The sequence below is a fragment of the Hordeum vulgare genome, chromosome 2H, assembly GCF_904849725.1.
Source record: "Hordeum vulgare subsp. vulgare chromosome 2H, MorexV3_pseudomolecules_assembly, whole genome shotgun sequence".
NCBI lineage: Eukaryota > Viridiplantae > Streptophyta > Magnoliopsida > Poales > Poaceae > Hordeum > Hordeum vulgare.
This window is the reverse complement of record NC_058519.1, coordinates 174967629-175039717: the sequence shown is the minus strand read 5'-3', so window position 1 is coordinate 175039717 and position 72089 is coordinate 174967629. Positions and strand designations below refer to the sequence as shown.

The following is a 72089-nucleotide window of genomic DNA, read 5'->3' as shown; positions in this document are numbered from 1 at the left end:
GTTTTGGTCTCCGGAAAAGTTTCGGGCTCATCCATAGTGTACCGGGAGTGCCGGGAGGGTACCGGGGGACCACCGGGATGCGTGTGATGACCCACGGGCTTCATGGGCTATGAGAGGAGGCAAACCAGCCCCTGGTGGGCTGGCCGAAGCCTCCCCTAAGGGCCAATGCGGGTGGAGTGGAGGGATAAGGAAAAAAAGCCAAAAGGTGGAAAGAGTTTCCAAATTAGGAAGGAGTCCTAATAGGATTCCACCTCCCTTATGGGAGGTGGATGACTCCCTTGTTTGGTTTGGCCGAACCACCTTGGAGTAGGGGCCAAGGCTTCCTCCTCTCCCCTTCCTCCTATATATATTGGGGGATTTTGAGGGTAGCCCCTAACCCTAGTTGCCACGTGTTGCCCTCTTCTTCCTCTAGATATGTTCTTCTCTAGATCTGTTGGGTCTAGCTTAGCGAAGCTCTGCCAGATCAGCTCCACCACCACCACCACCACCACGCCACCGTGCTGGAGAACTCATCTACCTCTCTACCCCTCTTGCTGGATCAAGAAGGTGGGGATTTTCATCGAGCTGTACGTTTGCTGAACGCGGAGGTGTCGTCCGTTCGGCACTAGATTGGGATTGATCGTGATGGGATCGCAGGACGGATCGTGATGAGATCGCGGGACGAGCTGCAATTTGGATTGCGAAGATGTTCCACTACATCAACCGCGTTATATACGCTTCCGCTTAGCGATGTACAAGGGTATGTAGATTCACTCTCCCCTCTCGGAGATGATCATCACCACGGATAGGTATTGCGTGTGTGTAGGATTTTTTTGTTTCCCATGCAACGTTCTCCAACAATACCCACACCAGTTTTCTTATGGAAACAGAATTGAGAACAACATGGTGGTGAAAGAAAGAGAAAGTATTGTAGCACAAGGGCTCACGCAGATACCTGACTATTCTCTAGAGGTGGAATCTCATTCCGATAACTTATATCATTAGCAGTACAAAATCATCTATCTGTGCACTTGATAGATGTAGCGATCACATATCAATGTGGCTCACTAGATTCAGACATATATGATTGATTTTTGATGTAATCTCAGCTTTGATTCGGAGTATAAAATGCAACATACATTGTGTAAAAATCAGTAAGTCACCAGACGACTTATTGTTCTTAGTACATATGGTACAACCGACATAGTGAGGTCCTTATACACAGGGATTTCTCCTACGATGATGATTATCCATGTTTGCATGTCTACAATGAAGACTCATGTAATCATCTAAATGACCGAGTTTAAAATGAAGGATTTGGGTAAACCAAAATACCTCCCGTTACTACGACTTGAGCACCTTTATTCATACATTATGGTATACTATGTTGTCTATATCCAAAATATATTGGTGAAATTCATTATGGAAAAATCTTATCCATCCATAACTCTCATGGTAGTTCATTCTCGAGACGTAGAGAAAGATCTATTTAGACCAAGAGATGATGGAAATGAGATATTGGGACTCAACGTTCCATAATGCCATTGGATCCACCAAACACAATTGGTTGGGAAGAATATCTATCGATATCCCCAAAGGCATCAAACATCTTGTCTTGGTTTTTCAGTTTCACAGAAATCTGAACACAAATAGCATTGGATACATTGATTAGATCCCTGCTATGTCAGATCATACACAAGCTTAGAATTCCTACTAGGTGTGGTAGCCCTCTCATGAAGAGTCTTCGAAACAGACCTCATGGCTATATCCACCAACTATTATCTCAATGATAATGTTTTCTTGTGTTGCCTTGATGCAAACAAGTTACGTAATAAGCAATATCACCATATTGCATATGTTGCAAATCAAATCATGCGACTGATTTGCTTACAAAGTCTCTACCGACTTTTACATTCCACAAATATGTTCATGGAATTGCTATGTGAGGGCTTCAAAATTTGCAAGAATCACGGGGAGTATCTTCCTAAATTGTTCTTGTGCAGTGCATCATATTATATTCTTTTCCCCTTCATGAGTTTACTATACAGATTCTCATAAAGGTTTTGAATGAGGTAATATCAACATGAGATCATATGTCACACCTTTTGTTATCCCCACCAAGTTTATTTGGGAAGTATATACGACATATTTATTGTTCTCTAAACTCTATGGTTCTCACATATTGAGTTAAAAGAGATGATAACTATTGTATGTTGCAGGATTTTCTCCTTATCTTCCCACTGGGTTTGTAGGAGTTTTAGCAACATATCAAACACCTATCTCCTTATATTTTTTGCTCAGGGTTTTTCCAGGAGAATCTTCATCAAGATGAAGTGTGCTCAAGATCAAGCATTGATTAGGGAGAGTGTTAGGATTAATTAACTAATGTTAATTAGGGTTAATCTCTACTTTATTAATCGCACATAGTTACACCTGCCACGTTGCTACTTCTAGAGCTTGCGTTGGTTTTTCCCTTGAAGAGGAAAGGGTGATGCAGCAAAGTAGAGATAAGTATTTACCTCAGTTTGAGAACCAAAGTATCAATCCAGTAGGAGTATCAAGATGAGGCACCAAGGCACCTGCGCAAACACAAACAAACTTGCACCCAACGCGATAAAGGGGTTGTCAATCCCTTTACGATTACTTGCAAGGTGAGATCTGATAGTGACAATAGGTAAATATAAATAAATAAATAAAAGTGCAGCAAGGTATTTTTGGTATTTTTGTATGTAGATCTGAATATATAATATGTAAAATAGACCCGGGGGCCATAGTGTTCACTAGAGGCTTCTCTCATGATAGCAAGTATTACGGTGGGTGAACGAATTACTGTCGAGCAATTGATAGAATCGCACAAGGTCATGTCGATATCTAAGGCAATGATCATACATATAGGCATCACGTCCGAGACAAGTAGACCGATACTTTCTGCATCTACTACTATTACTCCACACATCGACCGCTATCCAGCATGCATCTAGTGTATTAAGTTCATAACAAACAGAGTAACGCCTTAAGCAAGATGACATGGTGTAGAGGGATAAAATCATGCAATATGATATAAACCCCATCTTTTTACCCTTGATGGCAACAACATGATGCATGCCTCGCTACCCCTTCTGTCACTAGGTGAGGACACCGCACGGTATGAACCCAAAACCAAGCACTTCCCATTGCAAGAATTATAGATCAAGTTTGCCAAACGAAACCCATAACTCGAAGAGAATTACAAGGATACGAAATCATGCATATAAGAAATCAGAGGAGACTCAAATAATATTCATAGATAATCTGATCATAAATCCACAATTCATCGGATCTCGACAAACACACCGCAAAAAAAAGTTACATCGGATAGATCTCCATGAAGATCATGGAGAACTTTGTATTGAAGATTCAAGAGAGAGAAGAAGCCATCTAGCTACTAGCCATGGACCCGAAGGTCTGTGGTGAACTACTCATGCATCATCGGAGAGGCAATAGTGTTGATGAAGAAGCCCTCCGTATCCGAATCCCACTCCGGTATGGCACCAAAATGGTCCCCAGATGGGATCTCGCGGAAACAGAAGCTTGCGACGGCGGAAAAGTATTTTCGTGGCTCTCTCTGTTGGTTTGGGGATTTTAGTGAATTTATAGGCGAAAGAGGTAGGGCAAAGGAGGCACGGGGGGCCCACGAGCCTGCTAGGCGCCCCCTGGGGCGCACCTAGGGGGCTCGTGGCCTCCTCCGTGGCCCTCTGCCTTGGTTCTTAAGTCTTCTAGATCCCTTCAGTTATGGAAAAAAATCATCTGAAGGTTTTATTCCGTTTGGACTCCGTTTAATATTATTATCTGAAAAAGGTAAAAAACACGGAAAAACAGAAACTGGCACTGGGCACTGAGTTAATAGGTTAGTCCCAGAAATGATATAAAATAGCATATAAATGCATATAAAACATCCCAAGTTGATAATATAATAGCATGGAACAATCAAAAGTTATAGATACGTTGGAGACGTATCAAGCATCCCCAAAGTTAACTCCTGCTCGTCCTCGAGTAGGGAAGTGATAAAGACCGAATTTTTGATGTGGAATGCTACCTAACATATTTGTTATTTGTAACTTATTTATTATGGCATGAATGTTCAGATCCATAAGATTCAAAACAATAGTTTAATATTGACATGAAAACAATAATACTTCAAGCATACTAGCAAAGTAATCATGAACTTTTGAAATAACAAGGCCAAAGAAAGTTATCCCTACAAAATCATATAGTCTCGCTATGCTCCATCATCCCCACACAACGAATTTAAACCATGCACAACCACGGTATTGTCCAAGTAATTGTTTTCACACTCTTAATTTCTCAAACTTTTTCAACTCTCACACAATACATGAGCGTGAGCCATGGATATAGCACTATAGGTGGAATAGAGTGTGGTGGAGGTTGTGAGGCAAAAATGAGGAGATGGTCACATCGACTCGGCATATCAATGGGTTATGGAGATGCCCATCATTAGATATCAATGTGAATGAGTAGGGATTTCCATGCAACGGATGCACTAGAGCTATATGTGTATGAAAGCTCAAAAATAAAAACTAGTGGGTGTGCACCCAACTTGCTTGCTCACGAAGACCTAGGGCAATTTTGAGGAAGCCCATCATTGGAATATACAAGCCCAGTTATATAATGAAAATTCCAACTAGTATATGAAAGTGACAAAACAAGAGACTCTCTATCATGAAGAAGATGGTGCTATTTTGAAACACAAGTGTGGAAAAAGATAGTAGCATTGTCCCTTCTCTCTTTTTCTCTCATTTTTTTGTATGGGCTCTTTGGCCTCTCTTTTTTCATTTCATTTTTTTGGTGGGCATCTTTGGCCTCTTTTTTTTATTTGGGCTTTGCTGGCCTCTTCTATTATTTCCTAACATGGGACAATGCTCTAATAATGATGATGATCACACTTTATTTACTTACAACTCGATACTTACAACAATAATGACTATATGAAATGTCTCCGGCAGTGTACCGGGATGTGCAAGGATCTAGCTTAGCTTATGACGTTGGAACATCTCACTAGCTATCTTACGATCATGCAATGGAAATATGAAAGTGATGGCACATGTAATGAGACGGAACGGTGGAAGTTGCATGGCAATATATCTCGGAATGGCTATGAAAATGCCATAATAGGTAGGTATGGTGGCTGTTTTGAGGAAGGTATATGGTGGTTTTGTGCACCGGCGAAAGTTGTGCGACACTAGAGAGGCTAGTAATGGTGGAAGGGTGAGAGTGCATCTATACCATGGACTCACATTAGTCATGAAGAACTCATATACTTATTGCGGAAGTTTTATTAGTAATCGAAACAAAGTGCTAAACGCATACTCCTAGGGGAAGGGTTGGTAGGAGTTAACCATCACGCGATCGCGACCGCCACACAAAGGATGACAACCAATAAATCAATTATGCTCCTACTTCCTAACATAGCGGTTCATCATACGTGCATGCTACGGGAATCACTAACCTTAACACAAGTATTTCTAGATTCACAACACCCTACTATCATAACTCTAATATTACCATATCCATATCTCAAAACAACTTGTGAGGAATCAAACTTCTCTTACTAATCAATGCACTTGAATATGGAAGTTTTTATTATATCCTCTTCGGATTCCTGTCATATTTAGGACTAATTTCATAACACACGCCAATTACCAAGTTACTTAGAGAGAGCACTCTCAAAATGAATAAGTGAAGATCGAGAGTTTTTATTTCTACAAAATATGACACCGCCGTGCTCTACTAAGATTTAAGTGAAGCACTAGAGCAAAATTATCTAGCTCAAAAGATATAAGTGAAGCTCATGGGAGCAAAATTATCTAGCTCAAAAGATATAAGTGAAGCACATGCGAGCTAAATTGCCTAACTCAAAAGATATAAGTGAAGCTCATTGAGTATTTTAACAAATTCATGATGAGTGCATGTCCCTATCAAAATGTGTGGAGCAAGGATGATTGTGCTAAAACAAAAAGCAAAGACTCTTATAATACACGACGCTCCAAGCAAAACACATATCATGTGGTAAATAAAAATATAGCTCCAAGTAACATTATCGATGGATTGAAGACGAAAGAGGGGATGCCTTCCTGGGGCATCCCCAAGCTTAGGCTTTTTGGTGTCCTTGAATTTGTCTTGGGATGACTTGGGAATCCCCAAGCTTAGGATCTTTCCACTCTTTATTCCATTGTCCATAAGAACATCACCTAAAACTTGAAAACTTGACAACACAAAACTTAAACAGAAACTCGTGATATCATTAGCATAAGAAAACAAGCCACCAACTTTTTAGGTACTGTAGTAAACTTAATTTCCATTTAGATTGATGTTATATTACTGTATTCTCACTTCTCCATGGCTCGTACCCCCCGATACTAACCATGGTTTCATCAAAATAAGCAATCAACACAACAAAAAACAGAATCTGTCAAAAACAGAATAGTTTGTAGCAATCTATATATTTCGTATACCTCTGCTATCCCAAAAATTATGAAACAATTATGAAAATTAAGGAAATTTGCATATCAATCAGCAGAAAAAAGAATCTACTCAAAATCTCTTTCTGGATAGGAACTAAAAATAATTTCGTGAGCACAAAAGTTTCTGTCTTTTTTTAGCATGATTAAACAACTATCACCAAAACTAATCATGAAGGTTCTACTTGGCACAAACACTAATTAAAAAATAAAAAACACAATCATAACAGAATCATGATGGCGTGGACTCAACAAAACAGAAAGTAAAAAGAAAAAATAAATTTATTCATTGGGTTGCCTCCCAACAAGCGCTATCGTTTAACGCCCTTAGCTAGGCATAAGGCAATAGAATCAAGTATTGTCATCTTTAGTGCTCAAGCCATAAGTAGCTCTCATAATGGATTAATAAGGAAATTTTATTTTCTTTCTAGGAAAGTGTTCCGTGCCCTTCTTTAATGGAAATTGAAATTTAATATTCCCTTCCTTCATATCAATAACAACACCAATAGTCCTAAGAAAAGGTCTACCAAGAATAATGGGACATGTCGGATTGCAATCAATATCAAGCACAATGAAATCTACGGGCACATAGTTACTATTTGCAATAATAAGAACATCATTGATCCTTACCATAGGTTTCTTAATAGTATAATCCGCAAGATGCAAATTAAGAGAGCACTCATCAATCTCATTGAAACCTAGAACATCACATAAAGATTTTGGAATTGTGGAAACACTAGCACCCAAATCATACAAAGCATGGCATTCATAATTTTTAATCTTAATTTTAATAGTAGGTTCCCACTCATTATTAAGTTTTCTAGGAATAGATATTTCCAACTCAAGTTTCTCTTCAAGAGATTTCATCATAGCATCAACGATATGTTTGGTAAAAGACTTATTTTGGCTATAAGCATGTGGAGAGTGTAGCATGGATTGCATCAAGGAAATACATTCAATCAAAGTGCAACCATCATAATTAAATTCCTTGAAATCCAATGTAGTAATTTCATCACTATTCATAGTTTTGATATCCTCTACTCCACTTTTAGTATTTTTAGCATCAAGATAAATAGACTCCGAATCATTGGGGAGTTTCTCAACCAAAGTGGATTCACATCCATCCCCATCATCATTAAGATTGACATTAGAAAACAAGGATTCAATAGGAGTCACACCAAGCACTTTAAGATCTTCGTGATTCTCATCACGAGAACACGCCTTTTTAAGCCATTCATGTCTAGCACGAATTTGGGCGGTTCTTTCTTTACTTTTGTTCATAGAAACACGCATAGCTTTCAAAGTTTCATCCATATTAATCTTGGGAGGAACACATCTCAATTTCAAAGCATCAATATCAAGACACATTCTATCAACAGTCCTAGCCAAGTCATCAATTTTAAGCAATTTTTCTTCTATGGAAGCATTAAAAATATTTTGCAAATTAATAAACTATTTAATATTACTATCAATATCAGAGGGTATTTTATTATAATTTCCATGAGCATTGTTGTAGGAATTGCCAAAATTATTAGAGGGATTACTAGGAAAAGGCCTAGGATTAAAGTTACCTCTATAAGCATTGTTGTTACCAAAATTATTCCTACCAACAAAATTAACATTCAAATTTTCATTGCTATTCTCAATCAAGGAATATAAAGGAGCACTTTACTAGCAAACAACTTCATTAACTCATCCATCTTAGCACTCAAAGAGTTAATTTCTTCTATAGCATGCACTTTTTTACTAGTAGGTGACCTTTCAGTGTGCCATTGAGAATAATTTGTCATGATATTATCTAGGATTTTTGTAGCTTCTCCTAGTGTTATTTCCATAAAAGTTCCACCAGAGGCGGAATCCAAGATGTTTCTAGAAGCAAAATTCAAACCAGCATAGAAAATTTGTATAATCATCCAAAGACTTAGGCCATGAGCGGGACAATTTCTAATCATCAATTTCATTCTCTCCCAAGATTGCGCAACATGTTTCATGATCTAGTGCTTAAAATTCATGATATCATTACGGAGAGAGATAATCTTAGTAAGTGGAAAATACTTGGAAATAAAGGCATCTTTACACTTGTTCCATGAATCAATACTATTTTTGGGTAAAGATGAAAACCAAGTTTTTGCTCGATCTCATAATGAGAACGGAAATAGCTTCAATTTAATCATATCATTATCCACATCTTTCTTCTTTTGCATATCGCATAACTCAACAAACGTATTAAGATGGGATGCGACATCTTCACTAGGAAGGACGAAAAATTGATCTTTCATAACAAGATTCAACAAGGCAGCATTAATTTCATATGAATCCGCACTACTGGCGGGAGCACTTGGAGTACTAATAAAATCACTGTTATTAGTATTAGAGAAGTCACACAATTTAGTGTTTTCAGACATGGTGACTTAGCAAGCAGACAAGCACACAAGCAAACAGAAAGCAAGCGCAAGAAAGGGCGAATGAAAAGGCAAATATTTTTGTAAATTTTGTTTTAGAAGTAGGGGAGAGGAAAATGAGAGGCAAATGGCAAATAATGTAAATGCAAGATATGAGTTTGCGATAGGTACTTGGTAGATATGCTTCACTTGAATACTCCCCGACAACGGCAGCAGAAATTCTTCCTGCTACTTCTTGAGCCTGCGTTGGGTTTTTCCTTGAAGAGGAAAGGGTGATGCAGCAAAGTAGAGATAAGTATTTCCCTCAGTTTGAGAACCAAGGTATCAATCCAGTAGGAGTATCAAGATGAGGCACCAAGGCACCTGCGCGAACACAAACAAACTTGCACCCAGCGCGATAAAGGGGTTGTCAATCCCTTTACGATTACTTGCAAGGTGAGATCTGATAGTGACAATAGGTAAATATAAATAAATAAATAAAAGTGCAGCAAGGTATTTTTGGTATTTTTGTATGTATATCTGAATATATAATGTGTAAAATAGACCCGGGGGCATAAAGGCTTCTCTCATGATAGCAAGTATTACGGTGGGTGAACGAATTACTGGCGAGCAATTGATAGAACCGCGCAAGGTCATGTCGATATCTAAGGCAATGATCATACTTATAGGCATCACGTCCGAGACAAGTAGACCTATACTTTCTGCATCTACTACTATTACTCCACACATCGACCGCTATCCAGCATGCATCTAGTGTATTAAGTTCATAACAAACAGAGTAACGCCTTAAGCAAGATGACATGATGTAGAGGGATAAAATCATGCAATATGATATAAACCCCATCTTTTTACCCTTGATGGCAACAACACGATGCGTGCCTTGCTACCCCTTCTGTCACTAGGTGAGGACACTGCACGGTATGAACCCAAAACCAAGCACTTCCCATTGCAAGAATTATAGATCAAGTTGCCCAAACGAAACCCATAACTCGAAGAAAATTACAAGGATACAAAATCATGCATATAATAAATCAGAGGAGACTCAAATAATATTCATAGATAATCTGATCATAAATCCACAATTCCTCGGATCTCGAAAAACACACCGCGAAAGAAACTTACATCGGATAGATCTCCATGAAGATCATGGAGAACTTTGTATTGAAGATCCAAGAGAGAGAAGAAGCCATCTAGATACTAGATATGAACCCGAAGGTCTGTGGTGAACTACTCACGCATCATCGGAGAGGCAATGGTGTTGATGAAGAAACCCTCTGTGTCCGAATCCCTCTCCGGCAGGGCACCAGAGCGGTCCCTAGATGGGATCTCGTGGAAACAGAAGCTTGCGGCGACGGAAAAGTATTTTCATGGCTCTCTCCGTTGGTTTGGGGATTTTAGGGAATTTATAGGCGAAAGTGGTAGGGCAAAGGAGGCATGGGGGGCCCACGAGCCTGCTAGGAGCCCCCCTGGGCGCGCCTAGGGGGCTCGTGGCCTCCTCCGTGGCCCTCTGCCTTGGTTCTCAAGTCTTCTGGATCCCTTCTGTTATGGAGAAAATCACCCCAAAGGTTTTATTCCATTTGGACTCCGTTTAATATTCTTATCTGAAAAGGTCAAAAACACGGAAAAAAATAGAAACTGGCACTGGGCAATGACTTAATAGGTAGTCCCAAAAATGATATAAAATAGCATATAAATGCATATAAAACATCCCAAGTTGATAATATAATAGCATGGAACAATAAAAAATTATAGATACGTTGGAGACGTACCACACGTCAGTTCTGTGCCGAATAGACATCTCCCTAAACACACACCTTTCTAGTGGTGTCTCTTCCCTTTGTATAAATAGAAGATTTAATCTAATAAACATATACAATTTCTTTTAATAGAAAACACGAGAAGCTTGGCGCTACTTCATCCATCCAACTTTGATTTGATGGTTCACATCTTCATCGTCATCATCCTTCTCTAGCATTGATTCAAACTATCGAAAGGCTGTAAGATACCACATGTCTATCAAGGTTGACCTCCTCCTCGTGCCCAATAGTACTGAAGTCGTGTCCTAAGTACGAAATTTTAGTTCTACCAAGACTAAAACCTTTCAATTCTATAGATCCTCTTGATAGCTCTAACTTTCTATTAAACCTCACCTAACTATTATCAACTAGCACCACGTCATCGGCAAAGAGCATACAACATGTGATATATCCTTGCATATCCATTATGACCTAATCCATCACCAAGTCAGAAAGGTAAGGTCTCAAAGACGACCCTCAGTCCTATTTTAATCAGAAAGTGGTCAGTGTCGGCATCACCTATTTGAACACTTGTCATAACACTATCATATATGTCCGCGATGAGGGTAATGTATTTTTGTTTCTCCAAGGTCCATCACATGACATTCCCCAATATCTTATTGTAGGCCTTCTCCAAATCAATGAGCACCATATGCATGTCCTTATTATGCTCTCTGTCTATCTCCATAAGTTGTCGTACGAAGAAAATGGCTTCCATGTTCGACCTCCCAAGCATGAAACCAACCAGATTTTTAGTCACGCTTTTCATTCCTCTTAAGTGGTGTTCTCTCTCCCTCCTTCCCTCCCCTCTCTCTATCCTTATATGGTTCATCAGATTAATTCTATGGTAATTAGTACAACTTTGAACACCCTTTGTTCTTGAGGATTGGTACTAATATGGTGTGTCTCTATTCTTTTTGCATCTTGTTTCCTGGAAAATGGGGGTTGAAGAGCTTAGTTAGCCACATTCTCGCTATGTCTCCGAGGCTTCTCCACACCTCAATGGGGATGCAATCAGGGCCCATCTCCTTGTCGTTTTTCATCATTTTTAAAGCCTCCCCGTCCTCGGACTCTTGGATTCGTCTCACAAAACACATCCTCGTATCATCAAAGGAGACATCCGGCTCAATGATAGAGCTCTCATAATATCCATTGAAAAACTTGTCTAAGTACCACCGCCATCTATGCTTGATCTCCTTGTCCTTCACTAGGAGATAATCTGCTCCGTCCTTGATGCATTTGACTTGGTTGATATCCCACGTATTCCTCTCTCGAATTTTGGCCATATTATAGATGGCCCTTTTGTCTTTCTCCGAGTCTAAGCTGGTAGAGGTCCTCATACAACTGACCCCTTACTTCACTCACAACCCGCTTTGCGATCTTCTTTGTCACCTTGTATTTTCGATGTTGTCTGCACTCCTATCCAGGTGTACACGACTGAAATAGTCTTTCTTCTCCTTAGTAGCCTTCTAGACACCATCAGTCCACCACTAGGTATATTTAGCTTCGCTTCTACTTCCCCTGGTCACCCGAGACTCCTTTGAAGCCACCTTACCAACGCAAATAACCATCTTCATCCACATATCGTTTGGATCACCTCCTTCCTCCCAAGGACCCTTCTTAATAACTTTGTCCTTGAAAGCCTCAGGTGCCACCACTTCGTTCTAGTGACTTTGTCATGCTTATCCACTGGACATGAATCCGAAAGCGGAAGTCAATCACTACAAGCTTATGCTGGGGGATAACTCTCTCTCTAAATATCACCTTACAATCTAAGAAAGCATGTCTGACTACTCTTCTTGACAGAATGAAATCAATCTGGCTAGAGTGTTGATCACTACGAAAACTCCCTATATGAGATTCTCTATTTTTAAGAAGGTGTTCTCTATGATCAGGTCATAAACTAGAGCATAACTTAAGACATCTTATCCTTCTCGATCCCTAATGCCAGAGACAAAGCCCCCATGCACCCCTTCAAAACATGTGTTAGATGTACCCACGTGGTCATTGAAGTCTCCTCCTATGAAGAGCTTCTCACCTATAGCTACACTCCTAACCATGTTAATGGGGCTTCTCAGAACTCCGTCCTAGTGATCGCATTGTAGCTTACTTGCGGTTCATACATGCTGATAACATTGAGAAGTAAGTTTCCAACTACCAGCTTGACCATATAGGCCTTCCCATAACTCCCTCTTGGTGCTCTCATTGTGGCTTACTTGCAAGGCATACACGTCGATAACATTGAGGACTAAGTCTCCAACTGCCAGCTTGACCAGGATAACACAATCCCTGTATCTTGAAGTCTACCATTCCATACTTGAGGCTCTTGTTGTTCAAGTTATCTACTCCATTTCTATTTGTAGTTGTCCCCGTGTACCACAGCTTGAAGCCGTTATCCTCCACCTCCTCCACCTTATGTCCCCTCCATTTAGTTTCTTGGAAGCATAGGATATGAACACCCCTCCTCATCACTATATCAAATAGCTCCTGTAACTTACCAGCCAAGTACCCATGTTCTAGATACCTAAGCGGATCATACTAGAGTCGCTAGCTTCCTTACCCTTTGCACTCATCGAGTCAAATGCACATACCCTTGATCTTTTTTTACTACACCCTAGAATTGATGTAGAGAGCCACTAAGGATGCGATGAGATGATCCTTGCTCACTTATCATAATATCTAGAACACACTCAACCAAAGAGGTGAGAAACCACCCTTGCCCATTTAAACCCATACACATGTTTTGATATGGTACATTGCTTAAAGGGTTACACCCCAACATTGTTCCTATGGGTTTCATCTCAGTAAGAATGAATGAGGTTTGATGTTGGCTCTCCAAGCCTATCATAATCCTCCTCCTTTACCCGAGCTTGGGACTGGCCATGTTGAGACAACATAGGCGGAGTATTAAGATTGGCGAGGAAAAATTAGGTCATAATCTGAGAGGACTCTTAGTAATAACACTATATGTCAACACATTTGTTGTGCCGGTATTACGATTTTTCATCATGCATTTTGTTTAGGGAAACATTTGGATCTGATCGACCGAACTTTGCATCGGCCTATCGCGTGCGTGCCACGTGGACGACACATCACGTGTAGGTACCTGCCGCAGCAACAAAAGTCCTTCCTTGGCGCTAGGAATTCTTCTTGTTACTTCTCTGGTTTGCGTCGGTTTTTCCCTTGAAGAGGAGAGGGTGATGCAGCACAGGAGCAGTAAGTATTTCACTTAGTTTGAGAACCAAGGTATCGATCCAGAAAGAGGGCCTCGTCAAGTCCAGAGTACCTGCACAAACACAAACAAGTTTGCACCCAACGCTTCAAAGGGGTTGTTAATCGCTTCAAGATTGTTTGCAAGGTGATATCTGAAGGCGGAAAGTGCAACGAAGTAAAAAGTGTAAGGCTGAAAATATGGTGTGGAGTAGACCATGGGGGCCATAGTGTTCACTAGAGGCTTCTCTCATAATAGCAAATATCACGGTGGGTGAACAAATTACTGTCGAGCAATTGATAGAACCACGCAAAGTCATGACGATATCCAAGGCAATGATCATACGTATAGGCATCACGTCCGAGACAAGTAGACCGATACTTTCTGCATCTACTACTATTACTCCACACATCGAATGCTATCCAGCATGCATCTAGTGTATTGAGTTCATGACGAACAGAGTAACGCCTTAAGCAAGATGACATGATGTAGAGGGATAATCTCAAACCAATGATGAAAACCCCATCTTTTTACCCTTGATGGCAACAACACGATGCGTGCCTCGCTACCCCTTCTGTCACTGGGTGAGGTCACGGCACGGTATGAACCCAAAACCAAGCACTTCTCCCATTGCAAGAATCATATATCTAGTTGGCCAGACAAAACCCACATCTCGAGGAGAATTACAAGGATATGAAATCATGCATAAGAGAGATCAGAAGAAACTCAAATAAGATTCATAGATAATCTGATCATAAATCCACAATTCATCTGATCTCGACAAACACACCACAAAAGAAGATTACATTGGATAGATCTCTAGGAAGATCATGGAGAACTTTGTATTGAAGATCCAAGAGAGAGAAGAAGCCATCTAGCTACTAGGTATGGACCCGTAGGTCTATGGTGAACTACTCACGCATCATCGGAGAGGTCATGGTCTTGATGAAGAAGCCCTCCGTGTCCGAATCCCCCCTCCGACAGGGCACCAGAACGTGCCCCAGATGGATCTTGCGGAGACAAAAGCTTGCGGCGGCGGAAAAGTAATTTCGATGATCTCTTGATTTTTTTGGGTTTTTTAGGGAATTCATAGGCGCAACCCCTAGGTCAGGGGGCGCTCAGGAGGCCCACAAGCCTGTGGGCCGCGACCTACCCCCTGGTCATGGGGTGGGGGCTTGTGGGGCCCCTGAGGCTCCCCTGCCTTGGCTTCCAAGCTTCCCGATCTTCTTTCATTACGAAAAAAATCTTTTCGGGGATTTTATTCCGTTTGGACTTCGTTTCAAAATCTCCTCTGAAAGGGGTCAAAAACATGGAAAAAACAGGAACTGGCACTTGGCACCGAGTCAATAAGCTAGTCCCAAAAAATATATAAAAGGCATGCAAAACATCCAAAGTTTGACAAGATAATAGCATGAAACCATCAAAAATTATAGATACGCTGGAGACATATCAGTACCACATTTAGGCCAACTCCAACGCAGGACCCAATCCGGATGTTCGTTTTGTATGGATCTCGTCCGTTCGGGGTGGTAATGGGGCCGTGTCCGCCCAGTCGGGCGCCCAACGCGCGGCCGCATCTTCGGCCGCATCTTGTCGACGTGCATGCAAACGTGAAACCAAGGTTGTTGGCCACGGCCGTGGTTTGAATTATTTCATGCCGGCCGGCAACACAACGAGTGGCCTAAAGTCTCATGCCAGCAACAAACTCGGCGGACGGCATAGGGACCAACCTTCAAAAAGGACATGTTTCATGCCGGGAACAAAGCGAGCGGCCGATACAAGAGTCGGCCCTCAGAATGACCAATTTTTTAATGCCAACAACAAAGCCAGCGGCGAGCACACCAACCAGCATTCACAAAGAACGGGCATCGACCATGGCCCAATGCCTCACCTAGTTCACGTCGTCGCCAGTGAACATCTCCTTCTGTCGATTCACGAACCAAGAGTTCCTGTCCAGCGACATGTTGGTTGGTCTTGTCCACGCTCATGTATGCAAGTGCCACCTCTTTAGCTTTGGTGTCCGCTATGATGGTCTCGACCTCGAGATTCTTGAGTTGGGCGGCCTCCTTGATGTCAAGCTTCCTCCTCTTTGTTGCCTCCTCCATGTCGAGCTTCCTTCTATGTTGAAAGTGCAATCATGCCCTTAATCATATTTTGATGTTGCTGACAACTCACATATAGGAAACTAATCATCTTAATTGAGTGTATCTCAGGTTTTGTTCCCATGAGAGTTTCTGTATGGATCATGACTAATTTGTCCAGAAGGCTCAAGAACGAAGAAACAAGACGAAGTGGTCTATCATTTTATTTGTCTTTCCTCAGTGTAGGGACCCCGCACTATTAAGAGGGGATCACTGAGTCTCACAAGAAACTTGCTCAAAACTATTAGAAATTTCTCTCTCTATCTTCCAGGTTGATCTGCTCCTGTCCGGTCGTCCGGTGGTTCTCGGCCGTCCGGACTCCGGATGGCCGACGCCGTGCGAAAATCCTGAGCCAGTCATCATATCTAAAATGTCGGACTTCTGGCCCCCTCCGATCTTCCGAGGACATGTCGTTCGGGTACCATAGCTGTTACCACCCAACAGATCCAAAATGTCGGACTTCCGACCATTTCGGGTGACCGTGCCCCAGACGTCCAATGACTTTCGGATGTCCGTGCTGTTTACTTTTTCACGTGATGCTGACCTAATATCTTCTATGTCTTCGGACGACCGACGAGCTCCGAGCGAGCGTATGCTGGTTACCTCTCCACCAAATATTGTGGAAATCAGATGCCCTCTGCATCTTTGGACGACCGACCACCATCGGACGTCCGACCTTCGTGGATGGCCGGACGATTGTGAACTGCCGGACGTCCGACATCTGGAAAACATAAGTGGCTCCAACGGTCAGTTTTTTACCACCACTATATATAGTCTTCCCCCACCTCGAGTGGGGGTGGTTGAACACAGCTGAAACACTATAAGAATATCTTTCTCTCTCACTCCCATTTTCTTACACCAAATCCTAGATCCCAAGAGCATTTGTGAGCCCCTTTGAGTGTTGTTCCAATCAAAAGATAGATCGTCTCCCTCTCCTCCTCTCAACCCAAGCTATTTGTGATTTGAGCAAGTTTTGAGTAGTCCCGGTGATCTTGTTACTCTTGGAGATTGGAGACTCCTAGGCGGTAGGAGTTCTTCGAAGAGGAATCAAACCTTTGTGATTTCCCCCATAAAGTTTGTGAGGATTTGGAAGCCACCTCAAAGGCTTACCACTAGTGGTTGAGAAACGCCTTCGTCGTGCTGTCTCAAGGAGAGAATAGGGTGAGCCTTCATGGCGTTGGTGTGCCTTCGTGGTAAGACCCACCTCTCTAAATGGTGATGTAGCTTCCCTCCAAGGAAGTGAACATCGGGATACATCCTTGTCTCTCGGAGTTGAAGTTATCCCTAACCTTAACTTCCTACTTGTTGCTAGTCCTTTGATTACTTACTTGTGCTTTATTATATCCCATCACCCTTGCAATCGTTAGGCTCATTTTCATATTCCGCATTACTGCCTAAAATTTCTAAGTAACCGATAAAATTTGTAACTATACCTATTCACTCCCCTCTAGGTCCATCTCAATCCCTTTCAATTGGTATATCAGCCTCGTGTTGTATTCTTGTGGCTTAACCGCCATAGTGCGAGATGAACCCCGACGGCACTCCTCTCGTTGCAGATCAAATGGAGAAGGGCGCGACTTCCACGGAAGTCAAGTCCTTCACTTCTAAGGATCTGGAACGGGCCCTTGCTAAGCAAAAGGAGGAGCATGATGCTTTTCTTGAGGCCTTGGTCCAAATGAGACTGGCCACATTATCCACGATGATGGCATCACCTCCAAGTGGTGGGGCCTTGAGGCCAAATGTGCCCAGTTCTTCACCTGGCCAACAACCTCGTGGCAATGACCAAACTAGTGTTCCATGGCTTTATGCTAGACCTCAAGTTGAGAAACCTAAGTACAATCCTGGAGGAACCTCCTTTGCTTGATAACAATTCCGATTTTGCTCTGTGGAGAGTTGGTATGCATGATCATCTTAGGTACGCCAATGATGAAATGTTGGACATTCTGGAGCATGGCTACCATCCTGTCGACCCAAGGAGTCTCACTCCAAGAGAAACTTATGACAAGCATCTCAACGACATCGCAATCATGTGTATAAGAAAAGGAATGAATGATAAGCAACGGAGACCTTACATACACATCACAAGTGCCAAGGAATTATGGGACAACATTGTAAGGACCATGACCGGTACCTCCACCCTCCGGCTTGCTGAGTATGAAACTGCCAAGGGGCTATTACAGAACTTTTGTATAGAAAAGGGTGAATCCCCCAAGCAACTTCTAGAATGAATCATGACTCTCACCGCTGACATTGAGTCCTGTGACTGTGACTAGACACAAGATGGATTCAACCTGACCAAGATATTTCTCGTGGACAAGCTACTTCATGCCCTTGCTCCATACCATCACCAAATGGTGTGGGATATAAGACAACATCATGGGTTCAAGGAAATGACTCCGGATGACATCATATCCACTTTCCAACTATTCGAAGAGTCAAAGGCAAATGCTACAAAACATCTTGCCATGCATGGTACCTCAACATAAAAAATCAATCTTGCCTTGAAGGCCAAACATGAATGTGAGGAAGAGCAAAGTGAATAAGAAGAAGACAATGATGATTATGAAGATGGTGATGAGATTGACTCCGATAGGATCCCATCTTATGAAGACATTGCCCTCTTTGTAAAGAAGATAAGTGCAGGAAAATTCAAGGGAAGATTCGAGAAGAAGAAGGTGAGAAAATGCTACAACTGTGAGGAAACCAACCACTTCTCCAACGATTTCCCCTATGAGAAGAGAGAAGAAAAACCAAGGTTTCCCAAGACCCTTTGCAAAGAAGAGGTTGCCAAACCCTATGAACTCCAAGCTCAAGAGGAGATATGGGAAAACAATGGTTGCACATGAAGAATCAGATCGAGAAGATGTTGGTGTGGTGATGACCCACAAGTATAGGGGATCAATCGTAGTCCTTTCGGTAAGTAAGAGTGTCGAACCCAAAGAGGAGCAGATGGCTCTGATAAACGGATTTCAGCAAGGTAATAACTGCAAGCACTGAAAGTAGCGGTAACAAGTAATTGTGTAGCGAGGTGAAACGTAGAAAGCTAAGAGTAACAAGTAACAAGTAGTAGCAACGGTGCAGCAAGTGGCCCAATCCCTTTTGTAGCAAGGGACAAGCCTGAACAAAGTCTTATAGGAGGAAAAATGCTCCCGAGGACACACGGGAATTTCTGTCATGCTAGTTTCATCATGTTCATATGATTCGCGTTCGTTACTTTGATAGTTTGATATGTGGGTGGACCGGCGCTTGGGTACTGCCCTTACTTGGACAAGCATCCCACTTATGATTAACCTCTCTCGCAAACATCCGCAACTACAAAATAAGAATTAAGACAAAGTCTAGCCATAGCATTAAACTAGTGGATCCAAATCAGCCCCTCACGAAGCAACGCATAGACTGGGGTTTAAGCTTCTGTCACTCCAGCAACCCATCATCTACTTACTACTTCACAATGTCTTCCTCTAGGACCAAATATGGTGAAGTGTTATGTAGTCGACGTTCACATAACACCACTAGAGGAAAAACAACATACAACATATCAAAATACCGAACGAATATCAAATACACATGACTATTATCAGCATGACTTATCCCATGTCCTGAGGAACAAAAGACTCACAAGACATAATCATAATCATGACCAGAGGTGTAATGAATAGCATCAAGGATCTGAACATAAACTCTTCAACGAAATAATCCAACTAGCATCAACTACAAAGAGTAATAAACACTACTAGCAACCTTACAAGTACCAATCGAAGTTGCGAGACGAACATTGGTTACAAGAGATGAACTAGGGATTGGAGAGGAGATGGTGCTGATGAAGATGTTGATGAAGATGCCTCCCCTCCGGCGAGAGGAGTGTTGGTGATGAAGATGGCGACGGTTCCCCCTCCGGGAGGGAAATTTCCCTGGCAGGATCGTCCTGCCGGACCTCTAGATTGGATCTGCTCAAGTTCCGCCTCGTGGCGGCGGCGAAACCACGAAAAAGCTCCCTATTGATTTTTTCCAGACCAGGATGCTTCATATAGAAAAAGAGGGGGCCTAGTGGGCCTTCAGGCAGCCCACAAGCCTGCCCTGCGCCACTAGGGGTGGTGGTGGTGGTGGGCAAGCTTGTGGGGCCCTCGTGGCCCCCTCCGGTAGTTCTTTCGCCCAGTATTTTTAATATATTCCAGAAAAAATCCACGTAAATTTTCAGGGCATTTGGAGATGTGCAGAATAGTGTACTAGGGTTTGCTCATTTTCCAGTCCAGAATTCCAGCTGCCTGAATTCTCCCTCTTCAAATAATCCTTGCAAAATAAGAGAGAAAAGGCATAAGTATGGTACCACAAGTAATATAACAGCCCAAGAAGCAATAAATATCAACGTGAAAGCATGATGCAAAATGGACGTATCAACTCCCCCAAGCTTAGACCCCGCTTGTCCTCAAGCAAAAACCAAGTTCCATAAACATGTCCACATGTTGAGGGACGAAGGTGTCGATAAAACATAATACGGACATGAGGGCATCATGATCACACATAGAACAACAATATATCATAAAGATTCTTATGGGAAAGTAACAATTCCTTCACAAAGCAAAGCTTGAAGCAAAAACCTTACCGAGAAGTAACCAACAATAGTCCATAGTCATTGAAGCAATTGCAATTTATCACAACATCAGAAAGAGTCAAATAAGAGCTTGTAAGGCAAACCCACATACTCAATCATCTCTTTCGTTTTCCACAATTGTTACAACTCACCTGGTACTCATGGTGTCAAAGTTTCAGTTGGACACAGAGGAAGATAGGGGCTTATAGTTTTGCCTCCCAACGGTTTACCTCAAGGGTAAAGTCAACAATAATAAATCATAAGTACTCAACTCCAAGTTGATATATGAATATAGATCTTTCCCAAGCATGTGACGGTAGCCAAGACAAAGGCAAAAAGGGAATTGGTGATGATCACCATGACTCTTACAAGGGTAAAAAGTAAAGGTACAAGATAGGCCCTTCGCAGAGGGAAGCAGAGGTTGTCATGCGTGTCCTCTTAGTGCGTAGGAACGTCACTTTATATTGCCTCCTGTGACAAAGAACTTTATTATGTAGTCTGTCGCTTTTATGTCTTCCTCATCACAGGTTCTTACAAAGCTTATTTTCCACACACTAATAGATCATACATATTAGAGAGCAATTTTTATTGCTTGCACCGATGAAAACTTACTTGAAGGATCTTATTCAATCCATAGGTAGGTATGGTGGACTCTCATGGAAAAACTGGGTTGGAGGTTTATGGATGCACAAGTAGTATCTCTACTTGGTGCGGGAGTTTTGGCTAATATGAGGTGGAAGCAATCGTCACATGCCAAGGGATCTCTAATCATATAACATTGTTTGGAACCAAGCAAACACAATTCATTATGTTGCCTTCCTTGTCCAACATCTACTCCTAGGCATGTAATAGTTTGGTGAGTGCTCACAATTATAAAAAGTGTCTAAGATGATATATTTATATGTGAACCTCTCTTTCCTTATTACTTCTTATTAATTGCAGCAATGACTGAGGTCTATGTTGATTTCTTCTCAACAAGTTTCAATCATCATACTTGTCATAAGTGAAGTTATCACTTTCCATAAGATCGTCTCATGATCTTTCATGCTATCATTCTTTTCATACTTTTGATCATGGCACAAAGCAAAGCCCTTGACTAAGACACTCTTTATTATATAGCTCGTAAGCTCGAATAAAATTGGGGATAGACAAAAGCAAAAGACTGAAACTAAAAACTAGACTTATTCCTCTAAAAGAATAAATAAAAACGGAAAAGGAAAGAACTAAAACAAAGGTAAAAGAAAAAGATATAAAGGTGATACGATACCAGGGAAACTCCCCCAAGCTTTGCAGAAGCCAAGGGGATTGCCCATACCAATGCTTAGTTGTCTTCCTTTGGTGGTGAAGGTGGTGTTGTTGCAGTAGTCTGATCCTCACTCTTCCAAGGCATAGGTGCTCCATCATGGCAGGATGAACGAGTCGCCGGAATCCTCAAATTTGCAGCCAACCTTATTGATTTAAATCTATACTCATACTCAAAGTTTTGATTCTGCAGGTCATAGATCTGGCCCTGAAGTTGGTCAACCCTATCGTAAAGCCTGGAGAGGTGTTTCCCAATATCAATGGCATCCATCTTGTGATTGCTAGTGAACTCCGTGATCATCGTGTGGTTGGCGTTGAGTCCATGCTCAACCATCCCTTGGCACTTGAAGACTTGTTGCTCCATTGCTTCAAGCCTCGTCTCCATGCTTCCGATCTTCTTAGGCCCCTCAACATCACAGATGTGCAACATCCCCTCGCTCATCTTGATAGATTGAGGGTGTTTCAGCACTTCGGTGAGGTAGGGATTGATAACCTTCTCGAAGATATTGTCCTTAGGAGCGTTTGGGGAAGTCATGATGATCTAGATTTGTGGCAGAAACAAGCTCAAAACAAAAACAGAGGAAAACTACGCGATACGGAGATCAAAACTTTCGGGCGACTATATACTGATGTTTTCTGGGGCAGAAGGAGTCCTCCACAAGAAAACGGAGTCCGGGAGGCACACGAGGTGCCCACAAGCTTGCCCACCGCCACCAGTGGGTGGTGGCAGAGTGGGCCCTTGTGGCTGCCTCGTTCGCTCTCCGGACTGCTTTTTATTTTTCTAATTTTCCAAAAATTCCAAAACTGAGGAAATTTCCTATTGGAAAAGTATCGGAGTCCAATTTCTTGTCGAAACAGATACATCTTCGTTTTCAAGGTCTGAAACAAGCTGATAAACATCCCTTATGTACTCCTCTCGAGTTATGACATTGATGATATCGGTCTCAACATTTATGGGAGTACCAGAGATGTAATGCTTGATTCTTTGCCCATTTACCACTCTAGGAAAATTTCCTTCCGTGTTATTGATTTTGATGGCACCGGAACTATATACTTCCTCGACAACATAGGGACCTTCCCATTTAGAGAGAAGCTTGCCTGCAAAGAATCTCAAATGAGAATTGTATAACAAGACATAGTCACCTACATTGAACTCTCCTTTCTGTATTCGTTTGTCGTGCCATCTCTTAACCTTTTCCTTGAACAACCAGGCATTCTCATATGCCTGGGCTCTCCATTCATCTAACGAGCTGATATCAAACAACCGCTTCTCACCTGCAAGGTTGAAATCAAAGTTGAGCGCTTTGATTTCCCAATAAGCTTTGTGTTCCAGCTCAAGAGGTAAATGACAGGCCTTACCGTAAACCATTTTATACGGTGACATGCCCATGGGATTCTTATAAGCAGTCCTATAAGCCCATAGTGCATCGTCAAGTTTGCTAGACCAGTTCTTTCGAGATCTATTGACGGTCTTTTGTAGGATCAACTTGATCTCCCTATTACTCAACTCCACTTGACCACTAGACTGAGGATGACAAGGAGATGCAACTCTATGGTTGACATTATACTTAGCTAGCATCTTGCGGAAAACACCATGAATGAAGTGTGAACCGCCATCAGTCATCAAGTATCTAGGGACTCCAAATCTTGGGAATATGACTTCTTTAAGCATCTTAATAGAGGTGTGGTGATCAGCATTTTTAGTGGGGATAGCTTCTACCCACTTAGTGATGTAATCCACAACAACTAAGATGTGAGTGTATCCATTGGAACTCGGGAAGGGTCCCATATAATCAAAGCCCCAGACATCAAATGGTTCAATGACAAGTGAATAGTTCATAGGCATCTCTTGACGCTTACTGATGTTCCCTATCCTTTGGCATTCGCCACAAGACAAGACAAACTTACGGGCATCCTTGAAGAGAGTGGGACAATACAAACCTGATTGCAATACCTTATGGGCAGTTCTATCTCCAGCATGGTGTCCTCCGTAGGCTTCAGAATGACACTTCTGCAGGATCTGTAACTGTTCATGTTCAGGCACACAACGTCTAATAACACCATCTACTCCTTCCTTATAAAGGTGAGGATCATCCCAAAAGTAGTGTCTAAAATCAAAGAAGAATTTCTTCTTTTGTTGATAGGTGAAACTGGGTGGTATGTATTTGGCTACGATATAGTTTGCATAATTTGCATACCACGGTGCACTAAGTGAAGTTCGGATGACATTTAATTGCTCATCAGGAAAGCTATCATCAATTGGTAGTGGGTCATCAAGGACATTCTCTAGCCTAGACAAGTTATGTGCTACAGGGTTATCAGCACCCTTTCGGTCAACTACGTACAAATCAAATTCCTGTAGCAGGAGAACCCATCTGATCAGCCTAGGCTTAGCGTCCTTCTTCTGCATAAGGTACTTAACAACAGCATGATCAGAGTGAATAGTGACTTTGGAGTCAACTATGTAAGATCTGAATTTTTCACATGCAAACACGACTGCTAAAAATTCCTTCTTCGTAGTGGCATAGTTTCTTTGGGCACTGTCTAGAGTTTTACTAGTGTAGTGAATGACATTCAACTTCTTGTCAACTCTTTGTCCTAGAACAGCACCAACAGCATAATCACTAGCGTCACACATGATTTCAAAGGGTAAGTTCCAGTCAGGTGGTTGAACAGTAGGTGCGGTTATCAAAGCCTTCTTAAGTATTTCGAAAGCTTCCTCACAATCCTCATAAAAAACAAAAGGAACATCCTTCTGCAAGAGGTTGGTAAGAGGCCTAGAAATCTTAGAGAAGTCTTTAATGAACCTTCTATAGAAACCAGCATGACCTAGGAAACTTCGTATGCCTCTGATATCTGTGGGGCAAGGCATTTTCTCAATTGCATCAACCTTAGCCTTATCAACTTCAATGCCTCTTTCAGAGATTTTGTGTCCTAAGACGATACCTTCATTAACCATATAGTGGCACTTCTCCCAATTAAAGACGAGGTTGGTTTCTTCGCATCTCTGTAAGACTCGATCAAGGTTGCTGAGGCAATCATCAAAGGAAGACCCATAAATGGAGAAGTCATCCATGAAAACCTCGACAATCTTTTCACAAAAGTCAGAGAATATAGCCATCATACATCTTTGGAAGGTGGCAGGTGCATTACATAAGCCAAAAGGCATACGTCTATAGGCAAAGGTACCAAAAGGGCAGGTGAAAGTGGTTCTCTCTTGATCAGATTGTGCAACAGGTATCTGCGAAAAACCTGAATAACCGTCTATAAAGCAGAAGTGTATGTGCTTTGATAGCCTTTCTAGCATTTGGTCGATGAACGACAAAGGATAATGATCTTTCCTGGTTGCCTTGTTCAGTTTCCGGAAGTCTATCACCATTCTATAACCGGTAATAATCCTTTGTGGGATTAGTTCATCCTTATCATTAGGAACGACGGTGATACCTCCCTTCTTGGGTACGCAATGTACTAGACTTACCCAATCACTATGAGCAACAAGATAAATGATTCCTGCTTCCAGAAGCTTTAATATTTCTTTTCTAACAACCTCTTTCACCTTAGGATTCAATCTCCTTTGATGATCAGCAACTGGTTTAAAGTCAGGATCATTTTTAATCTTGTGCTGACATAGAGTAGGACTAATACCCTTAATATCATCAAGAGTATATCCAATAGCAGCGCGGTGCTTCCTCGGAGTTTTTAGTAATTTCTTCTCTTCGCGCTCTAAGAAGAGAGCACTAATAATGACAGGATATATCTCCTTCTCATCAAGATAGGCATACTTAAGAGTATCAGGCAACTGTTTAAGCTCGAACACAGGATCACCCTTTGGTGGGGGAGGATCCCCAAGCAGTTCAACAGGTAGATTATTCTTGAGAATAGGATGTTGTTCTAAGACAATTCTATCTATATCATCTCTCTCCTCCATATGCATATCATTTTCATGCTCAAGCAGATATTGCTCTAAAGCATCCGTAGGAGGTACGGTAATGGAGGCAAGAGCAATTATTTCATCCCTACCAGACGACTCTCTTTCATGGGGTTGTCTACCAAACTTGGAGAAGTTAAATTCATGAGACACACCCTCGAAACTTACTGTGATAGTCTGCTTAATGCAATCAATGTGAGCATTGACAGTGTTGATAAAGGATCTACCAAATATGATGGGACAAAAGCTATCTTCTGCAGTACCAAGCACGAGGAAATCAGTAGGATACTTCGTCTTACCACACAAGACTTCTACGTCTCTCACAATTCCCAGAGGGCACATAGTGTGTCTATTAGCTAGCGTGATAGTAACATCAATGGGTTCTAACTCAGCAGGTTCAATCTCATCTTTGATTTCATCATATAGAGAACGGGGTATTGCACTAACACTAGCTCCCATATCACATCAACCATGGTAACAGTGATCTCCTATCTTAATAGAAACAACGGGCAGCCCAACTACAGGTCCGTGTTTGTCTTTCACGTGAGGTTTAGCAATTCTAGCGGAATCCTCACAGAATTTGATAACATGCCCATCTATGTTTTTGGCTAAGAGATCTTTGATAATAGCAACACTAGGTTCAACTCTAATCTCCTCAGGGGGTGCAAGTGGTCTAATGTAACCCCTACGTATCATAGTTGAAGCTTTAGAATAATCCTTTATGCTAGTAGGGTATGGTGGTTTCTCAGTGTAAGCACAAGGAACAACAGGATCACTAAAAGCTATGATTTTCTCCTCAACTAGATTGGTTTTGGCTATGTTGCTTTCTACAGGAGGATGATATTTAAACCACTTCTCTTTGGGAAGATCAACATGAGCAGAAAAAGATGCACATAGAGAAGCTACTATCTCAGAGTCAAGTCCATACTTAGCGCTAAAATCTCTAGAAGTGTTTGTCTCAACAAAAGATTTAACGCAATCAAAATGGAAATTCATACCTGACTCTTTACCTTCCTCCAGCTCCCAATCTTCAGAGTTGCGTTTGATTCTCTCCAATAAATTTCACTTGTGATCAATATCCTTCTTCATAAAAGAACTGGCACAAGAAGTGTCAAGCATGGTACGATCTTCATGAGAAAGCGGAGCATAAAAGTTTTGAGTGATGATTTCTCTCAAGAGCTCATGATTGGGGCATGTATATTGCATTGATTTAAGCCTCCCCCAAGCTTGAGCTATGCTTTCCCTGTCACGAGGCCAAAAGTTAGAAATAAAGTTCCGATCACGATGTACTAAATGCATAGGATAGAACTTTTGATGAAATTCCAATTTCAACCGATTGTAGCCCCATGATCCAGAATCATCACATAGCCTATACCATGTCAACGCCTTATCCTTCAAAGATAAAGGAAAGACTTTCTTCTTTAAATCATCCTCGGGAAAACCTGCAAGCTTAAATAAACCACAAACTTCATCGACATAGATTAGATGAAAGTCTGGATGTGAAGATCCATCTCCTACAAAAGGATTAGCCAATAGTTTCTCAAGCATACCCAAAGGAATTTCATAAAAGATATTTTCAGTAGGTACCTGAGGTTGAGGAGAAACTCCTCGTGCTTCCGTTCGTGGTGAAGATACCCCGAACAAACTCCTCAAAGGAAGAGTTTCCATAGTGACAAGTGACAATAAATTTCAGCATAGTATATAAATGTTTCCTTACCAATTTCCACTTACCAAAGGCGCTTCACTCCTCGGCAACGGCGCCAGAAAAGTGTCTTGATGACCCACAAGTATAGGGGATCAATTGTCGTCCTTTTGATAAGTAAGAGTGTCGAACCCAACGAGGAGCAGAAGGCTCTGATAAACGGTTTTCAGCAAGGTAATAACTGCAAGCACTGAAAGTAGCGGTAACAAGTAATTGTGTAGTGAGGTGAAACGTAGCAAGCAAAGAGTAACAAGTAACAAGTAGTAGAAACGGTGCAGAAAGTGGCCCAATCCCTTTTGAAGCAAGGGACAAGCCTGAGCAAAGTCTTATAGGAGGAAAAACGCTCCCGAGGACACACGGGAATTTCTGTCATGCTAGTTTCATCATGTTCATATGATTCGCGTTCGTTACTTTGATAGTTTGATATGTGGGTGGACCGGCTCTTGGGTACTGCCCTTACTTGTTCAAGCATCCCACTTATGATTAACCTCTCTCGCAAGCATCCGCAACTACAAAAGAAGAATTAAGATAAAGTCTCACCATAGCATTAAACTAGTGGATCCAAATAAGCCCCTCACGAAGCAACGCATAGACTGGGGTTTAAGCTTCTGTCACTCTAGCAACCCATCATCTACTTACTACTTCCCAATGCCTTCCTCTAGGCCCAAATATGGTGAAGTGTTATGTAGTTGACGTTCACGTAACACCACTAGAGGAAAAACAACATACAACATATAAAAATACCGACCGAATATCAAATTCACATGACTATTATCATCATGACTTATCCCATGTCCTGAGGAACAAAAGTAACTACTCACAAGACATAATCATAATCATGACCAGAGGTGTAATGAATAGCATCAATGATCTGAACATAAACTATTCCACGAAATAATCCAACTAGCATCAACTACAAAGAGTAATCAACACAACCTTACAAGTACCAATCGGAGTTGAGAGACAAAGATTGGTTACAAGAGATGAACTAGGGATTGGAGAGGAGATGGTGCTGATGAAGATGTTGATGAAGATGCCTCCCCTTCGACGAGAGGAGTGTTGGTGATGACGATGGCGACGATTCCCCCCTCCGGGAGGGAAATTCCCCAGCAGGATCGTCCTGCCGGAGCTCTAGATTGGATTTGCTCAAGTTCCGCCTCGTGGCGGCGGCGAAACCACGAAAAAGGTCCCTATTGATTTTTTTTCCAGACCAAGACACTTCATATAGCAAAAGAGGGGGGCTAGTGGGCCTTCAGGCAGCCCACAAGCCTGCCCTACGCCACCAGGGTGGTGGTGGCGGTGGGCAAGCTTGTGGGGCCCTGGTGGCCCCCCTCCGGTAGTTCTTTCGCCCAGTATTTTTAATATATTCCAGAAAAAATCCACGTAAATTTTCAGGGCATTTGGAGATGTGCAGAATAGTGGACTAGGATTTGCTCATTTTCCAGTCCAAAATTCCAGCTGCCTAAATTCTCCCTCTTCAAATAATTCTTGCAAAATAAGAGAGAAAAGGCATAAATATGGTACCACAAGTAATATGACAGCCCAAGAAACAATAAATTCAACATGAAAGCATGATGCAAAATGGACGTATCATGGGGTTGCCGGAGTAGCTCAAGATTCACAAAACACCTTGAGGTTAGTCAACAAGAGTGGTGATGTTGTGGCCTAAAACTATATGAAAGACTACAAGGGCAACGCTCACAAGTGCTTGATGGCAAAGACTGTCATAGAAGATGGGGAGGACCAAAGCTCCCCTGACATGGTTAAGGTAACTCCATGCTCAAATTCCCCCCGTCTATTGTCTACTCCTTTAGATGAGTATCTTGATGCGGAGGATCACTATGATGATGACAATATATATCATCCTATGCTTGCTAAAATAAATAAATTCATGTGCTCCCTTAAAGAAAAGAAGCTCACTATGTTTCATATGGTTATGGACATGGTGAGTAAACACACCAATACCATTAAGGAACTCGAAACCCTATTCACCGAGGAAAAGGAAAAGAACAAAATCCTTGAGCGGAAAGTACAATATGAGGAAGCACAAAATGATGATCTATGCTTAAAAATTGGTGCAAACCTTGATAATCATGCTAACAATATTGCGTCCTTGGAAAAGGCTGAGAACTCGTGCAAGGAGTTAATGAATGATAAAAGTAAGGATTGTGAGATCTTATCCGTGTCCCTCAAGCCTAAGGAAGAGGAGCTCACTCTTCTTACAAAGGATTGTGAGATCTTATCCGTGTCCCTCAAGCCTAAGGAAGAGGAGCTCACTCTTCTTACAAAGAGCTTTGAGACACTGAAAATTACTTATCTTGAAACTCTAGCCAAGGTTTACTCTTCACCTATTATCAATGTTGATACCTGTACTACTAACTCTAGTGGTGAGCTAGCATCTATTCTTGAGGAAAACTGTTTTCTAAAGGCACAACTAGAGAGAGGACTCATGACATGTGCACAAGGACAAAATAATCTTAATGAGATTCTGAGCCAGCACAATGAGGTGTTTGCCAAGGAATGGATCGGGTTTAACCCAAGCACAAGCAAGAAAAATATGTCTCCTCTCAAGTGCACCACCCCTCTCAAAGAAACATTTGTACGAGAAGGGCACATGGAGAAAGGTAAGGTTGTAAGTGGGAAAGCCACTAGGGGCATGGCCACTCTCAACAAGCCAGAAGAGTTCATGCCTTCATCCTATGTACTTTGTAAAACAAAGGATGGAGAGGTTTATGCTAAATTTGTTGGTCCTCGTAATGCATTCCGGTTCTATGCTATTTGGGTCCCTAAGACCCTTTTGACTAACTTGAGAGGTCCAACTGTAAAATGGGCACCTCTAACCAAGCCATAAATTGTGTGTAGGTTGCTTTCTCTGGTGGAGTCAAATGGGTGATCGATAGTGGATGCACCAACCATATGACCAAAGATAGAAAATTTCCTTTTGATTTCATGGAAGCTATTCAACTATTTATGAGCATTTTGTTCGGTGGAGGATCAAAAGGACAGGTACTCGGGTTGGGTAAGGTAGCGATCACAAATGACATGTCTCTTGCAAATGTCATGCTTGTCCAATCCCTTAAATAGCATTTGCTTTTTGTTTGCCAATTGGTTTCCATTGGTTATGATACACTATTTGGACTAAGGATGTGAAAGTCTTTAAGAGAGATACTCTCGAAGTGGCTTTTGTTGGAGAGTTGGATGGAAACCTTTACACAGTTGATTCCTCGAAAGAGGGCACATTCCATGCAACTTGTCTAATGGACAAGGCCGATATGGGATGGCTATGGTATCGCCGGCTAGTCCATGTCAGCATGAGAAATCTTCAAAATCTCTTAAAGGGTAATCACATCCTTCTACTAACCAATGTCTCTGTTGAGAAAGATCGTGCGTGTAGTGCATGCGTAGCTGGGAAGCAACATCAATCAAAGGACCCACCCAAGAATATTGTACCTACTTCAAGGCCTTTGGAGCTCCTTCATGTGGATCTTTTTGGGCCTCCGTCATGGGATAGTCTTGGTGGTAAAAAGTATGGACTTGTCATTGTTCATGATTATTGAAGATATACATGGGTGTTTTTCCTCAAGTCCAAGGACGAGACGAACATCACCTTCATTGATTTTGCCAAGCAAGCCCAACGCAAGTTTGACAAAGCAATCTTGGCAATAAGAAGTGACAATGGCTCCGAGTTCAAGAACTACACCTTGGAAGAATTTCTTAGTGATGAGGGGATTGATCATAAATATTCCGCACCCTACACTCCTCAACAAAATGGTGTAGCCGAGAGGAAGAACCGTACACTTGTGGAAATGGCAAGGTCCATGTTGGACAAATACAAGTCACCACGTAGTTTTTGGGCTGAGGCTGTCAACACAGCATGCCATGCATCAAACCGGCTCTTCCTCAGCCCAATATTGGAGAAGACTCCATATGAGATCCTAACCAGGAACAAGCAAAATGTCAAGTACTTTCGTGTATTTGGGTGCAAGTGTTTCATCCTCAACAAACGGGAACGGTTAGGAAAATTTCAATCCAAGACAACTGAGGGGATATTTTTTGGTTATGGATCGAACTCTCATGCCTATAGAGTTACAACAAATCCAATGGATGTGGTGTAGAAACTTGTGACATGATGTTTGATGAATTTAACGGCTCCCATGGGGAGCAAATTGATCTAAGTGATGCAGGTGAAGAAGATCCCTCTCAAGATATTTTGACCATGGGTGTTGGTGCCCTTCTTCCAATGGAACAAGAACCTCATGATGATGATGAAGAAAATGGAAGTTGCCTTCATACTCAAGTCGACCCAACACCCATACCTCCACAAGATCCTAGTGCTTAAACCATGCCAGTTGTTCAGGATCAAGAAGGAGAACACGTCCTTCACCACGATCACATTCAAGAACAAGATCATCATCAAGAGCTAGACCAAAAAATGCTATCATTGATGATGAACCTCAACAATTGCAACATGAAGAAGAATATCTTCCACCACACATTAATGATCCATATGTTGAGGATATAGATGATGGAAATGAAGTTGAACCCCGTGAAACCCTGACCACCATCATGCCACGAGTTGCTGGTCGTGTTGATGTTGATAAAATTCTTACCGACATATCGGAAGGTAGAGTCACTCGTAAACAATTAATAAATTTGTGTGCTCACTTTTCGTTTGTATCTAGTGTTGTGCCACTCAAGGTATAAGATGCATTGTGGGACAATGATTGGCTCGTTGCTATGTAAGAAGAGTTGAACAAATTTACATGCAACAAAGTATGGTCATTAGTCGAAAGACCAACTAAGGAACACAATGTCATTGGAACAAAATGGATTTTTAGGAACAAACAAGATGAGAATGGCATAGTCATCCGCAACAAGGCAAGGTTAGTGGCACAAGGGTACTACCAAGTTGAAGGTTTGGACTTTGGTGAGACCTTTGCTCCTGTTGCTCGTCTTGAGTCTATTCGCACTTTACTGGCTTATGCTGCTTTCAATGGTTTTACGTTGCATCAAATGGATGTGAAGAGTGCTTTCCTTAACGTTCCTCCACAAGAAGAAGTATATGTATCATAACCTCCTCGGTTTGTTGACCCCGATAACAAAGACCATGTGTATAAACTTCACAAGGCTTTGTATGGCTTCCAACAAGCACCACATGCTTGATATGATCATCTTAAGAAGTTTCTACTCGATGATGGCTTTGTGAGAGGGGTGATCGATCCCACTCTTTTTACTAAGAGGGATAATGGTGATTTGATCTTATGCCAAATCTATGTGGATGACATCATCTTTGGTTCTCCTAACATTCATTTGTGCAGGAAGTTTGCGGCCTCCATGACCAATACCTTTGAAATGACACTCAATACGGACTTGAAGTTCTTTCTCGGATTTCAAATACAACAATTTCAAAAGGAATTTTCTTGTCTCAAACAAAATACCTCAAGGACATTCTAGAGAAGTTTGACATGACAAATGCTAAACCATGTAAGACACCCAGGTCCACAAAGCTTGTTCTTACTAAAGACACCGACGGTATTCCTTTTCACCCATCTATTTACCGCTCTATGATTGGTTCATTGCTTTATCTTTGTGCATCTAGACCAGACATCATGTTAAGTGTAGGCGTATGTGCAAGATTTCAAGCTTCCCCTAGGGAAAGCCATCATACGGCGGTTAAGCATATCCTTAGATAACTTGTTCACACCCCAAAGATGGGCCTATGGTACCCCAAGGATGCAAAGTTTGACCTCATTGGGTACACAGATGCGGATTGGGCTGGTGACAAAGTGGAACGGAAATCCACGTCCGGTGCATGCGAGTTTCTTGGACACTCCTTGGTAAGTTGGTCCTCGAAGAAGCATAATTGTGTTTCCCTCTCCAATGCCGAAGCTGAATACATTGCAATTGCAATCTGTGCAACTCAATTGCTATGGATGAGACAAACTTTAAAGGATTATGGTATCACCTATAGACATGTGCCTCTTTTATGTGATAATGAATGTGCCACAAGATTGGTGAGAACCCAATTGATCACCCTCGCACAAAACACATTGATATTAGGTATCACTTCTTGATAGATCATGTGCAAAAGGGTGACATTGATATTGCTCACGTGGGTACAAATCTGCAACTAGCTGACATCTTCACCAAGCCATTGGACGAAGCAAGGTTTTGTCAACTCAGGCGTGAACTTGGTATCTTGCAGCTTCATAACATTATGTGAAATCTTGTACATCTACATACACTTACTTCATGGTTTTTCTAGGTGTAGGCACGTATTTAAGGAGTGACATTCAATTCATGAGTTCTCTCACCCTATATGATGCATAAATCAACCCAACACTCTCAAAGTTGATTTGCTCACCTTGGTGACTTGGTGCTTTAAATGATGGAGTTGTGGTGATGGTCTCAAGTTATCTTCGCAGTGCCATCCCACGTTTACTCAAACATGGTGGGTAAAACCACCGCCCACACCATCGTTAGAGCTGTTTAGCAAGTATGGTCACTATTTGAGACAATCTTGGGTGTTACATGTGCTAGGATACTCTTCATCATCTCACTATCATGGGTGACACAGAAAATAAAAAAAACTCTCATGTTTTCCTCTGCCTCCTGTTTGCCCCTCTCGGACGTCCGACGTGTTTCGGTCGTCTGGTGACCTGCTGATGTCCGGACGTGTGACAAGAGTCGGTCATCCGTGATTTACTATCCTCCGGTCGTCCATGTTTGTCGGTTGTCCGATGATTCGGCCCCATATAAATTCTGGAGGCCCGCGGATCTGGGAATTTTCCCTAACTCTCCACGCAGCCTCCTCTCATTTCGCGCCTCTCCTCTGCATCGCCAGGCCGTTGCCAGGCCTCCCTCCGACCCTGCATCGCCAGGCCGTTGCCGGGCTATCGCGAGGCCTCCCTCCGACCTCTTCTCCGACCGGAGCCTTTCTCTCCTTGGGCCCCAAGGTAACCTCTGCCTCTCTCTTTCAACCGATTCCTTCCCCACAATTCTACCCGTGGGTATCCCAATGCATCCAGTCCGTGACTTAGATTCTCTCACCCATGGTTGTAGGAGTATTCTCCATGCCAAGATCAAACACTCCGCACGTAAAACCCCCGTTGGTTCGTCCTCTCGTGCCGCCCATGGTGCGGGGTCCGACGACTCTCAAGAACGGGCTCGTCCCTTCAAACGCGTCACCAAGCGTCCGGTTCATGGAACCATCTCATCTTCGGAGGGTTCTGACTATGAAGAAGAGCTCGAGTATGAAGAGCGGGCTGAATTTGTTGGGGTTCGCAGAAATCTTCCAAAGCCCAACACTCGGAGACCGTCATACATGCCTTCTCCGCTTTCGTATCAACCTCAAGGTGATGCTCGCGCATCTCTTTTGAACCCCCTCCTTCTCTAGGTCGCGAAATTAAGGATTTCACCAAAGTCCCTAAATCTGCCTATCTTAAGTTTCGTCGCGACATTGATCAATTATCTCTTGTGCGTGATTCCATGGACTCAAGTTTTCACACAAATGTTCAGGCAGACATTTTCTCCACTGTTGTTGTTCCAAAAGGTCTGTCGGTTCATCACTACATTGACTTAGAACATATTCGCACTCACCCGGCGAAATATCCAGGTGCCATTAATCTCATAGGGTCATCTGGTCTTCCTGCTCCCTTTGCTTTTCAGCACGACTTCAACCATGCTGCCATTCATCAGTTCTATGCAACTTGCTTTTTTGGTCCAGATAACACCGTCAGTTGGATGACGTCCGACGCCGAGCTCTTGGCCTCTTATGCTCAGTTTGTCGTTGCTCTTGGTTTTCCGGACACCAGCTTTAAAATCCATAAGAGTGACCCAAATCATGCACCTAGGGCCATTGAATCTTGGGTCTATCTTTTAAAGAACCTTGATGAGCCTGATGAAGAGGAAAAAGGCAAAGATCTCAATCAAGTTTCTATTTGGAGTTCTCCCTTCTTCATTATTTTTCAGTGCGTCATCCGCACCATCTATGCCAAGATGGGTGACAGGGGAACCTGTAGTGGATATTGCATTGATATCATGACCCATCTCAATGAACATCCTAAAAGGAAGATCAATGTCCCTCACTTTTTATGGCATGATATTCACCTCACTAGTTTTCAATACAAGCGAGCCTTTCCTCATGCCCTCTTTATTCAGGCTCTCATTGAACATGTGGCCCCTTTTTCTATTGCTCGCACTCATGTGCATCAAAAATGGGTCATTCCCCCTCACATGGCGGATGATTGGGCTCCCAAGAAATCCTCATCCGCTCCTACTCGATGGGCTAGTGCTCGGTCTAGGTCTCTCTCATCTAGCTCTGCCTCCTTTGGTCGCTTTGCTAGTTTTCTTGGGAAAGCACATTCTGCCATGATGAAGGCTTTCAACTTCAGTGCTCGCAAAACCACGATGTGGTCACTCGCATAATCTCCTCTAAGAATCCCCTCAAGGCTCATCTAAGAGACTCGGGAGCAACTAATGTGAGTGACGATGAGGATCTTCCCCTGCTCCTCCTTCCGACTTTGGTTTTCCCTCTGGCCCTGAGTAGGCTGATTTCCTTGACGAGGCAGGTGGAAGTGGCACCCATGGTGATGATAATGATGACAGTGGTCTCTGAGTGTGTGGTGGCATGACCTGGTCCTTCCCTTTTTCGGTACTTGATGCCAAAGGTGGAGGACATTATCTTAGCATTCGACTTATTACCCTTAATGTATGGATGGTATGTTATGCTGGACTATTATGATGTGTTATCATGCTATTTTATTGATCCATATGATGATGTGTTATCATGCTATTTTATTGATCCATATGATATCTTCGATGCACTCATTATCAAGTAAGGGGGAACTCCTGACCATAATTATTTTACCATGCATATAATCAGGGGGAGCTCCATAACAAATCTCTCCTAAGCTACATATGTCTACTTTACTTTTTTGAGAGCTATATGTATGTTGTCAGCAACTACCAAAAAGGGGTAGATTGAAAGTGAAATCATGCCCTTAATCATATTTTGATGTTGCTGACAACACACATATAGGAAACTAATCATCTTAATCGAGTGTATCTCAGGTTTTGTTCCCATGAGAGTTTCTGTATGGATCATTATTAATTTGTCCAGAAGGCTAAAGAACGAAGAAACAAGACAAAGTGGTCTATAATTTTATTGGTATTTCTTGAGTGTAGGGACCCTGCACTATTAAGAGGGGATCACCGAGTCTGACGAGAAACTTGCTCAAAACTATTAGAAATTCCTATCTCTATCTTCCTGGTTGATCTACTCCTGTCTGGTCGTCCAGTGGTTCTCGGACGTCCGGACCCCGGATGGCTGACACCGTGCGGAAATCCTGAGCTAGTCAACAATTCTAAAATGTTGGACTTCCGGCCCCCTCTGGTCGTCCAAGGACCTGGCGTCCGGGTATCATAGGAATTCCGGTGCCACCCAACAGATCCAAAATGTCAGACTTCCGACCATTCCGGGTGACCGTGCCCCGGACGGCCGATGCCTTTCGGATGTCCGTGTGTTGTTTCCTTTTTACCTGATGCTGACCTAATATCTTCTAGGTCTTCGACGACCGTATGCTGTTTACCTCTCCACCAAATACCGTGGTAATCAGATGCCCTCTGCATCTTCCAACTACCGACCACCGTCGGACGTCCGACCCTTCGTGGGTGGCCGGACGACCATGAACTGTCGAACGTCTGGCAATTGGACAACATAAGTGGCTCCAACGGTCAGTTTTCTACCAGCACTATATATAGTCTTCCCCCACCCCAAGTGGGGGTATTTGAACACAGCTGAAACAGTCTAAGAATATATTTCTCTCTCACTCCCATTTTCTTACACCAAATCCTAGATCCAAAGAGCATTTGTGAGCCCCGTTGAGTGTTGTTCCAATGAAAAGATGGATCATCTCCATCTCCTCCTCTCAACCCAAGCTATTTGTTATTTGAGAAAGTTTTGAGCAGTCGCGGTGATCTTGTTACTCTTGGAGGTTGGAGACTCCTAGGCGGTAGGAGTTCTTCGGAGAGGAATCAAACCTTTGTGATTTCCCCCGGAAAGTTTGTGAGGGTTTGGAAGCCACCTCAAAGGCTTACCACTAGTGGTTGAGAAACGCCTTCGTGGTGTTGTCTCAAGGATAGATTAGGGTGATCCTTCATGGCATTGGTGTGCCTTCGTGGTAACACCCACCTCTTCAAATAGTGACGTAGCTTCCCTCCAAGGAAGTGAACATCGGGATACATCCTTGTCTCTCGGAGTTGTGGTTATGTCTAACCTTAACTTCCTATTTGTTGCTAGTCCTTTGATTACTTACTTGTGCTTTATTATATCCCTTCACCCTTGCAATTGTTAGGCTCATTTTCATATTCCTCATTATTACCTAAAATTGCTAAGTAACCGATAAAATTTGTAACTGTACCTATTCACCTCCCTCTAGGTCCATCTCGATCCCTTTCATGTGCGGCCTCCACCATGGAAAGCTTCTTCATTTAGAGCTCTAGATATATCTTCATTTCCTCCTACTTTCCTTTGCCCCTCCTCTCGTATCTCACTTCATTTTGTGTCATCTTGCTCTCCAAAGTGCCTTGAAAGGCAATGGAAGACGCATCACACCTCTCATCAGCCATCGAGCTTGTCTTGCCCCTCGGCCTCTTGAGAAAGTATCCCTCATCAGCCATGGCATTCTTCCCACCTTTCTTCTTATGTGCGGCATATTGGTGTTTGAACTTGGCACAATCTTTCATGAGCGCCCAACAATGCGTGAGGGTGAACGGCTTGTTCTTGTGTCGGGCCTTGAATGCTTCCAAAGATTGAAATACCTACACAATTATTGATGACGATGCTAATATAATAGGTAAATGCATAACATGTATGAAAATGAAATGCATGCCAACATGAATGGACACAAATGAAAAGGAAAGAGGTTCATACCAAGTCACCAATGCCAAGGCTACTCATGCGGCGGGCTTGAATGCTCTCAGGTGCGGCACAATACTTGTTGCACTCTTGTTGAATGAACCCCCATCATTTTTGGATTGAGTTGATGTTGAGAGTGCTCTGAAATTGATAGGGAGAAAACTTCCTTCGCTCATGGAAGGTTTTGTGAACTCTCCCTAAAATATGGCACTCTTTTCTCGACACCTCTTGCGGGATCTTCTCCTATCTCAATCCAACTCCTGCAAATAAGTTTGTACTCTTCTTGGGTGTATGACCCCATGTGAGAACTTTTCCTCTTCTTTTGTGCCTCGTCCCTTTAGGTCAGCTCATCACTAAACATCAATGGCTCTATCTATATGTCGATATCTTCCTCCTCATCTTTTCAATACAAGTCATCATCTAATTGCCATGAGTTGCCATGGTCGTCTTCCTCTTCATCATGGCTGGCAAAATCAGTGTCCTCACAGTGCTTGCGGCCGTCTTGGCTTTGTGTCTCCTCGGGATCTAAAGTCTAGCCTTGGATGAGGTGCTGGAAGGCCTCACCACGACCCTCGAGGATGACACTCTCCATGAATGCTGAGCAATCAGGGTCGTCAGCTGTGGGCGTCGGTTGTGCCATTCCATCGAACAGCTTATGGGCGCCGACAAAGCTTGCCGACGGAAACGACCGGGGCTGCTTCCTTGGCGTCCCGTCGGACGCGTGGCCAGCGCCACTCTACCCCAGCGTCACATTGAGGTAGATGACACCTGCAGGCGTGGCCGGAGCGACCACGCTGCCCTCCGGCGACGTCGAGAACCGCATCTCCCCATGGCCATAAAGCGGCAGACTGGGTTTGGTAAATGTCGTGGTTTTGTCACGACATATGTCCTCGTGCAAGGACTTAGGTGTGAGGCCATCGCAACCATGTGGCGGCTTGAGAGGGGTTGGTCGGAATCGAGAGACGCGAGTTTACCCAGGTTCAGCCCCTCTGATGGAGGTAAAACCCTATGTCCTGCTTGTGTTTCATTGATGAAGATGATGATCTCGATTACAAGGGTGCAGACTCGCCACCTCTAATCTCGTGGGTGTATAATCTGTCTATCTCATGATTTGTCTTGTCTAGACCTAAGTTGTCAATCTTGTCCCTCTTGGGGCGCCTTACACTGCCTTATATAGGTGGAAGGGGTAGGTTTACATGTAGAGTCCCACTCGGAGTAGGAATAGGACTAGTCTCTCTTGAATCCTAATCCGGGTCTTGTTTCCGTTGTGAGGGAGTCTCTCATCTTCTTGGGCCTTCTCTTATGAGCCGGACCTCCTGGCCTATCCATGAGCCGCCTTATGCCAGGGTGTACGCCGGGCCTTGGGTCTTTGTCATTTATCTAAGTCGCCTGTGGGGTCAAGTATGAGTCACCCGCTAGGTCACTGCTGAGTTGCCGGTGAGTCGCTAAGTCCTTCGCGGGTCATACTTCAAGCCGGGTTACACTGCGGGGTATATCCCCGACATTAGCCCCCATGTTAACTTGAATTTATTCATGGTAAGCTCCTGAAATAAGAATAATAAATATGTTAAGGGACCGGCTTGCTCCTCTGGCCGGCTTGATTTACTGAAGTGGCTCCTTGAAAAATTCGGGTTTCCTCGAACCGCCTTCAATCATATCGTAGGTGCGTGTCCTTTGCAATAAAATGTATATGCCATTGAGTCGGCCTCCAATGCTTTGGCTCGATGTAAATTTGGGGAATAAGAAATCCACATAATGTTGAACCGGCTTCTCTTGCTTTGGCGGGTTATAATTGATAATGGCGGGTCATGATTGTTGGTAACGCCCCGTTAAACAATTGAACTCCAGTTGACTTGATCAAACTATTGGGGATAAAGAAATCCATGTAATGTTGAACCGGTCTTTCAATGCTTCAACTAGATAAAAATATGTTGAGTCGGTCTTGCTCATAATTGACATCTAGAAAGTGCTCTTCAATTTTTTGATATATCCATATTACCTCTAGCCCCCAAGCTCCAAGTTTAGCAGCTCATGATGACTTGGAGATTTGCAATAATATCTTTGATCATGTAGCCCCAAGTGTTGGGTTGCCTTGCCTGCAGCAGCCTGGGACTTGTAATCATCTTATAGTGATAAAGCTTCAGCTGGTGTAGCCACCAAGGTCCGGCTCATCTGTCTGTGAAACAACTGAGTGTTGTAGCCCCCAAGTGTCGGGTTGTCTTGCCTGCGGCAACCTGGGACTTTAGAAATTATGATCTGAATAGTGTAGCCCCCAAGTGAAGGGTCGATTGCTTGCGGCGACTCGGGCCTTCCACGTTCTTCTCCTTTGAAAATAAAACATCATATGATGTAGCCCCCAAGGGTCGGGTCATTATGCAATATTGAGCAGGGACTTTGTAGATCTGACTATGTAAACTTGAGAGGCAATGTGTAGCCCCAAGGGCCGGGTCATTATAAAAATGATGAACCGGTTCTTCCTTGATGATGTGATGATTTGAAAGAGCAGTTTGCATTAGCCCCCAAGTGTCATGGTGCATGCTTGCAGCGACATGGGACTTTCATACTTTGATGTAATCTTGATTTGAATAATGTAGCCCCCAAGTGTCGGGTCGAGTGCCTACAGTGACTCGGGACTATTCCTTCCATTGTAGAATAACATCATATCCACTCTATGAGCTGATGATGCCTTTGTGATAAAAGAAATCCTTGACCGTGGTTTGCAATGTAACCTGGCAAATATATCCTTGAGAAATCCATAAGTGTGAGAAATCCATAAGTGTTGTAGTTTACTACAGAGCACAAGTTGAAGAAATCCAAGGTCAGTCAATTAGATGACCCAACATTATATGTAATAGGGCGGCTCTTCAAAAATAGTCAATTCTTTCGAGCTGGCTTAAAAACCCCCAATCATTTAACACTGGTTATGATAAACCATGATGAAAATCCAACCAAATTGGCTATTCAAAGATTTATTTGCACCTGCAAGAATTTATGCTTTGACCCGGTTTGAAGACCGACATGATATGTATGTTAGGTGCATGATGCAATGCAAGATGATGCATGTATATGACAGAATAGTGCTAGTATATGAGACTTGAATCTTACTTCAATGAAACTAGCATGATAGCCACTGGTTTATCCTCGCTCTCTGTAAGCCGACCCTCACTACCCAATCGATGTTTTAACCTGGAAGTCAGGGCCAAATGGATGACTTATCGAGAGTACAGGGGGTTCAGAGTAGCATCATGTAGACATGCATGTTTAACCAAGTTTCAAAGAAGGCGGCTTAATAGCCCATGGAATCTCCTCGCTTTCTGTAAGCCGACACTCACGACCAATCGATGTTTTAACCTGGATAGTTCATGGTCCGATTGGATTGACATCTTGAGAGTACATGGGATTCGAAGTAGCATCATGCAGACATGCAGGTTTGACCAAGAAGGCGGCTTAATGGCACATGGAGTATCTTTGCTTTCTGTAAGCCGACACTCACGACCAATCGATGTTTTAACCCGGATAAGTTCAGGGTCCATATGGATTGACTTATCATGACACGGAGTACACGGGGTTTGGATTAGCATCACGAAGACAGGCAGGTTTAACCATGAATTCTTGCCATTAAGCCGGGCACCCATGTTTGAACTGCGCATCATGGCGACTCATGCTCTTAGGCGACTCTAAAATGCATGCCAATGAAGCAGGGCACACATGTTTGAACGGCGCATCGTGGCGACTTGTCCTCTTGGGCGACTTTAAAATGCCCGCCAATGAGGCAATAGCCCTCGGGGCCGGGTTATCTTGCCTGCAATGACCCGATGTTCTTGAATTATTCATCCCAGTTGAGTTTGCCGAGCCATGTCCATGTAGCCCCCAAGTCTTAAGTCGACTCAAGGAGGCGGCTTGAGATTGGCATAAACCGGCATAAGATTTGATAGTTGATGATGGATTTTTGACCTGTGCTTAATTCTCGGGTGGTCCGGCTCTCGTGGTTCCTCCAGGACCACTTTCCTTTTCCTTTGCTGCTTGCGTTGAATTGCCGGTTCAATAAGGGCCGGCTCAAATTGTAGCTTCACAAGGGATGTTTCCTTGACAAACTCTCCTATTACTTTTGACATGTTGAAGTAGAGAATATTGGCCAATGCGCCGATCCATTGAACAATCCGACGCAAGTTAGACCTGGTCCGTGTTTTGATGACGCTGTGTAGGACATGAGTGTCATTTTTCCTTTGCTCCATTGTTGTTGGGAGAGACGGACCGCAGGGGCGTCTTTCATGCGTCCGTTGGGCGGCTCGTATAAGCGAGCACTGCACCGATATGTTGATGGATAACGGTCCATGGGGACGGCGACTCGCGCGCATCTGTTGGGTGACTCGTATAAGCGAGTACTGCACCGATGTGTTCATGTTGTCCGAAACGCGAGGGTGGCATCTTGCGTCCGTCTGTTGGACGGCTCGTACAGGCGAGTACTGCACCAGCGGGTTGATATAATCCGGACCGTGAGGGCGACGTCTTGCGTTCGTCTGTTGGACGGCTCGTACCGACGAACACTGCACCAGCGGGTTGATATAATCCGGACCGTGGGGGCGGCAGCTCGCGCGCATCCGTTGGGTGGCTCGAGCGAGCAGGCGCGACATTGGCGTGTTGATGTAGACACGATAATTGACTGCAATATTTGAAAACCGGTGCTGACACACGAGGCGGCTGCGGCGTTGTTGATGTTTGACCGGGCTGTGTGCACGCAATACAACGGCACTTTTGTATGAATAATTATCCTGCATAAAATATGTTGAAATGGAGACTAATTATCCTCGGATAGGTAATGTATAGAAAAAATAGATAGGAGAGATAGCACCTGATGTTTTTGTTAGCAAATCGGCTGGCTTTGTAGACTGGTTAGATCAATAATACGCAACACCATCAATATTGATAGCCATCGCAGAAAATTGCCCTCATGTCGTGGATGTGCTAATGATCCATCGTTTATGCTTGACGTGTAGTATTGTCCTATTTTATTGGTGCAGAACCTGGTGTAGTAGTCTTCTTTGGAATAATTCGTACGTAAGACCTCTGCGTGATATTCTTATGATTTTCTTTCTCCCATTTTCCTTTTTTAAGTAATCATCGCCACAGTAGCCATACGGGTTCTTCTTGGCCCAGTTCCACTCGTCCCTGTACATCTCGTTGATCCCGTATTTGGCCTTCCAGGCGAACTCCTGATCGGCCTTGGCGGTGGACGTGCACCTGCTCCGAATCGCCCAGCTTCGTGGGGAACATTTTCACCGGGATTTTTATCTCTAGTACCGTCGTCCCGCCCGTCCATGCAACACCGTCGACGTCAAGGATGGCGTGCGTAGAGCTTGCCGAACACCGAGGCGTGGCCGTCGGCAAGGTCGACGACATGGATGTAGTCCCCAGCGGTGGTGTTATCGCGGGTGTGGTAATCGTGGCCATAGACATTGAACTCAGGGTGACGGCCGACGGCCATCTGTTGGATGAAGGGGAGCAGGTTGTTGGGGGTGCACTTGGGGTCCTCTCCATTGTCGCCGTTCTGGTAGACGTCGATGGGGTTGAAGTAGCACTGCAGGATTATCCTCCACTCCGAATTCGCGTGCTGACGTTCGACTCGGATACGAGATTGGCTCAAAGTGGGTCGACTTGAAACGAACACGGCGGGGCTGACTCGGTTCAAGACCGCGGTCATATCCGCCTCTGGATCATGGCCTGTACCTCCATCTTTTTTTTCTATTGGCAAGATCATTACGTGGAACGCGTGGTTGGTCTTGAAGTTCCTTATTTTTTTCCTCCCTTATGTAGTATACGGAGATTGAAAAACTGATTTGGAGATGCCTTCACGTGAGACTAGTACTCCCTCTGGTCTAATCTCTTGTGCGTCAACATTTGTCTTTTGCGTTTAAAACTAGCAATGAGCCAATGAAGAAAACACCTTCCGTTTTCCCTGTCGATGTCGCTGTTGCTGCAGATTTATGTCTGTGTACGGCCTTGCGAGCCGATTCTTGGTCATCTAATTGTACCGCTTAGCTAACTTTATGTCTGTGGTCGGACTGCCTTCTCTCTTCCGATGCGAGAAAAAAGTGGCAACACCTGCGGATGATTGCCTCGGGACCTCGAGACTGTAGGTAATCAATAAATCTTCAACTCGACGTCGGTCTTCTGCACAGCTTTGATTTGATTCGCCAGTAGCGCAACAGTTGGATTTGATCTCCGGTCGGACTCGACAGATCGTCGAGAGACGCGCGTGCGGCAGCGCACGCAACCCTAACTTTTTGGCTCAATCTTGTATCTACCAGCTTCCTAGTTAATCTTGATTTTGATCACCAAACGATAATTTGCCGATTCTCCCGATTACCCATGGCGGTTGTCTAATGCCGGATTACCTTGCACAATTGTTTCATAGAAACTCTTCTTCGTCCGATCCATCGCGAGGCTTGTCGGTCTGTGAAGAGCTCCCTCCAAGAACACAATATCATCGTGCGATCAGCCCCATGGTGGGCGCCAAATGTCGTGGTTTTGTCATGGCATATGTCCTCATGCAAGGACTTAGGTGTGAGGCCATTGCAACCATGTGGCGGTTTGAGAGGGGTTGGTCGGAATCGAGAGACACGAGTTTACCCAGGTTCGGCCCCTCCGATGGAGGTAAAAGCCTACATCCTGCTTGTGTTTCATCGATGAAGATGATGATCTCGATTACAAGGGTGCAGACTCGCCACCTCTAATCTCGTGGGTGTCTAATCCGTCTATCTCATGATTTGTCTTGTCTAGACCTAAGTTGTCAATCTTGTCCCTCTTGGGGCGCCTTACCCCTCCTTATATAGGTGGAAGGGGTAGGTTTACATGTAGAGTCCTGCTCAAAGTAGGAATATGACTAGTCTCTCTTGAATCCTAATTCGGGTCTTGTTTCCTTTTTGAGGGAGTCTCTCCTCTTCTTGGGCCTTCTCTTGTGAGCCGGCCCTCCTGGCCTCTCTATGAGCCGTCTTATGCCAGGGTGTACACCGGGCCTTGGGCCTTCGTCATTTATCTAAGTCACCTGTGGGGTCAAGTATGAGTCACCCGCCAGGTCACTGTTGAGTCGCCGGTGAGTCGCCAAGTCCTTGGTGGGTCATACTTCAAGCCGGGTTACACTACGGGGTATATTCCCGACAGTGGACGAGTTGTGCAACCTATACTGAAGTTGACGACTGACCGACAATCCCGTGCTCACCGCGACCATGGCAGTGGCCGAGAGGATGGCCGATGGTGGTCGTGCGAACCCAAGCATGAGAAGGGCATGTGCCTTGGCGACGATGGATTTCTTCTTGTCGACATCGACAAGATCTCACGCTTGACGCTGGGTGTTGGCCTCGATGGCGTAGGCCACAACCTCCTTCCAATCCTTTGCATTTGCCTACCTCCCCCTCCTATTTGCATCTTCTTGGTCGAGGATGGTGATCTACTCCGGCGTGCACTCGGATAGAGGCTTCTTGGGGCCCTTGAGACCCCTCTTCTTCGCCGCGGGGCGCACGACCATGGCCGCATCGTCGGGGTTCATCGGGTTGTCGTCCATGGAGGAGGGAGAGGAGGGGGCTCACGAGAAGGATTGGACGAAAGGGAGGCAATGTGGGACGGGTGTGTTCCCGACAGGCGGGCGAGGAGACAAGAGCATGTGTCCCGTCCGTCCGCCTGCTGTCCGTTTGGCTGCAAACGTGGTCCGAACTTGGATCGGGAATGGGTTGAAAGCGGTCCAAAAACAAACTTTTGTCCGTTTTCTCCCGCACGTTGGGCCGCGATTTGTGTCCATTTACCTCCAAACGGACGCGGGCAGACGATTTGGGGTCGTGCGCTCAGAGTTTTCCTTATGCTTCCCTCATCCTTAACTCCTGGGCATCTTCTCTCTTCTTTGATCCACACATTCCTTTTATTTCTCTTTCACACACAACAACATCCATCGATTCCCCAATGACAACCACACCTCTATACATGCATGGCCCTGCTCCTCCCGCGGGCTCCCCGACCACCATTATCTATCTCCATGACGAGCTCCTCCGGCTGCATGCATCAGCGCGACGTGTGCTGGAACAAGCGCATGATGATGCAATCGACTCTCAACTGACAATGTGTCTACCGATGTTCCAAGCCTAGCTGCCGTGCTGGAACGTCGACGACGATGTGCTACAATGTCGGAGTGAGATATTGGAACCGGACATGGCCGGAGCTGCAACCAACAGGCATTTTGCAAGCCACAGGGCACCAGTGCTACAACCGCTATTTTTTCTTGCTGGCACCGATGGCGACTTTTGCTGGAACCAACAGGAGATTTTGTTGCATCCTACGTCTGCTTTTGCTGGAAACCAGACCCTATTTCAACTTTTGCTACCACGGGCTTTGTATTTTGCTGAAACTAGCATCCATATTTGCTATCACTGTTTTTGGTTTTTGTTGGGACAATGCTATTTTTGCTACCCCGTACTTTTTTGCTGCAACCAATGCCTTTTTTGCTACCACTACCTTGGCTAGCAAGCGACGACGTCTTGTCCATTAATGTAGCAACCCGAGGGTCAACATCACCAGTGAGGAATGGTGTTTTGCGGCCGGTGTTGGCGGCGAGCTACCCATGGGGTGTAACAAGGGAAGGGAGGGAGGCAGTGAAAAAGTTGCTATGGCCACAACCTTTTTTTTGTTTGCGATTGTAAGACAATGAGCATGGGAGGCAAGTTTTAGTGTCTAATGTCGGGGGGGGGGGAGGCAAGGATTCCCTCCATGTTCTATTTCTCACAGAGAGGATGCAAGATTCAACAAAGACAATGTCTGTCATCGAAAGGCTACGCGCCTTAGGATCTAGCGGCTGCACGACGACCCACCGAATTTGGGGTCGGTCGACTGACGCCTAGCACTAGCCTTTTGTATACTGGGAATCTTTTTTTTTGGTAATATGTCTTTCATTCATATCATGAAGATCAAAGTACAAATCAAATCAAAACCAGTATGACAAAACTAAAATGATAGAAGAACATCTCTTAGTTTGATACCAACGTCCGTCACCTGCCTCCAGCACCACCACAACCACCACAAAAGAAAAGAATGACGAATCACCTCCGCAGTCGAGCTTGACACGGCTCCATCGTTGATATGCAGCTTTGCAGACCTTCAAGGTGGCTCACCAAAAGTGAAGCCCTTGCCGTTGAACGAATCACACTGGGGGAACACCCCGGACACGCCATGGAATTGCAGATCTGGCACCCCACCACGACTAAGACGTCGAAGGAGGAAACCATACCTGTCATCCACGAATCACGAACCCAGACACGTTTTGTCTTCCAGATGTCGCCGATGCAGATCACAATCTGCATCCGCTCCCGGACTACCTCCCAAGCTCTGTGTTGACGCTGGAGGAAACATCGTCACAACGGCGGAGCCCGAGGACACAGGTCCATCACGAGGTTGCCGCCGCCGCGATGCCATCCTTGCTTGAACGAACTGGTTTCCAAATCCATCCCAACCATAGGACAGATGGCCTCGTCAGGGAAGGATCAAAATAATCTTTATTTAGTGCCACCATCACCGCTGCCAAAGCGAAAATGATGAACAACCAAAAAAACCTAGACTACAATGACTAAAAATTATCCACACATGTGGATCCGACGACCCTCCTCACCACCGACGATCGAGGTTGCCGGTGGAGGATAGCCACCGAAGGATAGCTCTCGAAGATTGTCCTCTCCTGGCGGCGGCTAGGGTTCCAGCTGCCATGGGAAGAGAGGAAAACACTCCAGAAAGTTTTTTGTATATTGGAAATTTGAGTTGCTAACAAGTAGCAACTACAACAATTAGTTATTTTCTTAGTTTTATTCAGTATGTTGTGGCTCATTTGGTCTACTAAATTGTTAGATTTGAACCTGAGCTGATTTTTTCCATGTGGAACTATGACGCAAAAAACTATATACCATATCAGACCACATGACTCGTGCACGTATTCCAGAGGCAGATGGGTATTTGTGGACCATAATAGTATGTTCATACTCGTCGTGGTAGGTAGCATGATACATTGGGAGTCAAGAATAGAGGGATAAGTTGCACCAATGAGCTGAAATTGTTGAGTGCATCATTGCTAATTGAATAATCGGAGTACAAATCAAGGCGTCAACAACAAGTGAAACCAACTCATTGATCTAGCACATGGATATTTACTTTCACACACTTTTGTTCATGATTAATTATTTGGTCACATTTTAGTCCTTCATATCTCTCTTAATAATCTTCTTCCATGTCAACATTGGGGAAAAGGGAAAGAGGTAGGTTTGTGCCACTATCGAAGTTGTGTATTCGAGTTCTGCCACTCAAACTTGCATATTTCAATCCATGCCACTAGTACTAACACTTGCTCTCTCATAAGAGTGGTTGGATACATAACCTCAAGTATAAGGGTTAAGTAACATAGCAATAAGTATTTCACTCAATAGAGAACCAAGGCTTATCGAACCAGAAGCAGTTCTTCTAGCAAACAAAGTCACTCGTACCTACACATAAAAAACAAAATAAAATTGTCCCCAACGCGTCGAGAAAGTTTCCAAGCTTCTTGTCTTGCTGGTTACAAGATTAAAGTTCACGATAATAGTAGAAATTGATAGATAGGTAAAACAAAAGAAATGATACAACAAACAAACAATATTTTTGGTAAAGTTTTCAATAAAATAAAATAGACCCCGGGGCGATAGCTTCACTAGTGGAATCTCTCCAAGCATACAAGTGTGGTGTGGTAAACAAATTACAGTTGGGTAGCGATTAAATTGCAATATTTATATTTATGATTATGATCATTGTGGTATAATATGATATAGGCATTACGTTTGCAATATGTAGACCATTATCCAACTACATCTAAATATAATACTCCACCCCAAGACTGATATCCAACATGCATATCGAAGTATTAATTTCATAACAAATAGAGCATTGCAATAATCAAGATGACATAAGATAGACAATAAAACTATCATCCAAGTGTAATACGAAAACCATCATTTAATCATTAGTAGCAACAACATAATACATTGTTTTCGTTTTTGGTCACTGGGATATAGATAACCGCAACATTGAATCCACTACAGTGTACAACTCACTCTGAAGAGCCACCCATCAAACTTGGTCAAGGAAGATAAATATATTGAAGAGCGTATGAAGCTATTCAAATTATACAACAAAGAAACATCAAAATATTTAATTTATTTCAATGAACAATCTGATCGTAGAGTGTTAATTCATTATATACCAACAAACAAACCACTCATTACATCATATGGATCCTCATCATGTGAAGCAGCTCATGATAACTTGGTATTGAATCACGTGGGATATAAGATTCCATCTAGCTATTGTCATGGACCCTAAGGTCCTAAAGGAACTACTCACATGTTGTCATGGAGGCAACAACGTGATGAAGAGGCCTCTCATGATGGATCCCCCCTTCTGCAGGGTCCCAGAACAGGCCGAAAGATTGGATCTCCATAGAAGAGGAACTCGCGGCGGTGAAGAATAGGAGGAAGTTGATACAGAGGGTTTTACTAAATATGGAAAGGTGGAAGAATGGACTAAGGGCGATGGTTAGGGGGCCCATGCAACCACTTGACGTGGGCCAGCCCCTCGCCACGTGGGGCTATTAGGTGCCCCTAACAGGTCCGATACTTTTGGAATCTCCGGGTCACAGAAATATTGTATTAAATGTTGAGGGATTTTTTTACCTTTGAAGATATGGATTTTCTATAAAACCAAAAACATGTAGAAGACAACTACTCGATCTGGCCACTAAATTAATATGCGAGTCCAAAAAATAATATAAACTCCTATGAAAAGTACAAAAGTGATATTATAATAATATGAACAAATAAAAAATTATGTATACGCTTGCGACGTATCAACCACTTCACATCATCTCCGCTAGTTGTCATTAGTTTGCCATCAACTTTTGGCGCTTTCTTACGTATGGGACCCACCGTTTCTCCACATGTTCGTATGTGGAAATGATGAACAAAAAAAACACCACGTGTAAGTTTCAAAAGAGAAGACGATGCACCAAATGATTCTTGCTACCAAGATCGCTATAACTTTAGTGGTTGTTCATAAATTTTGTCCATGTTTCTTCTTAAGGGATCCTTGGACGTTAAAGAAGGTGCTTGGAGATGTCCTTATGACTAGCCAACACATGCACATCCACAAAGTAGACTATGAGTTTATGTGATCCTTTGTCCATTACTTGACATCTCTCCCATGACCACAATGTGAGGTTATATGTAGCACACTAACAATAGTAGTTTTGTAATGATTGTACCAGTAGCAGCGGAAAAGTAACTTAGCAAAGATCAATATGTGGAAAGCTTGTAGGCAATGGATAAGTGATGGATAATTACGTCGGATGGCATTCATCATGCAACATTCATAACATAGGGTGATACAGAACTAGCTCGAATTCATTAATGTAATGTAGGCATGTGCTCCATATATAGTCATACTTGCTTATGGAAAAGAACTTGCATGACATGTTTTGTCCTACCTCCCGTGGCAGTGGGGTCCTAATGGAAACTAAGGGATATTAATGCTTCCTTTTAATAGAGAACCGGACGAAAGCATTAGCACTTAGTGAATACATGAACTCCTCAAACTACGGTAACACTACAGCAGGACAGAGCTTTGATAACATAGTGTTATGTTACTATAGGCCAAAAATAGTGTTACTATGTCCACTAGTAACACATTTTGAAATATGTTCAATTAGACCGTGTTACTAAGTGATGTCGATTGTCACACATAGTTAATGTTACTATATATTAAAAATTGTGTTACAATTACGTTATAGTAACATGCATATTATGTGTTACCAAACGAGACAGTAACACATTTTTGTACCATAGTGACACAGATAGTAACACATTTTCGTAAACATTAAACTTGGTGGTAACATGTTTTTGGAACTATGTAACACAATTGGTAACACAATTTCTAGCTTCAAAACATCACTAGTAACATAATATCCAAATATCGTAACATTATGATTCATAGTTGTTGACTAAGCTGGTAACACATATTGTAACTATAGTAACACCATGTGTAACACCACCATATTAGTATGGCAACAAAATTAATGTATTTCTTTTTTAATTATTAGCACAAAATTATATACCCATTTATATATTTATTTAATGATATCGTTACAATTTGTGAGATAGTTAATTGGTTTATTTGATACTTGGCACCATTTAAATGATACAGAAACTGAAGCACAAATAAAAAATATCAAGATATTTATTACAAATATACAAGAGTGAGGACACATATGCATTACAATAAATGAAGTCCAATATTACTGGTGCAACAACTTATCATTCATATTGACTTTACTATAGAAAACACATCCATGAGCAATATTACACCATAGTATTCAAATGGATCCTATCTATCAATGTAAACTACAGTTATTGCAAATAAAATCTAAAAAATTTATTTGATTCTTGATCCAAACGGAGAATTCAGCTGCAACTCGATTATCCTTCTTTCCAATCTGTAAAAGAAAATTGGACCTTATAGTTATGTGATTTTATGTACACAAATATGATTTTAGAATATAGAAGAAAATACTTTAACTTGCAAAAGGTGAAGGACACACAAGTAAGTATCCTGAAGCAAAAGCATCGCCTAATTTCTTGCAATCAGAAACTTCCCTTACTAATTCATTGTGCAGAATAGGTTCATCTATGCGCACAAGTGCAAATTCGGCACCTAACACAATACCTCCAGCCTGTTCAATTAGTATTTCAAATAATAGCATATGCAACATTCCGATCGTTTGGATATGTTGAAGCTTTTGAAACTACTTTGAAAGCAACCTATGATCAATATTAGCATTCATCGACAATGATAATATAATTTGCATGAACAATATGTCAAGGGATATACATGGTCATAGTTGAAGAAGACGGTCATGACCATTCCCGTTCGTTAGGGATACCCATTCAGGCTGCAAGTGGGACTAATAGCAAGATGAGCACATACGCCCATGCATGTACACATCTGTTATGCGGGTGTTCCCAGGCAGCTCACAGTCAACCATGTTGCATCTGCTTGCCCCCATAATCCCACTAAATCTCGCATCGTAGTAAGATGGTGTGTTGTTGTATTAAGAGTTCTGATAATCACCACGTGTCAGATGTATGGTAAGCAATTATAATAAAATAATTCAGACAATTCTATACTTAGCTCCTGTACCAACCAACACTAATTAGCTGTTGTATCTGGACATTAGTCGAACACGGGCACACAGTCAATTATCATTCGGGACACTACATGAGAAAGCACATGCAAAGCAAGTGACCTCCAGTACAAAAATTTTAGAGTGGCAGAGCAGAGCAAAGTATCCGCATACTACTGACATCGGGAGCAGGGTTTATCTGTTGTGTTCGTACGTGCGTGCTTGTTGTTGTGTGTTGTGTGTGTGTGTGTGTATGTCAGCGTTTCTGCTGTGCTCGGCATGTGTGTGTGCTTGCTTGCTGTCTCATAATATAGGAAATCAATTGCCTGAAAGCCGACTTCCTCGATCATCAAGATTAAATCATAATATGAGACGTGACACCTTATTGTGCCTTATCATGGATCTTTGTAAAATTTTAACTTCTTTAATTGTATCTTCATAGTGCATGTATATGGTCAACATGTCCATCATCATCCAAGTTTATATATAAAATGGCAATCAGACCATAACATGTAAATACATATGAACTAATGACATCACGGAGACAATTTAAATTGCTAATAGACGTGGATATGTAGCAGATAAATGAAGGAAGGAGAAAGGAGAATCAACCTAGGACAAGATTGTAGTCTCAGATAGGGAAATAAAGTAGCACAAGTTACGGACATACCCCCTGCAATTTAGGTTACAGATCCGAGCATCCTACCAAAAAGAAACATCTGAATAAGTAAGTTTTTGAACAATGAGTCCCCTACTAAGCTCTAACCTATGCAATGGAAATATGAGCTCCAACAATATCCAAGTGTTAGTGGGTTAATTTACATCTAACATGTGTGGATATGTGAAAAAACATCAAAAAGTTAGCCTGCAAACCCACGAATATTTGCAGCAGAAAGGAAATTAGCTACAAGCTACTGCATGTATATACTACTAGCTACGTATTGTACAACACATATCCATGATATTGTTATTGGAAAAGAGAGACGGCAGGTCAATCTTGGTGCACATAAAATTCCATTAGTCATCGGATGGATGTGTGGAATTAAATTAGATTGAAAAGGTGTTGTCAACATGTTCGAAACTAAATCACTGTGTCTGTTCCCCATATATATACTACTACTAGCTACGTACTGTACTGTAAAGGATTCCACTACAAAATACTACGTCTCTTTCCAAAAAAGTGTTGTCTTAGCATGTGTGTAACTAAATTAGTCTAAAGCCATGTGATGCATGAACAAGTACTAGTACTGTGAGGTTCAAAGAATAGTACTAGTATTGAGGTAAAACCATCAGATGGTTGAACAAGTACTAGAACTGACACTAAAGCTCGCTCACAACGCCAACTAGGAATTAGTCGCTGGTAGATCAGAAAAGGGCTGGGCATTTAGATCAATACCAAACATGAGAATAGCTGGACCCCTTTAGGATCTACGTGCTGGGGCGATGGAGCCGAAACCGCCGATCTCACCGCCGCAAGGATCCAAACTTCACCGAGGCATGTCAAGAAAGCGGCATGTCGATCCGAGGGTTGAGGGTGGGGGTGAGGTGGGAGCAGGTGTGATAGCCTGGCTTATTAGGGATGATAGACTACTCATATCAATAAGGAATGCCTTCTTTTCCGGGAGTCCATTCCTCGTGTCGGGACCCCGATCCTAAGCCATAGGAATCCAGCCTGTAACACATCGCATCTCTTTGCGGTCTCACGCATGGTTATCCCCACGGCTGCAGCCTTACCTTAGCCGGAACCGTTTGCACCTTTTGACTCGCGTATGCAATTGTGTCGCTAGCAATCCAATGACAAAGAACCCGGATCGACATGTCTAGTCATAAACCAAAGCGGATGTTCCACACATGGACAAGCATACATGACCCAGCAAAGCAGGTGTAGGTCACCAGCGAATGTAGACGATTCGTAGCAAGCTACACGGACTCCATTACATCGCGTGGCATTTCCCCAAAGGGGATAGACACAGCAGCTAAGAAGGACACATGTCAGTCAACCAATGTGTCCGGAGCAGTAGCGAACTACCATGGCTCGCTGGATCACAAAGGGGCATTTTCCTATAAGGAATGCTACTAAATCCTACGGCTAGGTAATCGAACCCCGTACATATCAAGTACAACACACGTATGCATGGCATACCGATATGTATAGATACATCGATGGCATCACAACATAACCATAAACATACAAACTTTATTTAGAAGGCTCGGAAGAGCCACACACATAATATTACAAAGTAGGGGTCTCACGACCCATCATCACAAGTCATACACACAATTCTTACAAGCCAGCGGAAGATTTAAAGATGTCTGAGTATAGACAGAGGGAAAGATAAAGGCACATGGCCTGACTATCTACAGACCCATCTTAGGGCTAGATCGTAGCTGAAATACCAGCTACTCATCGTCGTCGATGTCTAGGTAGAACCCTCCATTAGGGTCATTAACAACCTCTGCAACAATTATTAAGCAAACATCAGTACAAAAGTACTCAGCAAGACTTTAGGATAAGCTATCTACTCATGCAATGTATCAATAAGGAATTATGGGGTTTCATGCGGAAAGCCAGCATTTGACTCGTGGCTAGACAACTTGCATTTTTGAATAATTTTGACAACTTGATTTCTCGCACACGAGTCCACTAACACCACAACAATACTCCATCGTGGAATCATTCCGTCTCCATACGGAAATGTCGTCCACGACACTCACGCTTATCTTGACAATTTTATGAGTAGCCATTAAAGTTATCTATGAACAACATATGCTTCCAAGTAGTCCATATCCGCGGACGCGGCTATTCGAATAGATCATAACCCTGCAGGGGTGTACTTCTTCACACACGCTCTCGCCACTTATCTCCATGTGCACGTCATGCACCTCGGCAACCTTCAAGCGGAAGCCCAACGAGGGAGTTGGCCACGACCGTTAACCACGCTAATACTTAGTCCAGGTCTATCGCCTATCTGAGGGTAACCCGCACGGAAGTCCGGCCGAGGTTTCCGCCACGATCCCAAACGATGTGCGCAGGGTTCCCAAGTCCACCATACGGGTGCCACTTGGTACACCGTGCCACTGCCTACCGCATCACAGCCCACCTCTCAGGTCAGCGCTATGCACGGCCTCCAGCATGACTATAAACACCAGAAACTACTTGCAACTCCTGGACCGAGTATTAAGCGGTTAATAAGTCGAGCGGGGTCATATTTCAGGGCCCAGCATGTGGTAGTATCTCGTCTTGGATTACATACACAGAACTCAGTTCCTAAGGACGGTTCCAATGAAACAACCCGCCATGTAGTCCTACATAGCCTTTCACCGGTACCTTTACCAAATCAGGTTTAACACACAACATTTACTTACTAAACGCATTCTCACAATTCTGTTCATCACCCAGATGACAGACCATACACAACTCTAAGCATAGCAGGATAAAGCACATCATGGCTCAAGAATATACCAGGTATGCTAGGTTGCAAGGTTCAGCTATTTACTGTGACAAAGACAGGTCATGCAAAGGAAGTGGGTTTAACTAACGTGGCAAAAGCATTTGAAGCATTTGATCCTAATGCAATAAGTAAGTGCAGGAGCGAGAACATGGGATATATCGGGATGATCAAAACGGTTGCTTGCCTTGTTGCTCAGCAGAGGGACAATATCCGTCAGTCAGATATTCGGTGGAATCCGGAGGAGCGGAGCCTACCGATAGAAATGACATCAATCAAGATGATGCATGGGCATGTCATGAAGATGAAAGGTGGTACGCTAACGTAGCTACCATTTATTAAGTTGAAGTTGATTTGAATCAAGATTCAAATATCACTTCAAACCAGGTATTTTCGAATACCCTTTTAATTGATTCGACGTGATGCTCAGGTCATCTTGTTTTAACATGCATGGGAATGATATGTTGAGTTGCTGGTTGTGATTGAGCATTGTTTGGTCATGGCATTTGAAGTGGAATTCAAATGAATATCAAATTCCAACTCCAAAGCATTTATCAAATTTAACCTATTCACCATTTTGCATGTTTGGTGAAGTTAACATTTTCAAACATGTTTGAAAATGACATATTCAGATTCCTTGGATTTTTGTGATCATTTTCATATATTATTAGTCCAATTTGGAGTTATATTCAAACTTTTATGAATTTCCAAAGTTTTAAACTTATTTTGGAATTATTTTTAAACAGAAATTTTTTTATTGCATCAGCATGACATCAGCAGGTCCAACTGGCCGTTGAAAGTCAAACCTGACCAGTGCGACCCACTGGTCAGTGACTCAGGCCATTTTTTAGATTAAATCTATAGCTATACTAATTCTAGACTCCCTAGAAATTCTCACGTTAATTGGATTTTACGAGCCGTTTATCTGGTGGGACCGAGTTTTTACGGTGTAGATTAGCCCATTACCTTTACAATTTTTGTTACATTATCTATGCCAACAAGAAAACATGACCTGGCCCAAAACAACACGTAATCAGGGTTATAAAGTCCAAATATCATTGTATTTCTAGAAGAGAAAACCTTATCTCCTTTTAGCCTTGATTTAAAAAATTATATATCTACTAGAAAGGAAAAATATCTCCTCTACCACGTCTTTAGTGATCCAAAATTATATCTCTACTAGAAAGGAGAAAGATCTCCTCTACTACGTCTTCTCCGATCCAGCGTCGACGACTTTTAGCGGCCGCCGTGAAACTCCTCTCCCATGGCCCCGATTGTTTAATTCCACGGTGTCCAACAACAGTAATCGTCTCTGCATATTATTCACACCGTCAGTTTTTGGCGCCGCCTCATCGGCAACAGCCGGCACTCCGGCCAGGTTCTCTATACGAACGTCCTGCCAATCTGATGCAGCATCAAACAAAGCGCAATTCATTTTCTAATTGATCTACAAGCATGATACATGTCTGTCCGTCTCAGCCTCTTAGGTAAAAAGAAGTAATTCTTTTTTGTACCAGGTGAGCACCATCAACTTGATCACATGGCCGTCTTCCTCTATCCGATCTACTACATGCTAGGAAATCGGCTAACCCAGCGACTCTATCATTTACATAATTTTGTTTTGCTGGACCTATTTTTCTAAGCCAATCAATGAAGGGGCTTCTGCTACTACTACCTTCGGCTCCAACAAACTATGTGCAATGTACTCCCTCCGTACCGAAATATAAGTCTTTTAAGATATTTCACTAGATGTCTACGTACGAAGCAAAATGAGTGAATCTATACTTTAAAGTATGTCTATATACATCGGTATGTAGTTCATTAATGAAACCTCTAGAAAGACTTATATTTAGGAACGGAGGGAGTAGATACGTAGGGTAGTCATTAGGGCATTTTCATTATTTCGAGAACAAGGCTGGAAAGGTACGTACAGTTCAAGCATCTCATAATAATTTGTGAGAAAGAACATTACCATGGTTTCCCTTACATTGTAATTGGTAATTCATTTAATTTTCATTATAAAGGTTTTCTCATTTTCTTCTGAACTATGAGGCTTGCTCTAGCGCGTAAGTTGAAGTACTTCTTCCATCATCAAGAACTACCTCGGACTCCTCCCAGCCTGTCTCACATCAACAAGAAATACAACAAGAAGAAAGGCGATGGAATCACTACATATTCCCATACTTCGAATTAAGCAGCTAGCTGTGAGGTAGGTTTATACTAGTGGAGGGAGAAGTTATAAAACCGAGATTTATACTACTGGAACTTGATGTACTATCCTCACTTTGTGTCATATTGCAGGCTTGCTTTCAGTTATGAGGATTCATCGACAATGTAAATTTGCGGGTATTAGCTAGCTACTTAATCATCAATTTTATGTATTTTTTTAGATTTATTGAAGCACAATGTATTGTATGCGTGCAATTGCATGGTTGGTTTTCGTAAAGATCGCAAAAATATTAAGTTTAATGGAATTGGAAACCATCTCCATACAGTTGTAGTTCTTAGCATGATATTGCATTTTCAGTTTTGCATTTGGGAATGGTGTATGAGGAAGTCTGGCATGGATTCGTAAAATTATCACATCTGGATTCTCATGTGTATAACATATGTTCTTCTCTTGCACTTTATCTGATATGTTGTACGGTGCATTTAGCAATGTGTAGTTCAAGATTTTCTCCAACTTCAACTGAAGTACCAAATTTTATATTGTGTGAGTGTCGTCTCCATATTTTCGGTAGGTTTGTAATGAGATCAAATTCACTTCGACACTATAGTATCCATTCTGATTATTCTAATTGTATTTTTCAGGTTTATGTGTCATGTTAATTCATCTTTGTTGTAGAGTATTGTCCTTTTTTCTGCCATACCGGAAGGTTGAGGAAAAGGATATGAGGGTAGTGTCATTACAAAGTTGAAACTTCAGAAGGTTTTCATTTTGTCACTTCTTTGTGATAAATTGTTCGTTGTCCATATTTTCATCTTCCTGATTACTCATACCTCCGTGTCACAAAAGCAACCATTGTTTCCAGTGTATAAAGATGAATGCAAGTTATTTAAAAAAAGGGATAGCCTAATCGATTTTTGAATGAAGCTTTCCATTATTAAGAAGTTGATGGCATGTTTATGTATCGAAGTATTATCTCCAATAAGGTATAGCTAACAAGGTATTATTCTCCCAATAAACTCAAAATTATTTTTGCATGGAACTTGGAATGGTTCCCCAAGTACATACCAGTCCTAAATGTGTGAATCTTGGTGCTTAAAAAATAACATTTGTGTACTCACTCTGTTTTAACCAAATATTATACCATTCTGAAAAATATCCTGCTCAAAACCCAATTGTATTTTTACCATTTGAATTTCTACCTTCCAGTTTGTTATTTTGCTGAAAAACCACGTCAGCGTTAAGACTACGGACAAGAACTTTATAATACTATATTTTTTAACACTCTTCACATCTTACATGTTGGCACTTTACCTCATTCAAAGAATGATCTATGGGTGTCAAGCGTCAATGGACAAATATTTTTTTTGAATTAGATCTATTCATGTATATATATGATATTTTGATTACACTCACAATTCAAAAGTTGCCCGACAAGAACACAATCAGAATATCCAAAATAAAATGGTAACTATTGAAGAACAGAATTGCAGATAGCCCTGACAAGTACTAATTGGACTAATATGTACACTCTCTAAAATAATCATTTATATATATAGTTTTATTGAAAAAACAAGAGTCCTTAGGTATAAAATTCAAGGGTCAAGATCTATGGAAATACTCTGCTAAAGGTTTTATTGAAAAAAAAACACATACGCACGTGTAAAGATTAAAACAACATGTACAAGCAAGAGTCCTTGGCATTCAAGCCCCAGGATAAAAAGGGTGCATGTACAGAAAAACACGTGCATGTTCCCAAAAAAATAGACACATACACATATAAAGGTAAAAGCATCTTATGTCTAATTTCATGGAAAGAAACATCACAAAATATTTTTTTTGATATGCATTATCCATGGATTCAAAATAGCCACCTCGTGCGGATGCACGGGTTGACGACTAGTTTAAGTTAATTCGCAGGGTAGGACCCACCTGTCAGTGACTACTCAGGTTAATTTAATTAAGTTATTTTTATTTTTATTATTACTAATTAACCAGAGGCTGGCCCCACCTGTCATAGACTTAGGGGGGTCAGATCCACTGGCGGCGAGGTCGTTCTCGCCGGCGGTGAGCCTCCGGCGACCTCCAAGACGGTGGAGAGGCTCGGAAACGCGGCACAGGCGGCCAAACTCTGTGCGGAGTGCACCAGAAGAACGATACGTCTCCCGCAGGTCCATTTTTGCATTTAGCCGAGGACGAACTAGCCGGAGAGGGCACCGGCGACGAGCTTGGCGACGACCGAGGCTCGGGCATCGCTGGGCTCATGGAAACATAGGGAGTTATGCACGAGACTGAGCTCCTACAGAACCTACTCGACGCCCTAAAGCCACTGGTGGCCTCAGATGGACGAGCCGTTCACCGGAGGGCTATCGGCGACGAGCTCCCGCGGCGGATCTCGTCGGGCTCCGGTGAAAACTGGGCTAGAGGAAGAGATCGAAGGGGGAAACTTGGGGGAAATCTTGCTAGGCTCACGGGGAGTGCAGTGGTAGCGCTAGCTTGCTCGGGGACGGTCTGTAGAGAGAGAACGCCGGCGGCGAGCTTCGGTGAACCGAGGAAGAATACGACCACGTCTCGTCGATTCACTGCATCCTGGCGTCGGGCTCGTAGCTTGGGAGCTTCAGGGAGCTGCGGCGGATCTGTTGCATGGCTCAGAAGGAGGAGAGGTGCGCTAGAACGACGGCGAGCTCGAGCTCGGGCTCGGTTCTAATGGCGGCAGAGAAGGATGAGGCAGAGGGGGCGAATGAGGAGAGGGGCGAGCATGGAGAGGCTACAGGGAGGTTATCCCCTCGCGTGCCAGCGCGAAGCGGCGGCCACGCAGGCGCACAGGTGCGTGGCCGCGCCGGAGTACGCGGCGGCCACCTCCTGCTGCCCACTGGCGAGGAGGAAGACGACAGAGAGAGAGAGAGAGCTGGGCTGGGCCAGGTGAGCGACAAGTAAGCTTTTCCCATTTTTTTCTATTTTTTTTTCTATTTTGAAGCTGAATTGTTCTGTTATTTATTTTGGCTCCAAACTTAGTTAAAAAATTATTTTGAACACCGTGAAATATTAGTTGGAATATTTCCAACCATTACTGAAGTTTTCAATTTTTTTGAAAACTTGAGTTTTTGAATTCAAATTTAAACTTGAATTGAGTGGCTTTTTGAATTTAAATAAAATGCCAAATGTGTTTTGAAAATAGTTTTCTTCCCTAATAATTCGTTTTCAAGAATTATCAAAAAAGTTGAACTTTTCTTGAGGCCATTTTGGGTTCATTGATTTTAACAAGTTTTGAATTGCCTTGAATTTTGAGAAGTGGCTAGGGTTTTTGGGGTTTTGTTTCACCACTTGCTTTGAATTTGTTTCAAGTTCTTGAATGCAATGGAAGAAAACATGAGCACAAATACTAAACCCTAGTTAGGGATCTAGGAATGTGACAACTCACCCCCACTCAAAAGAATCTCGTCCCGAGATTTAGAAGTCGAAGGGAATAGCACGGGATAATCAAGTCGGAGACGACCCTCTCTTTCCCATGTTGCCTCCTTTTCAGAATGATTTGACCATTGAACTTTAAGAAACTTGAGGTTTCGACGTCGAGTGCTACGCTCAGCATGATCAAGAATACGCACAGGGTATTCTCGGTATGAAAGGTTATCTTGGAGATCAAGCGTTTCGTGGTCCACTTCACGGATAGGATCCGAAAAGCAACGCCTGAGTTGCAAGACGTGGAAGACATCATGAATCTTGGAAAGTTGCGGAGGAAGTTCCAACTGGTAGGCAACCTCTCCTCGTTTGGCAAGAATGCGAAAAGGACCAATGTAACGAGGAGCCAACTTACCCTTGATAGCGAATTGATGGGTACCCTTCAAAGGTGTAACCCGAAGGTAAGCCTTCTCGTCAACTTCAAAGGTCACAGCCTTATGATGACGATCATATTGGCTCTTTTGACAAGACTGGGCTGTTTTCAACTTTTCACAAATAATGCGAACCTGCTCTTCTGCATCCTGGATCATATCCGGGCCAAAGAGTTGCCTCTCTCCGGTTTCTGACCAATTAAGAGGTGTTCGACATCTTCGTCCATAGAGAACTTCAAAAGGGGCTTTGCCCAAGCTTGATTGATAACTATTGTTATAAGCAAATTCAGCAAATGGAAGGCACTTCTCCCAATTCATATCGAACAATATAACACAAGCTCGGAGCATATCTTCTAGGACTTGATTCACTCTTTCTACTTGACCACTTGATTGAGGATGGAAAGCAGTGCTAAAAGATAAGTGAGTCCCCATAGCATTCTGAAAACTCTCCCAGAAGCGAGAAGTAAAGATACTTCCACGGTCTGAGTTAATCTCCAGAGGAACACCATGAAGAGACACTATTCGAGAGATATATAACTCTGCTAGCTGGCTAGCTGTTATACTCTCACGAACTGGAAGAAAATGAGCTACTTTGGAGAGACGGTCAATGACCACAAAGATAGCATTATTTCCTTTCTTGGTCTTGGGAAATCCGGTAATGAAATCCATACTGACTTTATCCCATTTCCATTCAGGAATAGCTAAAGGTTGAAGGGTGCCAGCGGGCCTGTGATGTTCTGCCTTAACTCGACGACAAACGTCGCAGTTAGCAACATACTCAGTAATTTCTCTCTTCATCCTAGTCCACCAAAACCTATGGCGTAGGTCCTGATACATCTTAGTACTACCAGGATGAATGGTGAGAGGAGAATCATGTGCCTCCTTAAGGATTAATTGCCGCAGACGTTTGCTCTTAGGAACCACTAAACGGTTCTGAAAGAACACAACACCTTTCTCATTGATCGAGAAATCCCTAGCGTTTCCGCTAGCAATATTCTCCTTGATCCGGGATATACCCTTATCATAAGCCTGGACGGCTATGATTTGATCCCTAAGAGTAGGCTTCACCACCAGGGTAGAAAGAAATCCTTGAGGAACAATATGAAGATTTAACTTCCGAAATTCCTCATAGAGATGTGGTTGACCTTGTTGTAGCATCAAATTGTTACAATAAGACTTACAACTTAGTGCATCAACCATTACATTGGCCTTCCCCGGGGTGTAAGTTATCCCTAAGTCATAATCCGTGATCAACTCAATCCACAGTCTTCGCCTGAGATTCAAATCCGGCTGGGTGAAGATATATTTTAGACTTTGGTGATCAGTGAATATTTTGCAACGATTAAGAAGAAGGTAATGTCGCTAGGTTTTAAGTGCATGGACTACAGCTGCAAGCTCAAGATCATGTGTGGGATAATTATCCTCATGTGCACGCAACTGTCTAGATGCGTATGCAATCACATGACGATCTTGCATGACAATGCAACCTAATCCTTGTCGCGAGGCGCCGCAGTAGATAACAAAGTCCTTAGAGAAATCTGGTGGTAGCAACACAGATGTGGAAGTCAGGCGTCTTTTCAGTTCCTTAAAACTATGCTCACACAGTGGTGTCCACTCGAACTTCTTATCTTTCTTGAGGAGTTCATTAGAGGCTTTGCAACCTTGGAGAAATTCTCGACAAAGCGACGACAATAGCTCGCTAGACCAAGAAAACTCCTAACTTGCTTAACCGATTCAGGTTGAGTCCAATCAAGGACAGCTTGAACTCTCTCGGGATTGACAGCAATACCCTTACCAGAGATAACGTGACCTAGATAGGTCACTTCTGGTAACCAAAATTCACATTTTGAAAACTTGGCATAAAGGCGATGCTATCGAAGTTTCATCAATACCAGCCTTAGATGCTCAGCATGTTCTTGTTCGTTCTTTGAGTAGATGAGAATATCATCGAGGTATACTACGACGAATTTATCCAAATACTCCATGAAGATTGAATTCATCAGGTGAGAGAAGGTGGCTGGGGCATTGGTTAAACCGAAGGACATGACGGTGTACTCGTATTGGCCATAACGAGTGACAAAAGCCATTTTTGGAATGTCCCCGTTCTTGATCTTGATTTGATGGTATCCCAACCTCAAATCCATTTTTGAGAAGACTGAGGATCCAACGAGCTTATCATACAGGTCGTTGATCCTGGGGAGCGGATACTTGTTCTTTATGGTGACCAGATAAACTGGTCGGTAATCTACAACCATCCGATCCGTTCCGTCTTTCTTCTTGACGAAGAGGACGGGACAAGCCCAAGGAGAAGAGCTAGGACAAATGAAACCTTTATTCAAGGCCTCATCTAGTTGCTTCTTAAGTTCGGCTAGCTCTAGGGGTGCCATCTTATATGGTCTTCTGGCTATTGGAACGGTTCCCGGAACAAGATCTATCACAAACTCTACATCTCTATCACGTGGAATTCCTGGCAGTTCCTCTGGAAAAACATCCGAGAAGTCACGGACTACCGGAATGTCTTCAAGTTCCGGAAGAGGGTTGGCATTGAGGGAATAGAGTTGGCATTTGGCAACTCGAGTAGAGACATTGACTATCTCACCCAAGGGATATGGGTAAGCTGAAAATTTCTGGAATGAGTATCAATCTTGGCATAGTGAGCTGACATCTAGTCCATACCAAGATGATATTAATATCCGAAGATTTCAGGGCTATCAATGATGCTAGAAAAACTAGCCTGTCTACTAGAATTTCATTGTCATAGGTTATCCTGGAGGTTTGCCACTTACTACGAGGAGTTTGGACAACCAATGGAATTGGCATATCACAGAAAGACATGTTATGCAACTGTGCATAACTTTCTGAAATGAAAGAATGAGAAGACCCAGTGTCAAAAAGAACAGACGCTGGGTGATGATTAACAAGGAGCGTACCCAGTATGACGTCGGGATCCTCTGGAGCTTCTTCTGCTGAAACATAGTTCACACGGCCACGTGCAGGAGTTGGCTTCACATAGTAAGCTTTGCCCGACTTGCCTTGCCCAACGGACTTTCCGGGTTGCTTGGCACTCACATTCTGAGGACACTCACGGGAATAGTGCCCTGGTTCTCCACACTTGTAATAGATCACCTGATTGGCACGTGGTGCTGCATTGTTAGCTGGACCACCATAGGTTTTTCTGGAGGGTGGGTCTGATTCGTCTGAGGCGCCACATAGGATGGCCTCGGAGTGTATCTTGGCGGTAGAGAACTTTTTGGAACCCAGAGCCTGTGTTTTGGAAACGCGGAACCAGATGATGAGCCAAAGTCACGGGAGTGCTTCTTTGTGGCTTCATAGTCGGTATGACCAGTCTCGGCACTGATCGCCTTGTTGACCAGGGCTTGGAAGCTTGTACATTCATGGAGGCGCAAGTCACGACGAAGCTCAGGGCTCAGACCCTTACGGAATCTTGCTTGCCTCTTGGCATCAGTAGACACCTCCTCTGTTGCATAGTAGGCGAGGTTACCGAACTCGCGGCTATAGGCATCCACGGTCAACTTTCCCTAGGTGAATGCACAGAACTCCTCTCTCTTTCTGTCCATCAGGCCCTCTGGAATATGGTGCAGACGGAAGGCTGCACTAAAGTCTGCCCATGTAGCTGCTGGTTCAGCAGGACGCATAGCTTCAAAGTTCTCCCACCACTGATTGGCGGGGCCTTCCAGAAAGTACGCCGCAAAGGTCACCTTGTCGGCCTCAGAAACATTCGTAGAGCGAATCTTACGTGAGATACTGCACAACCAATCATCAGCGTCGAGGGGATCGACGGAGTGATGGAACTTTGGAGGATTCAGCTTCACAAAGTCATTGAGGGACACTGCAGCATTCCTAGGCTGACGAGTCGTATTTTGCTCAATACGCTCTAACAGTCGGTTGGTCTCCCTTTTGTTTCTCTCTGCCTCAAGCATAACTTCCGCCAGAGAGAGCGGGTGAGGCAGTTCTTCCTGCGACGCTTGACTACCCTCACCTTGCTCATGAGCAGGGGCACGGTTCAACCTGGTGAACACCATCCTGACAAACAAACTCGCAGCTTAGACCAATATCATCATCAATACTAGCTATGGGTTAAGAATGCAATGAACACATGGAATGCGGAAATGAATATCCGAACAGCATGGTAACAAGCAACTGCTATATATACACCATGGTTCATACACACCATTACATAGTTCAGTACAACCTTAACCGAAGAACAAACTACTGAAAATATGAAACTACTCATCAGAGGCTTCCAAGCTTCCTATACATTATTTATCTATGCCTCCAGAATTCATTTCACGACACAAGCATACTTCACAAGTCACACAGGACTATGAAAGTACAGCTACTACCATACTATCCTTCCACTCGCGGTTCAGGCATCCGCATAGAACATCTCATAAAGATTGCCTCCATGGCCTGGAAGCTCAACCCGCAGATCAGGAAATACTCCATCCTGAGATCCTTGGGATCCGTAAGGACACGGATGTGGCCTTGGATCCCTGACTGGTGGTAGTAGAGGTCCCTGAAGAGGGGTGACTCCTCCTATAGCAGGCCAGTCAACATGAGCCAGAAGATGGTTTCTAACAGGGTTCAGCATCTCCATATCTCCATACCCTTTCTGGACTACAGGTGCCAACTGCGTCAAAGCCGTCCACAAACGGGCACGTGTAGCATAGAGCTCCATACGAAGGGCACGAGCATCCCTGTCTCTATTCTCTAGCATCTCAGCAGTGGACTGCAGCAGCAGATCCTCTATAGAGGAATCAAAGTAGGCCCCACTAAGGTATCCTTCTTCACATGGCTCAGAGGCAGGAACATACCAGAACTCTGAATTCTACAGCAGTGCATGTCTAGCCCTCATGATGGTCAACATTGAATAGGCAACATCTTGTACTGCCATGTCTACAGTGACTCCCAATCCATAAGACCAATGGATTGGCTCCTCAGCTCGAGGGTAATCTGGGAATACCCTAAGAGTGCAGAGGTACTGGCCCTGATTAAAATCCCGGTACTGCTTCTCCACTGTGTACTCTGGGTACCAACGGTAACCGGACACTGACATCATCCTGACTAGCATGGCCGTATGACCCGGCACATCAATGCACCTAGTCAGACGAACCACCTGACGAGAAGGACGGCCAGACATCTGAAAATAGAGAGTAATTCAAAAGCATTAGAGCTCTGAAGACGAAATTGGGCAGCATAACGGCTGTAAATGCTCAAAAACAATTTTGAGACAACCCATAAAGATAGGATAGCGTAACCACTAAACTATCAAGTCCAATTCTCTGATCATCAAAACTTACTTCCTTTCCCTAGGAATAAAAGAGACCCGAAATAACTCTCAATGTTATCCTATAGTCTACTGATCAGAAACACGAGCCTAAGAAAAGGTAAGTAACCTAGTCCTTAATCCCCGCAGAAGAGACGAGGATGACCAGAATAGAATAACTTGAGAAGAGAACAAGAGTCTTACGTTCCCTTCCACAAACAATTCCCTTATATATAACTAAAGCAATTCTAGACTCAACTTCGACCAGTTTGGCTTAGTAATCATACAGTCAGTCAGGCTCTGATACCAACACTGTCGGGACCCCGATCCTAAGCCATAGGAATCCAGCCAGTAACACATCGCATCTCTTTGCGGTCTCACGCACGGTTATCCCCACGGCTGCAGCCCTACCTTAGCCGGACCATTTGCACCTTTTGACTCGCGTATGCAATTATGTCGCTAGCAATCCAATGACAAAGAACCCGGATCGACATGTCTAGTCATAAACCAAACCGGCAGTTCCGCACAGGGACATGCATACATGACCTAGCAAAGGAGGTGTCGGTCACCAACGAATGTAGACGAGTCGTCGCAAGCTACAGGGACTCCATTACATCACGTGACATTTCACCAAAGGGGACAGACACAACAGCTAAGAAGGACACATGCCGGTCAACCAATGTGTCCGAAGCAGTAACGAACTACCATGGCTCGGTGGATCACAAAGGGGCATTTCCGTGTAAGGAATGCTACTAAAGCCTATGGCTAGGTAATCTAACCCCATACATATCAAGTACAACACACGTACGCATGGCATACCGATATGTATAGATACATCGATGGCATCACAACATAACCATAAACATACAAACTTTATTTAGAAGGCTCGGAAGAGCCACACACATAATATTACAAAGTAGGGGTCTCACGACCCATCATCACAAGTCATACACACAATTCTTACAAGCCAGCGGAAGAATTAAAGCTGTCTGAGTACAGACAGAGGGAAAGATAAAGGCACATGGCCTGACTATCTACAAACCCAACCTAGGGCCAGATCGTAGCTGGGATACCAGCTACTCGTCGTCGTCGATGTCTAGGTAGAACCCTCCATTAGGGTCATTAACAAACTCTACAACAATTATTAAGCAAACATGAGTACAAAAGTACTCAGCAAGACTTTAGGATAAGCTATCTACTCATGCAATGTATCAATAAGGAATTGTGGGGTTTCATGCGGAAAGCCATCATTTGACTCGTGGCTAAACAACTTGCATTTTTAAATAATTTTGACAACTTGATTTCTCGTACACGAGTCCACTAACACCACAACAATACTCCATCGTAGAATCATTCCGTCTCCATATGGAGATGCCGTCCACGACACTCACGCTTATCTTGACAATTTTATGAGTAGCCATTAAAGTTATCTATGAACAACATATGCTTCCAAGTAGTCCATATCCGTGGACGCGGCTATTCGAATAGATCATAACCCTCCAGGGGTGTACTTCTTCACACACGCTCTCGCCACTTATCACCACGTGCACGTCATGCACCTCGGCAACCTTCAAGCGGAAGCCCAGCGAGGGAGTCGGCCACGACCGTTAACCATGCTAATACTTAGTCCAGGTCTATCGCCTATCTGAGGGTAACCCGCACGGAAGTCCGGCCGAGGTTTCCGCCACGGCCCCAAACGATGTGCGCAGGGTTCCCAAGCCCACCATCCGGGTGCCACTTGGTACACCGTGCCACTGCCTACCGCATCACAGCCCACCTCTTAGGTCAGCGCTATGCACGGCCTCCAGCATGACTATAAACACCAGAAACTACTTGCAACTCCTGGACCGAGTACTAAGCGGTTACTAAGTCGAGCGGGGTCATATTTCAGGGCCCAGCATGTGGTAGTATCTCGTTTTGGATTACATAGACAGAACTCAGTTCCTAAGGACGGTTCCAATGAAACAACCCGCCATGTACTCCTACATAGCCTTTCACCGATACCTTTACCAAATCAGGTTTAACACACAACCTTTACTTACTGAATGCGTTCTCACAATTCTGTTCATCACGCAGATGACAGACCATACACAACTCTAAGCATAACATGCATAGCAGGATAAGGCACATCATGGCTCAAGCATCTACCAGGTATGTTAGGTTGCAAGGTTCAACTATTTTCTATGACAAAGACAAGTCATGCAAAGGAAGTGGGTTGAACTAACGTCGAAAAAGCATTTGAAGCATTTGATCCTAATGCAATAAGTAAGTGCAGGAGCGAGAACATGGGATTTATCGGGATGATCAAAACGGTTGCTTGCCTTCTTGCTCAGTAGAGGGACAATATCCGTCAGTCGGATATTCGGTGGAATCCGGAGGAGTGGAGCCTACCGATAGAAATGACATCAATCAATATCAATCATATGCAACAAGATGATGCATGAGCATGGCATGAAGATGAAAGGTGGTAGGCTAATATAGCTACCATTTATTAAGTTGAAGTTGATTTGAATCAAGATTCAAATATCACTTCAAACCAGGTATTTTCGAATACCCTTTTAATTGATTCGACCTGATGGTCAGGTCATCTTGTTTTAACATGCATGGGAACGATATGTTGAGTTGCTGGTTGTGATTGAGCATTGTTTGGTCATGGCATTTCAAGTGGAATTCAAATGAATTTCAAATTCCAACTCCAAAGCATTTATCAAATTTAACCTATTCACCATTTTGCATGTTTGGTGAAGTTAGCATTTTCAAACATGTTTGAAAATGACATATTCAAATTCCTTGGATTTTTCTGATCATTTTTCATATATTATTTGTCCAATTTGGAGTTATATTCAAAATTTTATGAATTTCCAATGTTTTGAACTTATTCTAGAATTATTTTTAAACAGAAAAAGCTTTATTGCATCAGCATGACATCAACAGGTCCAACTGGCCGTTGAATGTCAAACCTGACCAGTGGGACCCACTGGTTAGTGACTCAGGCCAGTTTTTAGTTTAAATTTAAGTTAATTAGTTAATTAGCAGGGTAGGACCCACCTGTCAGTGACTTCTTAGGTTAATTTAATTAATTTAATTTTATTTTTATAATTACTAATTAACCAGAGGTTGGCCCCACCTGTCATAGACTCAGGAGGGTCAGATCCACCGGCGGCGAGGTCGTTCTCGCCGGCGGTGAGCCTCCGGCGACCTCCAGGATGGCGGAGAGGCTCGGAAACGCGGCACAGGTGGCCAAACTCTACGCGGAGTGCACCAGAAGAACGACACGTCTCCCGCAGGTCCATTTTTGCATTTAGCCGAGGACGAACTGGTCAGATAGGGCACCGGCGACGAGCTTGGCGGCGGCCGAAGCTCGGGCATCGCTGGGCTCATGGAAACAGAGGGAGTTACACACGGGACTGAGCTCCTACAGAACCTACTCGACGCCCTAAAGCCACTGGTGGCCTAAGATGGACGAGCCGTTCACCGCAGGGCTACCGGCGACGAGCTCCCGCGACGGATCTCGTCGGGCTCCGGTGAAAACAGGGGTAGAGGAAGAGATCGAACGGGGAAACTTGAGGGAAATCTTGCTATGCTCACGGGGAGTGCAGTGGTAGCACTAGCTTGCTCGGGGACATCCTGTAGAGAGAGAACGCCAGCGGCGAGCTTCGGTGACCCGAGGAAGAAGACGACCGCGTCTCGTCGTCACTGCATCCTGCCGTCGGGCTCGTAGCTTGGGAACTTCACGGAGCTGCGGTGCATCTGTTGCATGGCTGAGAAGGAGGAGAGGTGGGCCAGAACGACGACGAGCTCGAGCTCGGGCTCGGCTCTAATGGCGGCAGAGAAGGATGAGGCACAGGGGGCGAATGTGGAGAGGGGAGAGCATGGAGAGGCTGCGGGGAGGTTATCCCCTCACGTGCCAGCGCGAAATGACGACCAGGCAGGCGTGCATGAGCTGCGAACGAGCTCCGGCAGTGCTGCAACGACAATGAGGCGACAGGGTGATGATCGGTTGCTGCAATGGCGTTGATGGGTGCGACGGTGCTTGTGGTGACCATATTGAGCAGTTTTTCTATGCGATCATACGACCCATGAGGTAGCTGATTGACTTTAGGCAGGTCAACCGAGTTACTAGCCAAAGACAAACGCCCGTAGGAAGCACTTCCTCCGTTCCTAAATATGTCTTTTTAGATGTTTCACTAAAGAACTATATACAGATGTATATAGACATATTTTAGAGTATAGGTTCGCTCATTTTTCTTCGTATGTGGTCTCCTTATGACTTCTTTAAAAGGTATTATATTTAGGAACAGATGGAGTATGAAACATTGCAACGGCCCCATCATTACCTTGGACCATAGTTTTAAGAAAAGCACCGGACCAGAAAAAACCAAAATCGGTGACCTTGACAACTGGTGTTGATTTTTGCTACAACCGATATCAATTTGGTAAAATCATTCAATAAAAAGCTGCATACACGTTCGTTAGAGTTGCAACCTGAGTTTACCGAATTGTATGCTACAACCCATATTTTGTTTTGCTACCACGCATCATCGTCGTCATTTTTTTGCTACGACCACGTTGATATTTTTTCTACAACCATATTTTTGCTGCATCCATGACCGAAATTTGCAACATTGTTGTTTG

General features: G+C 43.3%; 1 pseudogene; it reads right to left on the bottom strand.

Annotated features, from left to right (window-relative positions):
- Positions 1 to 39020: 39020 nt before the first annotated feature.
- On the bottom strand, positions 39021 to 44189 carry LOC123426037 (annotated as a pseudogene).
- Between the last annotated feature and the right edge of the window lie 27900 nt (positions 44190 to 72089).